This window comes from Ptychodera flava, chromosome 9 (assembly GCF_041260155.1).
Source record: "Ptychodera flava strain L36383 chromosome 9, AS_Pfla_20210202, whole genome shotgun sequence".
In the NCBI taxonomy this organism is placed as follows: Eukaryota; Metazoa; Hemichordata; class Enteropneusta; family Ptychoderidae; genus Ptychodera; species Ptychodera flava.
This window is the reverse complement of record NC_091936.1, coordinates 8,217,984-8,290,072: the sequence shown is the minus strand read 5'-3', so window position 1 is coordinate 8,290,072 and position 72,089 is coordinate 8,217,984. Positions and strand designations below refer to the sequence as shown.

General features: G+C 37.5%; 2 protein-coding genes across 3 annotated transcripts; both read right to left on the bottom strand.

Moving 5' to 3' along the window:
• Positions 1-26,093: 26,093 nt before the first annotated feature.
• LOC139139912 (aldo-keto reductase 1B-like) lies at positions 26,094-39,373 on the bottom strand. Of its 2 annotated transcripts, XM_070708876.1 has the most exons (10): positions 39,169-39,373; positions 34,564-34,693; positions 33,581-33,697; positions 32,829-32,912; positions 32,225-32,391; positions 28,233-28,349; positions 27,398-27,509; positions 27,011-27,179; positions 26,609-26,691; positions 26,094-26,304 (listed from the first exon to the last, which is right to left on the bottom strand). In XM_070708876.1, exons 1-3 carry the CDS (start codon positions 39,280-39,282, stop codon positions 33,615-33,617), a joined length of 327 nt encoding a protein of 108 aa, XP_070564977.1. In that variant the 5' UTR covers positions 39,283-39,373; the 3' UTR covers positions 26,094-26,304; positions 26,609-26,691; positions 27,011-27,179; positions 27,398-27,509; positions 28,233-28,349; positions 32,225-32,391; positions 32,829-32,912; positions 33,581-33,614. The 2 variants fall into 2 exon arrangements, with proteins under 2 accessions (XP_070564977.1, XP_070564976.1); XM_070708875.1 differs by lacking the exon at positions 32,225-32,391.
• Positions 39,374-47,521: 8,148 nt separating this feature from the next.
• LOC139139581 (mannose-binding protein C-like) lies at positions 47,522-63,645 on the bottom strand. The gene is made up of 8 exons (XM_070708474.1): positions 63,574-63,645; positions 58,306-58,376; positions 52,905-53,178; positions 52,533-52,606; positions 51,945-51,965; positions 51,212-51,484; positions 50,879-50,952; positions 47,522-47,751 (listed from the first exon to the last, which is right to left on the bottom strand). Exons 2-6 carry the CDS (start codon positions 58,310-58,312, stop codon positions 51,270-51,272), a joined length of 591 nt encoding a protein of 196 aa, XP_070564575.1. The 5' UTR covers positions 58,313-58,376; positions 63,574-63,645; the 3' UTR covers positions 47,522-47,751; positions 50,879-50,952; positions 51,212-51,269.
• Positions 63,646-72,089: the final 8,444 nt, after the last annotated feature.

Below are 72,089 nucleotides of genomic sequence, written 5' to 3'. Positions count from 1 at the left end.
TTTATGATATGAACACTTATTGCCCTGGAACACTGCTGACATTTCTCCTGAAAATACCTGAAATTCAGGAATTCAGGTGACTGTAGGCTGTAAAAAGTGAATTTTAGCTCATTTTTCAGGATTTCCGGCCTTCGGCCCGGACCCTCCCCCGACGACGACCGCTTTGTGGTCATGGCAGCTGCAAGCCGCCAACTTTTCCATTCTGGCCCCCTACTTCAAAACTTAATGAAACCCCTGTAGTCTCTTGTACTCTTCAGTTCAAATGTGTGAGTGTATAGCTACAGTCATTCACCTACTTAGTGTTTTACAGCTGAAGTAATCTTTATAGTTTGAGCATACTCTGAGATGTGGTATGTGCATAGACATTTGAATGTATAATGCGCAGTCAGATTGTGTCCTCCATAGACATTAAGATGATTTAAAATCTGTCATTTTTCATTCAAGATAAAGATTATTGAAAAAGTCTTCAAAATTTAATGATATCAATGTGCTTTCTATTTGTCATGCATCATGTGCATGTTTGTGTGAGCTTTACTATTTAGCAGAGAATTAGAGAACCATTAAAAGGCAGTGAGCACAGCAATATAATTTGACAGCAATAGAGGCACAACAATACCATTCATTATTGTAAGGAATATTCAAGTGCCAGGCAAATGATGTAACTCTGACAGTTGCACCAGCCAGCTTTAACAACTCAATTGTAATAGCTATATCATCTGCAGTCTCTCGTACAGCGTATATGTATAAGCTATATTAGAGAAGAATATCATTGTGCTAATGATGGTAACCATCACCCATCACTGTTAAGAACAGCTATACGTCAGAGATCATCAGCTTTAATGCTGTGAAAATTTGGAATTCCATTGCCCGTCTATTCGAAACAGTCAAACGTGTCGACTTTTAAATCAAAATTAAATGATTATCTTTCATGACGTACATGTACTGTATGAAGGTTAAGATCTGGATTAGCCTGTCATAGTCTTTGACATTTTCTCTTTTATCATCTCTGCTACTGTATTTTTCTAGAGGGTTCCAAATTTTAAATTAAAGTACAGGTAACCATGGCTAGCTGTTGTGATGTAACTGTCTTGTTAGCAGAAACTAATCAAATTTGTACTGCTAGTACTTCACAACAATCTACAGCTGAACTTGGCATATATATCATTACAGTTAAAACATTTATAACTCATGACAGCTTCTCTTTTGTTTTCCAGAACCACTTGTTTGAGAGAAAAAATCAGATGAGCAAGACACAAACCAGTTGGGATATCTCACTTGGATGAGGCGGCAAGGGGGGTGACAGTTTTGACACTGGGTGTTTGACATTACCACAAACTCAATGGGAAGTTTTATTTGTTGACTAGACTTGGAAAAAGTTGGAAAAATTTGAGGTCAGAGGATAGATTCACCATCGGAACAGCTACATGTAGTATGGCCCAGTGTTGCTAACTTTCAGCACATGCATTTTACATGTAAGAAGATACAGTCCTTGGCTTGTCACATTAATTTATTATTTTTGATACATGATGAATCAGTGTTGTTTTTGTTCTCTCATGTATGCTATACTAGTGGTTGAAGATCCTGGGTTATCGGTACAGATAGTTTTAGGCTTTAAAAACTTGTAAAATATGAAAACTTTGGAATAAAATATATTTGTGTGTAACACATCAATCAAGTATGTCCTCAGTCTTTTATATTTTTTTGTTGTCAAACACAGATTCTAGCATTTTGTATTATAGCAGTGAAAGCATGCTGAGGAGAATGCAAGAGGCCTCGTCATAAAAGTCAGTTCGTTTCGGTCAAGACCGGATTTCTTAATAAGAGGTCTAACTATTACAGTCTTGTGGAAAGGTACCCCTCGCGAATGACTCATTAACAATCTTCGCCAACAACGACGCTAAAGACTCAATACAATCCGTAACTAGACTAGTAGGAATTGGATCAATTGCCGACATTGCATGTACTGACTGAAATAAAAACAATTTACAGATCGAAAACAACAAAGGTATCGCGAGCGCCAATTTGTACAGGTACAGTGGTCGGACCGCTGTACCCAAGCCCACAGATACTCTGTACTCTGTATATGCATGGAGGTAGCTCCTACTACCTCCATGGTATATGTATTACTCATCAATCTTGTACGTGTCGAACGGGTAACACGACAATTATCTCCAGGACATTTAGTCTCTGGACATTTGCAACCTCCCATTTACCCCCTGGCTATTTGCCACCGGACAACTACCACACAAGACAATTACCACCCGGACAATTAACCCCTTTAAAAATTAATTTTAAAGAACGTCTGATTCGTTATCTTTATTTTGAAAATTTTAACTTTGTTTTGACATAGCATGGACACCGTCTATGATTCAAACAGCCTTATGGAGTGTATTTTATATGTTACTTATGAAGAAATTACTAAATATTTTATGAAACATCTAACACACATTATACCCGTAAAACATGAAAGTGAAGATGTGTGTAACTTGTACCCGGTTTTGACCAAAATGGACAAAAATGGAAAAAGAGACAAATATAATTAATTGCTTAGTGTTAGGGTCAAGTTTAGGTTTAGGGTTGGCTAATAAAGTGATTCGTATAGAGACATTATTTTAGTCCGTTAACACCATAGGCCTATAGTTGTTATTTTAATGTCATTTACAGTATTCATTTGTTATATAATGAATAGTTAGACTTACAATGTCAAGTTCGAGATTAACATTTCAACTAACAGCCGCAGACAACTAATCATGACTTTGTGGTTAGAGTGGGGGTCTTAGTTCGGGCGTCCCGGGTTCGTTTCCCTGATAGGCACAGAGTAAAATTTTGAATTTATAGTGCCACATATGAGGCATAGTGAGAGGTAAATCACGAGGCTCCCAGCAGGAGATAGCATTAGAAACGATCCACACGCAGTCTTCGCGATTGTTCGAAGACTTCTTTTGTCATCATTTCCCATTTGGCATCATTTTCGACAAAGCAATATTGTGGTTATAAATAGTGTTGGGGGGGGGGGGGGGTAAACATCCGGGTGGTAAATGTCTTTGGTGGTAAATGTCTCAGTGGTAAATGGTTGTTGGTAATTAGCCGGGAGGTTAATGTCTGGTGGTAATTGTCCACAGGGTATTTGGCTGGGTGGTAATTGTCCTAGAACCGTCGAACGCTGTATGTCATACATATTTTCGCGAAAGTGATATGCGCAATAAATTCTCGAAGTAAACCCATTCTTCAAATAAAATGAAATAATAAGACATTTGGGTAATTCAGCGTCTATTGTATGTTAAAATGATGCAGTCACGTTGTCAAGACTACTGTGAAGAAAATACTAGTTGATTAGATAAACCCTCCATTCTCCGAGTCCTCACCAAAGTGTACCACAAAATTCTGGAAAACTTGTTTGTCCTCGGTTTATATAATTGTCACGCCAAAACTATCTACAAAATCGGTTATGTGAGTCTCCTCGCTCCATTACGATGATACGCTAAAATTAGGAAATAGTGCACTGACTAACGATTTACACGATAGTTATTTGATCTCGAATCATATCATAAATACACTATAAATTGGCTAAAACTACCAGCAAAGAATCGAAAAAAAACATTGGAAGTTCAGGAAGACATTATCGTTCTTTGAATATACACATACGGTTTCTTCGGAGAGACAAGGAACTAAACGATTCGTCTTTGACAACTATGGGAAGCACTGAAAGCTAAGGCAGACGTGTACTACAAATAATCACAGTATATCATACTTTTAAGGGGACATCCGAACTTGCTGCTTGTGGGCATACGAGCTCCGTCCCACAGGGACGTCGAGAATCGGGATGTGTTTTGGTAATAACCGGCTACATTCAAATGCCTTTTACACCAACTACATCTGTAACATTTCTCCTCTTTCTCCCATTTCATCATCACTCCGCTCCCTTGTCGATTCAACCACTAACACTGACTTTCGAAAACTATGATCTTTTGTTACACCCCTACCGTCGTACGATTGCGTTGTTTCCCATACGGCGAACTTGAATGAATGTTCCCACCGTCGAATACGAATTTTTATGAAATAGAGGAGACACCAACGTTAAGTTTGTCTTTAAATTACATCAAATATATAACAATGTACACGGGATACAGCGTGACGATAACTTTTGTCGTAAACTCCACTCAAAGCTGTTAACGTCGGTAGTTTATAAATAAATTATGAATTTTAAGCAGTTGGTTTCAATGGGTTTTTTCTTATATACACAATTATTATAGGTTGTCTCTGGAACATGGAAATCCACACATCTACATCGAAGGAAATGCTGCCTGACAGTTCTGTAGCGTCACCGTGTTCCTCTGTTTGTAAAATTTGATATTTTAAAATTTTATTTTGAGAAGGATGACTAACTTGTAGTAATACGTGTGATACATATCACTTGTCAGGTGAATGTTCGAAGGCGTTGTAAAAGTGAAACTTACAACCGCAGGAGGAGGAATAAGAGCGTACATGTGACTCTTACGTAAAACTTTTAGAATCAAAAGACAAGAAATAAGTAAAGGGAAATGTTAATGTAAACAATTCTTCATTCTGGCAATCCAGAGTTTATTTACGGGCCACAGTAGGCGCTACATGGTGTACGTTCAACGAAGTAGCTTCGAAGAATGAAAACAACAGAACAATCACGGTCACATGATTCGTCGTAGAGGGCAGCAAACAATATGGTCGTGTTAATGTCATAGCGTGTAACCATAGGGGGATCTTATAGATAACTGAACTGCGATGCAATTTTGCCAAAAATGTCAGTTTTCATGCATCGATTTTACGCACTGTACATGTTTGTACGATGCTTGTTTCATAAGAGAAGGGGCCCACCTGTGGTCTGCAAGCATACTCAGCGATTAAAGCGAAACTCGTAGATGACTACAGAATATGTGCGTCCGAATCATTAAAACTAAACTTGAGAACTATTAAGCCCAGGTCGATCGGCCTATGAATCGACGAAGCGTCTTTAAACAAAATTGCGACGACACTGTGTCGTATTCGGATTCATGTAAATCCACAGGTTCGATCGTATACACATCAAGATACAGTGATTTTGACCGATGATAGCTCTGGATTTTTTTTCAAATAAAACCCCGTAAAAATTGCATCACTTGATATCGTCATTCATAATGCGCATCGAAGAACCATTATTTTAGTATTCCTTTACATTTGTTTGCATCGACATAAATATGATGAAAGCAACAGCAACAACAAATAATCTTCTTCGAATTTTGCTTGCAAATGACATAAGCAAAGACAACAGCAAAACCCAGATTCGTACGCCCTCTGTGGTAATAATGAGTGACATATAGAGTATGCATTAATAAAGCTCAGTCGGTGTTCGGGACCGCAGGGGGGAAAGACCGTAATACGATGGCATAAAAGACCGGCCCATCTCTTCGTCGGATTTTAATCAGATTGTATACCCCGATCCCGGCCCACAGTGGACACAAGCAAGCTTTGCACTCCATAGTGTACGAGGCGAAACCGAGTACGTATCGAGTGCAAAGTTTACTTTCGTCTCTTACAGGCCTGATGGGGTACAATCATTGCTTATTGTAAGTAAATAGTAATATTAATCTCTATCATATGACAGTAATTACACGTAATGACCAACACACACAATCCCCATATATTCAGTTCCCTTTTGCAGTTGCTACACCATCACATCTTCTAGGTGAGACACTGCGGCCGGATAGAAAATATGCAAATCTTTTATCATCTTCAAAGACTTGACCGTATATTTCGAGTGCGCAAAGCATGCTGTTATTACTGCAGATATTACAGATAAAGAACTTAAAAACATTCTGAGTGCCTATACTCTGCCATCTCATATGATTTATCCCCCTCATATCTACACTTCCCAAGATACCTTGGATAATTAAACACACATATGTACGTGGCGCACGAAATATGAACGAAACTAACCGCGTTCTTGACAAGTCCTCAAACCACTCATTTACGAACGTTTTGAAGAGCGAAAATTAGTGGTTTGCTTGAACTTCCGGGTTTGAACTTTTTCTACACTGGATAAATTGTCGAAAGAGGTTGATGGTTTGTTTCTTTGTTTTAACTCTTGACAGGTTCTTGAATTACAACCATTTCAATAAGATGTTTTTAAATTTTTTACAGGGATATGTCGATCTGACAATAATAATCAGATGTAGAGATTGAGACATCAGGTGCAGCCAACGGAGCTTATTCATCGAAAAAGCTGTTCTGGGAGCAATTTTTGAGGGCAGAGAAAATTTTAATTTTGCTTGGGCAGGGGACATATTGTAGCTGACAGGGAGTAGATTTTAGTTTTTTATGTCAGGCAGGGCAGATGTCGGTTGATTGGCCTGGGACCGGGATAAGGGAAAAACGAGGACAGGGGAAGATACTTGTAAAACAGGGACAGGGGAAATCGAGTTTTTTTCATCACTAGGTAGATGAGCTTCATGTCTGCAGGGAATGATAAAATTTCAAGGGGAAATTTTTCAAGGGCAGGGGAAATCGACAAGTGTTTTCGTCACAGGGCAGGGGAGCTTCAAAAATTCACAACTGGGAAAGGATGTCGGGAGTGGGTAAAATGAAGTTGAGTGCGGGAGGGTAATTCGAAAAATTTGAAGTTGGAGGGCAAAACTAGTCACTTCACATTACTTGTCATGGTCAATATATGTTATCATAATAAGGACCCCTTTAAAAGTGCATTGATCGTTGGCTGCACCTGATGCCTGTCACCGCAGCTGAATGGCAGGGGTTAGTTTGTCTTTTCCAAGGCAGGATGACTAGAAAGACCAGCAAATTCACAAGTGAATACACTATACGCTTACGTCACCTTAATACACGTCTTTCCTTGCTTTGTTTTGTGCGCGATTTCAGCGCTATCGGTAACTTTTCCAGGGCAGACAATGGCGCAATAGCGCGGTCGAGAGAAAACCCTGATCCAATAAGAATCATATCAGGTGTTTCCTATCAATAAATGAACAGATCGCATCATTATTTCTAAAAGATACAGGCAAGTACCAACAACAAACAAATGGCAAGTACGATTAAATAGGCCTAACGAGTATTTCAAGCATTTTAAGCCATAAAAATGAAGAAGAATGACCCTTCGTTGAACTTCTTTGACGCCAACTGATAGGTAGGGTAGAACATCTGTTCATGGAATTTGCATATGCATTGTTTTACAACTCTACTTGATTTGACCTGAATCTGAACTGAACTAAAATGTCTCTTCTTTCTTTTGACACCGTCACGTCTTGATAATCAGACTTATTTTCCACTATTTGTAGTATCGCTTATGCAATCTTTCTATGCAACCATAAACAATGTGGGTGAAATAGTCGGCTGCATCTTGGAAATGGAACAATTCATTTATGTTGTGGGAACGAATGATAGACATAGTTATTAATATTTCGAAATTAATGTAATATTTAGGAAATGCAAAGGTTTAAGGTTACAACAAGGTCGAACAAGAATTTTAATTCGGTAACTAGGTTTTGCTTTTGTAAATTATACTTTTAATGGCCTTTCAAGACTTTATTAGTTTCGCTCAATATAATTTCTCATATTGTATTGATCGTTTCAATAAAGAAGGACGTTATGTCAGAAAGCTTAGATTTGTCACCCGCAAGGCATTTGTGTAAACTCGATCGAAGTATCAGCATCGTTGCCGTGCCGATCATCCCACCCTCATGTAAAAGTAATGGTTATCCCTTGAAAGGGTCTCAAGTGCACTTTTCTCCACAATCGCCTACACGGGGTGAATTTGAGATAAAAACAAACGATCAGCAAAATCTTTACCTGCCATTTCGAAAGGTCGGATTTCAAGCCAGTCAAAACATGCACAAAATTTGTCTTACTGTCTCCGTCATCTCCAACACTAGGTCTATGATATAGGAATGTTGTCTATCGTTATGTCAACGACTAAGTCAACAAAAGTTGACCTTTTTACTAAAACTCGGACCAAATTTACTGGCGTTGGTGGCGCGATTCCTGGCCGGGTCTACCCGTCCCAATTAAGGCAGAGACCAACTGAAAACCTTCGGCGGGTAAAACAGTCCGTTGATCGATCTTCAATTCTGCCGTTAGCTTTCAAATGAAAGAAGAAACCTTTGATACAATGGATATTAGTGATGGGCGTCAAAGCATTTTATCGTATTCAATATCGGCGGTACATATCGTTTTAATGATGAAATTAGAGAGCAGGAATGATGACTGCCAGAATTGTTCTTCCTTTTGTTCGTTTGGGCTAGTCAGATCAGTGTGGCTCTGACAAATCCATAAGTACCTCTTGTATCTTAACGAAAGTTGAGACATTTGCAGTGATTTACGGGAAAAATACTCGAATCTTTCTTGTTTCCTTGCGATTCAAATATTCTCATGTCTTGAGATTTATGTTCTGTCTGAAGTTCAATGCAAAAACACTCTTCCCCTCACCTCTCCCCCAACTGAACTATCTTGACTGACGTCCTTGCAATTCAAATACAATAAACATCAGTCATGTCGAACAACCAGGACTGACTTGTACACCCATAATCACATATCCAACAGTATTTACTCTGTATGTCCATGGAAAAGGCAATTTCTACCCCATTCATCAAAATTTGGGGGCAGAGTTGACACTGTTGATGTTGATTTCTGAGTTGATAAACATGTAGAGGAATCCCGATGTCACCACTCTTATTATAAACATGTACCAAATGTATTTAATAAACAACCTTCATTTTTCTTTGTCTTGTTGCGAGTGTCTTCATTTAGTTTTACTAAACCCTCGCATCGACGTAATGTTTTCCACCGTCCTTGAAGTTCACATACAATCCTAACCACACGATGACAACGGTCGATTTTTAAGCGAATATTTGTTCAGGGTGGACTGTTACACCCTGGTCTACAAATGTTAACTAACATTTCCCTAACTTGTGTGTTCATATAAAGCCTATGCTTATGAAGGATTTTGTATTTCACGATATTTAAATGCCAATGCATTCATATCCTGGCTGACCTCCTGGCTGACATTACCGCAAACTTATGGCAACATCACTGTATTGGAATTGCTGGTTCAGATAGATTGGCGTTACGCGGTGACAGTCCAAAGATGATACCCAGCAGCTCTACCGTCACAGTCAATACCAGTAACAGATCCTTACTGATTCATGCCAGACGGTGACAGTAATGATCTTTTTCTGGTTTTAACGGTGACAGTCCAATGATGATGCCAAGGAGTACTCCTACCATATAGTTAAACAAGTTACAGATCCTGTATGAGCCATGCTAGAACCTGTGTGGAGTAAATAACGAGCCATACATAGGGGACTCAGGCTCCTTGCTTGTTTGTTTGTTTGCTTATGTGTGTGTGTTTATTTGTTACTTACGATTATTTCAATAGACAATGAAGAACCAATATTTGTGTTTACATTTGTCAATGAAGAACGTTTTTTTGTTTGTTTGGTTTGTATACAAATATAGTCAAGAAATTATACTTCAAAAGTTTCTTATACAATCCCACGTGCGTGCTCCTCATGACAAACTGGTGCAATCGACTGAATATTAGAGTGAGATAAGAGATAAAGAGAGTCTGCGATGGTACGACTGGTAAATAAAAAACGCTTTCACTACAAAGAACGGATAAATTACCACACAGGTGGAAGATTCCACATTGTGAGAAAAAGAAAACCTACAAAGTCTCCGAAGCGTTTCAACACACAAACTACACTCGCAAACACTTAATTTTGTACTTTAACCCTTCCCCTCTTCTTTATTAAAACAGATCCCCGTGCTGGTGCGTGAGGAGTCGCAGCGACAGTGCTGTTCTCTCTGGTACAAAAGACTCATGCCACATACACTGATACGCACACACAGACGGCACACAAGATAACAAGCTGGGACTTACCGACGATTTCTATGGTCTGTCAAACTTGTAAAATGTCACAACCATTTGGATTATAGTCTGTGTTATCCAGACTGTACTTCATGTTGGGTAGGGGTAGGGGAGGGGGGGGAATGAGCATCTCAAATTGCAGTCCTGGTAACCAAGATCAGGATCAAAATGGCTGCCATATTTTCTTGCCCACGGCGCGTGTTAAGTCTATGGCGAGAGAAAATATCGGAAAAAAGCAATGGACCTTTTCGGTCACTGAGGGCGCCTAGGTTCACAGGCGCTTGGCACATTGCTGGGATAATAATCGTAAACGGAGTCACCGTGGACTTTCTCTCTCTCGTGCCACCACAGTCGCTCGAGAGCTATTCAGCTCTGGGACTATTCGCCCCATAGACGAGTATACAGAAGCGAGAAATACCCAAGTCAGGAAACAGAATGGCTATAAAAACCACGCCATGTCACATTCCATGTCGATTTCACTGTGAAAATTAGCAAGTTCATCTATCATGCAACCGTCGATCGTTCCCTATCATTCTAAAAGTTCATACCTGATACTTTAGCTGATTCAAAAATGCTTGTTTCGTGTGATTTTCGGCCGAATTCGACGGACACCTCGCCAAAACCTGCGGGTGAGCAACATTCCGGTCACCTCTTGGGTACCTCCACTTTACTGACGTTGGCGCCGCCTACCCATGAGGATGACTGGAATGTTGCTCACGCTTATGTTTTGGCCAGGTGTCTCTCGAACTCGGCCGAAAATCACAGGAAATGAGCATTTTGTAAGCAGATGAAGTATCAGGTATGAATTTTCGTGTGATTTTCGGCCCAGTTCAGAAGACACGTCGCCAAAACATAAGGCATGAACAACCTTCCAGTCACCCCTCATGGGTACGCGGCGCTAACGTCAGTAAAGTGGAGGTGCCCAACGTCCACTGTAAGGTGACCGGAATGTTGCTCACGCTTATGTTTTAGCGACGTGTCCGTCGAATTCGGCCAAAAATCACACGAAACGAGCGTTTGTGAAGCAAATCAAGTACCAGGTATGAATTTTGAGAATGATAGGGAACGGTCGACGGTTACATGATAGATGAACTTGCTACTTTTCACGGTAAAATCGAACGTCGAAGATGACATGGTGGCACAATCCCTATACGAAATAGCCATTTCATTTCCTGACTTGGGTATTTCTCGCTTCTGTATATTCGTCTATGGGGCGAATAGTCCCAGAGCTGAATAGCTCTCGAGCGACTGTGGTGCCATGCAACAAAATAAACGCAGCCACTGACGTTTATTACAGACAAAACATGCAGACAATGTAGCATATATAATGAAATCTTTTTTATTGAAAAGGCGTGCTGGCGTTACCAGGATGTTTTGAACGTGCTGATTTCATCATGGATGTTAGAACAAAAACTAATGAAAAAAGTTAAATTTCAATATTTCAACGATTTTCTTCAACTCAGAAACGAGGGCTTTCTGTCTTTGTGGGAAAAAAAATTGACCCTAAGCATGGATAGGGTCTATGGAAACACTAAAATTTTAAAACAAGAACATGTAAGAAAATGTCAACACGTTCGTAAGCCTGGCAATACTAGTCGTGTTCCTTGCCATTCTAGGGACTGGTCAGTTTCTTCGGCTGGGGGGGGGGGCGGTGGATTATTTTTTGCTGACGTAAGAAGTGTGGCTGACCCCCTATTCCAAATTTTGAAAACAGGGTGACCCCCCCTATTCCAAATTTCGAAAACAGGGTGACCCCCCCCCCCCCGGCGCGCGACATAGGTAAAACAAAAGGTGGATATATATATATATATTATATATATATATATATATATATATATATATATATATATATATATATATATATATATATATATATATATATATATATACTTGTTTAGTTCAAGATCAGCTGGAGTAGAGTGCTCAATACTAGAGTAGAGCTAAATACACAACTGAGTTGATCAGGATAATCTAAAATATTACATTTCCACTACAAATTTGTTTCGTATAGGCTGCAGAGCCGCCTACACTCATCGGGTGGCTGTGATCGACTGAAACTTTGGGCGGGAACGATTTCTTTTGTTTTGTTTTTGTTGGCACCTGTTTGTTGCAAAAGGTTGAATAATTAGTGACTGCAACAGGAGAATTTTCTCCTGTGTCTGCAGGTCGATACTAATTCGTTTCTATTGTTGAGGGAGCACATTTCTGGATATCTGAGGAGTATGAATTTCTCGTGGAGGCACAGATTGCATTTTTTTGTGACGTTGGAGTATGGATTGCATTGCTTTATTATTTTCCAGTCAATTCTGTATTCTGTCTTTGCATCTAACCCTTCTCCCGATATCACTATCACCATCATAGCTAACAACGTCATTTCTATTTCTATTTTGGTTTGATAGGACTGTCACAGGCTGAAAGTAAGTATTGTTTTTACAAGTTAGACTATTTTATCTGTAAATGTAGCAACCAAACTGGACATAAGATTTACTATATTAGAGGATAATAATTTCTGGGCAGGCCGTTAAATAGCTGACTTTGCTGAGAATTGAACTTCAAACAGTAGACTTTATACGAATATTATGTTTACACGAAATCGCAAACGACAGCCAGAGAACAGATGTATACTTTAAAAACATATCTAAAACCAGGATCAAAACAAGAGCTGCAGTCGCTACTGACAAAGGCAATAATTTTCTTTACCTCAATTATTTTACCTAAGTTCCTTTAAAGGCACAGTGCCTGTAACTTTTGATAATATTTTCAGTATTTTTTTCTGTGAACCACCTATAATTTCTTGTTCTACTTCCTACATTATGTTGATCTGCCAAGTATTCAGCTTGTCACCACAGTCAATATATGCAGTACCACCAATGTTATTGTTGACAAATGACTTTTAGTCAGGACTAAAAGTCAAATATCAACAAACATGGCACTTTACAAGCATAAAGACTTTGTTGAGAAGCTTAATACTTGGCACTTAGATATGTTTTAGTGAGTGGAACAAGGAAAGTAATTGTTTAACAGAACAAAAATAGTGAAATAATCATCAAAAGTTACAGGCACTGTGCCTTTAAAGGAACTATTGTTGCATCCAGTGTATTTCAGAATTAAGGTGTATAAACCATAAAATTGTGATTCACTCATTACATCCCTTTTTAACTATTTTATTTTAGAGGATAAATTCAACGTGTTTCAGTGATAAGCGGACATTTGATGAAGCAGTTTCGGCTTGTCAGAGTATGGGGGCGTCCTTGGCAGTAATCCGAAATCCATTGGTGAACCAATACCTGATAGGTTTGATGAAAGAGAATGGTCTGAATGGAAATGAAATGTACATCAACGTCCATAAATCAAATGGTGAATTTAAAACTCTGGATAACCAAGCTTTGGCCTACACCAACTGGAATTCTGGAGAACCAAGTGGCAATGGAGACTGTGGTTATATGACGTACGTATATTTAAAACTTAAAGAAACTCTTAAGTTGCCTCGTTCCCACGCAATCGCCTTCTCAATGCGCCTTATGTTATCAAATTGTTAGCCAAAAACATATAGATGTATTTAAATGTATACTTTAAACTTTTCGAAGTATCTTACCGTTAACGTCTGTCATATAACTAACTTTAATCAGCTCTTGTCATTTTAGACGTGTCTCAGATTTAAAGTGATTTTAAATAAATTTAATTTGAAATGCAGAACCATATAAGTTTAAATCAGTTTAAATCTTTATTTATCCTTGAATTGTTTTATCAGGGGTTCAACATACTGGGACGATGCATCATGCGACACAAAACGAATGTACATCTGTGAAGGCGGAGAAGGTACGTCGTCGTTGTATTAATCTGCCGTTTTTTTATTCTTTCCGTTTGATATTTTAAAGCCACAGTAGCTTTAACTTTTTAGAACTCCTTCGCTATTTTTGTTACACATCCGACGTAAAGGTAAATATATGAATAATCATACCGAATCATGAAGAATCGCCAACTATTGACCGCAGTGAGCAAAGTGTATGGATGCCGTGTGATAGTGACTGTTGGCAAAGTGAATTTCTCGGGCTATACATACAATTCAACGATGTTGACAAACAAAATGCAGCGTATTCAACTTAGTGCGCATGGGCAGAATTATGTCACTGTTTTGATATTTAGTGAGGGTGCAATAGGAAAAAAAGTCAAGTTACAGCTACTGTGGCTTGAATGGTAATAAGACAGGTACTTAGCCCTTTGAATCTCACATATGTGAAAGTCTACCTTTGGGGAATATTTTGCCTGTTACAATGTTATCATTACTTTATAAGTATCACATGACGGCCATTTAACTTTTCCCAATGTCTTTTAAAACACATTTGGGTATCCGGCTAACTTATGACAATGTTTGTGTTATTAAAGACAATCAGTAACGAATATTTTATTTAGCTGAAATCGTTTTTAAGTTTCCATTCTCTTAAACGGTTTTGTTTATAATCACTGCTAACAAGTTTTCATTTTCTGTTATTTTTAACAGTACTCTCGCAAGCTGAAAGTAAGTGTTTGCTTTACTTGCTCGGGAACGTTTTTGAAAATGGCTGTGAAAAGGGAATATGTATTCATTCAAGCACGTTTTTTGTGGGTGACCGTGATTCCACCAGCAGGGCGTTTTTTGAGCTGTTTTTGCAGTAATATTTCATAAAATACAATTTTCATACCTATTTGCGTAGATGCTATTTAAGGATATACATAAACAAAGGACACCGATTTTGGGCGTGATTCAACAAAGATTTACAAGGAGGTTGCTCTCGCTTATGACAAGACCATGTACTTATGATATTACAAGATTGAGTGCATCTAACCTCACATCCACGATATCACATTCCATTCAAATATATATGCAATATCGCAATCGATACAAAGATGCAACAAAACCAAGCCAAACATTGCATTTTTAACTTTCAGAGGATAACCTGCACGTGTTTTCTGATAAGCGGACATTTGACGAGGCACTTTCAGCTTGCCAGAGTATGGGGCGACACTGGCCTTTGTTAGAAATCCATTGGTAAACCGATACCTGATAAATGAGCTGAGGGATAGGGTCATGGTGGAGAAAATACGTACATCAATCTCCGTAGATCAAATGGTGAATTTAAAACTGTGGAAGGTCAATCATATTCCTACACCAATTGGAATGATGGAGAACCAAGTGGCAATGGAGACTGCGGTTATATGTGGTATGTAATCGGGCACCAGAAACACGCCATAATATTATTCATTCATTTTACTTTCAATATTAACCCCTTGTTAAGATGGCTCAATTGTGCAAAAACGGTTATCTAAGAGTGCTTATCAGTATGAAACCCCCTACACTATAGAATTAAGTTCACGAAAAGTCCATACAAGAGAATTGTTTACTTTAACGGCTTGTCTCTGTAACTTTATATTGTTGCTGACAAAAGCAGCCAGACCTTCTAATACCTAAACCAGAGAATGATTCACCGTGCTTTATATCTGTCAGGAGTTCTCAAAGTTTTCGATGGGACGACCATTCATGTGACGAAAGACGGATATACATCTGTGAGGGTAGTAAAGGTAAGTGGGTGGCATTTTTGTCACTTTTGTCTCAAGTAAAACACATGCTATGGATGTTATTAGGTCATACGTCCATTAAGCCGCAGTCAGTAATACCTTCTTTCAGACATGGCATGATTTGGTTAGAGTCTGCGAGGTGGTGATAGTTCACATCATTTAAAATATATGTTATTATTATTATTGAAAGGGGTAAGCGACGTAATCCTAGTTGATCAAAAGCCGTATTTTATGATATTTAAATTTCAAATGTCATAGATTTAAAACATAAGCTATTAATCCTTTGATCGCAATTGACAACTTTTGACACCGTCCGCAAAAATAAACTGCCTATTATCTGCTGTACTAAAATTATGTATGGTAACTCTTAAATAATTTTGACCAACATCTAAAACCAGTGTCATGTTGTACATTATTTTACATGTCGAGCTGGGAAACAGTGTCAGTTAACAATGAAAGAAAATATGAACAATTTTGCTTCAAAATTTAGGCCCGAAAAATGTGACGGTCAAAAGGGTTAAATATAATTGCACGCATTAAGGTCCTAAGACAATTTTAATACTATAGGAGAGATTACATCGATCTATTCTTTTTTTTTCAAAAAAAAAACATACTTTCGTTGATACCTGACTTGAATACACCGTACCCCATATGAAAATATACTAACAACCCGTCTACACTATTTTATTCTAACAGGACTGTCTCAAGACGAAAGTAAGTTCAAGCTCTTAATTCATTTTTTTCTTTGACACATGAAAACTTACCTCCTGTGTTCAATACTACTGCCAGTTATTGTTTAGAAAAGTTAGGAGAGATTAAGCAACTTTATTTTCCTGTCTTTAATCTATTTGCATTTTACAAATAGAAAAGCAAACATCAATTCTCTTGAAATGAAATGAACTGAAGTCGTTTATGTACCAGTTGACATCAATCTGCTTAAAACTAGACGTGGGAACGTTAAGAGCGACGTGTATTCTGGCGTTGTCGCCTTAAAACACCAGAATACACGTCGCCGTTCCCTCATTCCGATTGCGGTTGGCATGTACTTAGGATGGATGCGCGATTATAGTCTCTGTATGGGGGTCACTTCGGTCACGCTCCCCATGCCCTCAGCTTGGAACCTGGATGACATCCTGCCCCTCCCCCCAATTTCGTTCGCCAGGATCCACCTCTCTGTTCAATTACCATTGGTGTTTGCAAGATACCCGTAATCCAATGCTTGAACCGTAGGAGTCAAATTGAAGGGACCTGACCAATCAGGATTTCTAGTTAGTTTTATTAGGGTATTGTTTTCACGTCCTCAGACGTTTTTTTTATTTAAAATACAGCTATTCTTTTGAAATGAGATGAAAAGGTTTATTTCTTGGCATGCACAGAGGATGGATGTTCCAGTTACAGTGTGGCTTGGGGAAATGTTCGAATTCAAAGAAATGGGTTTTAGCCAAATGATAATCATCATGATACGTACATGTGTCAACTAAATCAAGACATATTTTTTTTGCAGAGGATAGATACAACGTGTTCAGTGATAAGCGGACATTCGACGAAGCAGTTTCGGCATGTGAGAGTATGGGCGCGACCCTGGCAGTGGTTGCAAATCCGCTCGTAAACCAATACCTGATAGATTTGATGAAAGAGGATGGTCTGAATGGAAATGAAATGTACATCAACGCCCGCGATGTCGGTGGTGAATTCAAAACAGAGGAGGGCCAATCCTTAACGTACACTAACTGGAATCCTGGCGAACCAAATGGGCAGAACAACTGTGCCTACATGATGTATGTTACTCACACAATAGAAAAACAATTTAAATCTTTTAGTCATTTTCAATTGAAATTTGCTTCATTTATTAGAGTGCAAGTCTATTGTGCTTAGAATGTATTGGTTTTCAGTATGATAAAATATGACATAGATTCGGATCACTTTCATGTTGATTATTACGCTATACAAATTGATCACGGAGCGATCATATATCAACAGCACAAATGTCTTAACTTTTTACAAATTACTTTCAATTAGGAGTTCGACGTATTGGGATGATGCGCCTTGTGACGGAAATCGAATGTACATTTGTGAAGGCGGAGAAGGTAATTCAATGCATTTGATGTTACTCTGTTCTTTGATTCTTTTCTTTGATAATAATTAAACTACATATACAAGAATTTTAGAAAATTATCCTAGTCAATGTCCATAGATACATGTAGCGTATATATGTTCTATGAGTAACAATTATAGGAGTATATTTAACAAAAATCACGTCTACTACCTTTCTACGCTTGCGGTGTGTTATTTGCAACAATAGCAAAATCTCCCCAGAATGAAAAGGACTGTTGTTGATGATTATGTAAGAAAGTTATAGCCAGTTTCATACTACCTCGCCGTTTCCGTGCCTGGATCACAGTCATGCATTTTATATAAGGAATATTGAATGAGTGTACATAGAACAAACCGAGAAATCCCATAAGAAAGATACCCACTAATTAAAAGTAAATCATACTACATATAAAGTGTGTTTTATCACTTTGACCGGTGAAGTAATCGGAATATCCAGTGAAGTGACATGGGACTTCTATATTTGTGCTATATAAACAAATCGTTTGTTCCTTCGGGTCAATAACCCGATTAATACTTGGTAATTACTTTTGTTTCTGCAGCCAGAACTTTACATTTCGAACACAAGTTTTCGTCTTGACGCTTAAAAAGCTCCATTAGCTGTAACTTTAGCCATTTGGTCAGTGTAACTGTTTTGTACATTAATTACTTTTTCGAGTTTGCATCCTTGAACCTTAATAAAATACCCGTTAATTAGTTAACCAACACAAATTATGGCAGTGTAATCTGCATGGAAAATTCTTTTCAAGTACGGACTAAACTTCATTTGTCAACAATATCGATGGTCATTTTACATATATATCTGTGTTGACCAGCAGAATATTGGGCATTTCAAGATGCTATAAGGAGTAGGGTAAGAATTGTTGTTGATACACAGAACCGGAATACTGAACAAATAGCCAAAAAATACTTTAACAGCTAATGTGCCTTTATTGTAATTATTTTGTACTTCAACGGGGTTGATTTGTTTATATGGTATGGCGTTTGTACTTCTTGGGAATAAAACAAATTATCGTGTGTAGATCATTCCGGTCGACCAAACATAAAATGTATGTGACCGACAATTTCTTGAATGCCAAGTTTTCTTGGAAAACAAGACATGAGCAATACACCGAAGCTCCAGAGCAATGAAAAAGAAATATTATAGGAAAAGCACTAAAAGCGATGAGCTATTACATAAACTAGATGTAAGGTTGACTGAAATAACTTCAGGCAACGTTACTTTTTACATAATTAAAATGCAATAGCTGTATAAATAAGTCTGGATCGACACAAAGTACTTTCCCATCAATAGAGATGTCGAAAACACAGCGAGGAACATGGATTCCATATGAAAACCGCGTGTTTATTTTTCTGCATTATTATCATCACAATTGCTAAAAGTGTCATTTCCTTTTCTGCTTCATTTGACAGAACTCACGGAAGCTGACAGTAAGTTTTACATTAATTATCCAGTACTTCCGGTTTTGATCATGAACAGCTGGTACCAATGTTTTTGTTGAAGTGTGGGTAAACGATTCCTGAGTTAGTACATTCAATTTAGTGTACGTGTGTGGATTTCGTGAAAGGAGACATACAGACATGGGGGTTGACGATATATGCATAATTGAAATAAGGATCAGATAGACGTTACACTTGCTATTGGCAACTACCACATTTTCCAATGCCTTTAATACAAAGATTATTGTATGTTTGTCACATAGTGGAATAGCGCCCTCAAAGGCATGAACTATTACATGAGATCGAGCCTAGAACAACAATGTCATACATTGTTCTTATTTTTACAGAGGATAGATTCAACGTGTTTACTGACAAGCATACATTTGATGAATCGATTGTGGCTTGTCAGAGCATAGGGGCGACATTGGCAGTAATTCGAAACCCACTGGTGAACCGATACTGATAGGTCTGCTTAGAGAGAGAGGTCTGAATGGAAACGAAGTTTATTTCAACGCCCGTGAATCATATGGTGAATTTAAAACTGTGGAACAACAAGCTTTGTCCTACACCAACTGGAATTCTGGAGAACCAAGTGGCAATGGAGACTGTGCATATATGACGTATGTCATTATTATATCAGAAACATCATCGCATTTAGCCTATCACTTGCCAATTTAATGTACCTTACTTTGTTAGAACGTTAGTCTAACAGAAATGCTTAATCGGTTTCTGGTATTTTGTTTACCGATTGGATATTCTAAACTCATGCATTCTTCAACCGTGTTAAGTTTAATCCATAGAAAAATCTGATAAGAACAACAGAAAAATCCCATTGGTCATTTTTTTAAATTCCTTTCCATTGAGAATGTCTGAATGGCATTACACCCGAAGTGATCACCGTGGTTGATACACGTGACACGGTGTTTACGTAAAACATTAAGGGGTCTTGTATATAAAAATCACTCTTAGCTCTGGAGGTTGATAGATGCAATAGAATCAACGGTTATTCACCCTAAAGTTTTGAAGTTAAAAAACGGCCGAAAATATCATATAGCTATACACATATTTTATAACTATTAAAATTCAGAAAGTCAAACTTGAGTAAACGAGAAGTGGAATTATCTCTATTTAAATTTTATTTATGACACGTCCTATTTGACGAATGCCGAAATAATTAAATTTGGATTACAAAGCAACAAAACTTGATAAACGATAAACCATATCAAAAAATCGTAATGCTTAAATGTCTCACGAAGGCTCGACTCAAAACAATTGGGAATCGAAGAGTGATATCAACACCCGGAACAACCGTTGTCCTTTTCATTGTTTTTCTTAGGGGTTCGACATATTGGGACGATGCACCATGTGACAAAAAGCGATATTACTTCTGTGAAGGCGGAGAAGGTACCTCACTGTATCTTATTGGTTTTTCTTTCATTTTCATAGTTATGTAAAATAATTTCTACGACACGTTTTTGCATAGTCTATGTTCACAATGATATGTGGTGTAAGGTGAAGATACTTAGTGAGTGGTAATGCAGACAGAATTACCTCATAATATATTAAAACTTCCTGTGTATGTAAATAACAGAAATGAAACGGAAATGAATAGCGTTATATGTAAATCAACGCCCTTTAGGTTCTTAAGCTGAGCAGTGGTCTTGTGTCGTAAAACTTGATACTTTATGAAAGTCCTTATTTAGACAGTGTATAATACCTATTGGCAATATGCACGAGTCGAATATTAAAAGTAGTAACATTGTATACGAATAACATAGTAATTATAAAGTCATTAGAGGCATATAGCGGATGTGTCGAACACTTATGTAATATTTATTTCTTTTACAGTTGCAACAGAGGCGCCTCCAACCACAACAATACCGACAGAGGCGCCACCGACCACAATGATACCGACAGAGGCGCCACCGACCACAGTGATACCGACAGAGGCGCCACCGACTACAGCAGTGCCGACAGAGGCGCCACCGACCACAGCAGTGCCGACAGAGGCGCCCCCGAACCAACTACAGCAGGAATCCGTAAGTATGTTCATGTGTGTATGCAATTTCTCCTCACTTTCGCATACACTGGGGTAAGGCTGACATGAAGATAAATTTCCAAAGGCCTATTTTGAATATTACATTATTTACCCTTAAACAAGTTATCAGTGTTTGATGACTGACAGTGTACCGGAAATTATTTTGCAATCCCTTAGTTCTACACCATTCCAGACCATTGATGGGAAAGAACTCAATGTTCCATAACAGACTGATGAAGTTAAAATACATATTAAGACAGTGTAAACCACAATGGCTCTTCGGCTTTTCAAAAACCACCATTGCAATATGATTTTTAAACCAACAGCTTACCTCAGTATCTTTATACTTTTGGCATTTGTCTTTGACCCTTTCGACAGTTCTTTTGGATGCAAATCATAGAATATTCCCGGCTCGCTTAATTGCATCTCGTCATCTACGTACATTTCTCGACAGATCGAGTTACTTGTAGTTGCCTTGTAAAATTTAATGCCCTTACATTGAACATGTCAGATTAGTGAATTATCTGCAATGGGGATATTACATCAATCAGTTAGCGTAGAGCACCATCGGTACCAAATAAACTAAGTGCATACCTTTATTACTGCTACGAGAGGACAAGTTAACATTGTAGTATACATAATAAGCATTATTCTTTGTCCTTTTTTCAGAGACAACCTATATCCCTACGTTGCCACGTGAGTATATCATCTCGATACTTTGTCGCTCTTAACTATCACCTGTTTCCAATCTTTGGATATTGATAAAGCAAAGAATTTTAAGTACGGGTGTATTTTGTTACCTGAGAGAACTAATGGTACCAGCGATGGACATCGACGTTGCCTTCGTGACTTGCAAATGTAGGAGGTACTGCATGAAACACACCATTGCTCAAGTTTGTCCGGTGATTATCAAAGGGGTTCTGTCTTTTTTTCAAATTATGAAGCAAATGATATCGACGTTACCACCGCTAAGTTTAAAGTTGAGGGAATCGTTTACTGCTTTAGCCTCAGTTCTCAAATCATTCAACCCCAGTGTTCGAGGCTTGTGCATAAAGCAAGGCCCACAGTTTTACCCTTTAAAGGCACAGAAACACACCGTTTAGTGAGTGGTTACTAAGCTACCTCCAAGTTGAACAAGTCGACAGCCTTCTCCTGTGTGCACTACAACTTCAAGAAAACTTACTATTTGTTCTTTACAAAGTCATAAAATCCCTGCTTTATCTGTGTACTCAAGAATACTTCGTTATCTCTTCATTCATCGAACATAGCTTGTGAATTTCCTGCTAACCTGCATAACGTTGCACAAGGCAAACCAGCTGTTCAGAGCTCTGACAAACCCAAGAAGGATGGTGCCGCTGGAAATGCTGTTGACGGAAACTATAACAGTAATGCCAGAACTGGTTCATGGTTCCTGGACTAACAAAGAATTTCAACCGTGGTGGATGGTTGATTTACGACAATCATACGACGTTTATGAGATTGTAATCACTAACAGAGCAGATTGCTGCCGTAAGTAACATTTAAACTTCCCCTAATTAGAAACTATTCCACATAACAGGTGGTCGCCAAAATAAGAAAGTGTGTTGACCTGAAACGAAAGAAGTCGGAGGTCATTCGATTGACTCTGTCATGAGGATGACTGTCACAAACTGTCTTCCGTTTTGGATTGTCAAATTAAGATTTTGTCAATTTCGAATATAACAGCCGTTACCGTTATTGTGCACGTTAAATTGGAATTTTTTGGAAGAAAAGGTCATGTTCCCCACGTGCGCATCATCGATAAAGTTTACCTTGTCCATGAGAACCAGTTCGGTTAGCGCTTCTTTCAGTACTCGTAAAATAGAAACTACGAACTTTATTCAGATTTCAGGTCCTAAAACTGTCAATATGTGTATGGTTTGGAGAATATGAAGTTTTCGGGATGTATATGAATGAGCTAACTGTTGTTACACGCGTTTGATTGATATTTTGAGTGCCGTCTCATTGTCATCATAATGCCATATTTTACTGTACTGGGCATGCTTAGCTAAATATACTCTTGCCATCCACACATACCAATTATTTTGTAATTTTCTCGAGGATTTTCATATAATATTTAAACCTTTCAGCCTTCCGTATCAAGAATGCTGAAATCCGCGTCGGTGATAGTCCAATCTTCGGAGACAACCCGGTGTGTGGTAGAATGATCCTCGGTAGAATGGCCAAGGAGCAACCCATTCACATCAGATGTGGCTGTGAAACCCCAATGAGTGGACGATACGTCAGTATTCAACTCATCGACAGAGAGCAGCAGTTACATATGTGTGAAGTCGAGGTTATGGCTCTGTAGACGATGCTTGCAGATATAATAAATGGATACAACATGTATTGCTACAGCAATAAATGCTTTTTAAGATAATCCTATGGGTGAAGGGTAGTATTAACACTTGGGCAGAAAAACACATTTGCTTCTGTACTTTGATATTCGGGAAAAATAAGCGACCTCACGAGAAATGTTTAACTTCCAATAACTGTATAAGTCTTTCTGTATGAGAGTGTTAACGCACACTGTTGCACACGTCTCCTCTCAGTGACTCATCTTTACTCGGGTAGTTTAAACGTCATAAGTATTGTCGAGTAATCTTCACATTCATTACAGTTTGTGCATTGCATTTTCTTGTGCCATCTAATATCTAGTACACCAACAAATGTGCAGATTTATCAATACAGCACGTTAATGATTACTAGCAAAAGGTAAACGGCAATGCAATGGAGAATATCCACGAAGGTCATGAAACAGATTTTCCTCTGCCATAAGCGCTGACCTGAAGCAAATTCTAACAGGACTTATTTCGATGTAGCATTTAGTCATGCAACGCATTATTGCCTCTGATATACAAGTTTTTGATCCTACGCCTCAAAGATAAATTAAACGAATCACTAGCAGAAAATAGCTGTTGTTTGTTTTTTGTTTTGGCACGGAGTGCCAGGGGTTTAAGCGGATATACAAACTTTAACCCTGTAACTCTCTTTTGACTGTGAGAAGAATGTATTCTTGTTCGAAAATGGTCTTCATTTCAAAAAACATAAATTTAAGCTGTATGGCTGGCGATAACAAAACCCTCTCCCACTTCCTATGGTGTAAAGGAGATATAAAACACAGGAACGATGGTTAGCCATCTCAAGCACTAGTAATTCGGTCAAAACGTTATTTAAATGACACTAAGAAATCGAGAAAAGACATTTCGAAAAGGTTATCAAATATTCTTACAGAGTCATGTGACAAGTACCTGCATCCTAAACATGCCTATGTCAGGTTCACATGATTTCAGGTGTAATCACTTTACCCACCCCTTTGTGAGTTGCATTCTCATTTATCAAACTTTAACAACGGCAGAGAACTACATGGAGAACATAATAAATCGACTCAACAATAGGAATAGTCACAAACCTTCACACGACGATCATAAATTTTCGCCGACGGTCATATCACAGCCTTTTTATTTGAGTTTCGGGTTTCATACGTAAATATGGCAAGCTGGGAAGCAAAATGTGAAGAGATGTATGTTAGATTTACCGAAGAGGGCTTTCAGGTTCGCCCTTAAAAAAATGCTCAAAAGCATAAAGTTATCAGACGAATACGTATACTCACTCCTTCCCACCACAATCAGACTTTGCCTAAAACTGTTGTACATACGTCACATATCATCCAAAGTAACTACAACAAGTTCCAATGAATGGTATTTCATGATCTATTTGAAATTTATACGGGAATAGCTTGGTCGTATATCTCCTTCAGAAATGTTTTTAACAATAGTCAGTACCGTTTAGAAAATGGAAACTATATGTTTTTTCTACCTTTTTGTGCGTGTATCCCTTTTGCCACGTCAGCATGACTTACATGCTAACAATTAAACTTATCATTCCCTGTCCTTTGATAAATCCTTTAAACAAATTTCATGTAATTAGTATTCTTTGGATATCGTGCCTACAGACGGACTGCGAGAAGACAGACGGACGGACAGACATACATGTACATACATACATACATACATACATACATACATACATACATACATACATACATACATACATACAGACAGACAGACAGACAGACAGACAGACAGACAGACAGACAGACAGACAGACAGACAGACAGACAGACAGACAGACAGACAGACAAATACACAAACATCCATACAAGCATCACTATGAAACACAAACATCGGTACGACATAAACCTTCCGTGAGTGTACACGCAGGGAGAGTAACATTTTTAACTTTAAATTTATTTCTTATGCTCTGGTCTCAACCAATCGTAACCCATATTGTTCGCACGTACAGAAATATACAAATACGGCTATAAAATTATTTCGCTGTGAAAGAAATTGGTTTCCTTGTCTAAGTGACCCGCTCACGAAAACCGCTGGTTTGCACGGAATATTTTATTTTACAAGAGCAATAACCTTACTGCATACGGGATATCGAAATATAATATTATTGAAATCGATCCTTTTGTGTGATTCTGATATAAGGGGCAAAACATACAAACTGACACTTGTCCTCAATAATATGTGAATATTATTTTTGCTCATACAAGGAAAGGCGAACTATTAGCTCGATTGGTATAATACAATTTTGAATGCAATCAGTTTCAATCGCTAAATTGCGACCAGAGATGCGGAAATTAGCTAGATTAAGCTTAGAACCCGACCAAATAAGGACAATTTAGTTAAATTGTGATTTAAAATTGTCAGATGTGCAAAGTCTAGTTTCAAAAAAAAATACCTGCAAAAGTCATCATTACTTGAACAAATCTACCTTTGCTCAGCCTTAGGAACGTTCATAATAATATTTGAAATATATATGACAATCAAGTCTAATAAGTTCCCAGTCGATGACAGGGGAGCTAAAAAAGTAACCCATATTGATTTTGTTTGACAGAAACTTAGATTTTGAAAACTGTCTCTAAAGCCCAGCATGAAAGCGTGACGGTACCCCTTAAAACACCACCCCTTCCCCGTCAATACTGTTTATCCCATACTGCGGTGGACACTAATAATAAAGGATGACATTACAATATACATGGTATGTGCAAATTTATTGAATTATCGCGAACCAAAATACAAAGAGCTTTAAAGATTTGCCATCTTAGAAGAAATTGTCTGATTTTATTTCAGCATCTATGAACAGGTCAGGATGTCAGCACGGTGGTGAAGCGAAACTCTGTTTTTTTTTAATTCATTTTAAGTCATCCTCCGACTTGTAAGGATAGTGATGGTGCCCTTTGTATCTGAAAACAATATAAAATAGCGATATAATGTTACTTATGTCCATCTTTGCTAGTTCTCTTGTTTTCTTTAGAAAAAGACGATAGATTAGTGCTTAATCTACACCTTTACAGAATTCCAGTAAATTCCACCAACAATAACTAACGGAAATCTTATCAAATCTGCTTCCTAAGAACGAGGTGCTCTTTTACCCATGTTGAAGAATGAAATCTGTAACTGTATGAAATTGTAAATCTGTCAGATTTTATGATTAAGAGACACATCTACTTTAAGTCTTATTCTCATCCAAAATTCAAATTTACGTACCCATCCAACATTCCACAGTCCAGATTCCTATTCAATTGTTCGATGTCATCCATTTCATTCGGCAGTAAATCAAAATCCGAAACCTGTGGGAGGATAAGGCACGACTCGTAAAACAAACCGAGGACTCGGAGGTATTAAGTCAAGGTGGTGACATTGATGTTAAGAAGAAAAAGACAATATTCCGGATAGCCCCCCCCCCCCCCCCCCTAAATGTGACTTCCACCACAACCAATCCACGAAGTGACCGTATTCTGAATTTTTAAAGTCTTTTCCCTTACGAAAGGCCATCTAGAAAAGCGAACTTGAATTGCAGTAATGCATTCTACGCATCAGTGTTCTGGAACAGATAAAAATGGAAACCTCGTCAACACTCTTATTTGAATGATAATGATGCACCCTTACCTTTAAATTCTCCTTTAATCGCCCAGGATGTGAACTCTTCGGAACAGCAATCCCACCACGCTGTATGTGAAATCGTAGAATAATTTGTGCAGAAGATCTCTGGTGATTCTTTGCTATTTCTAGTATTGTAGGATCACGGAGAAGACAAGAGTGTGCCGACATGTCGCTCCTTCAGAAGTGAAAACAAAAGATGCATAGTGTCTGGTATTACTCCCATTCGATGGCACATAATGTTTTCAAAATATAAGTTGCAAACACTGTATAGAATTAAAATCTTGTCAGACATATTTTGTCTCTTTTTAACTAATCTTGCATGTGTGTATGGTAATATTAAAAAAAAAACAAATTTGCAGTTAATGAATTCGAAATTAATGCTACTATACGTACATCCATGGCCGTCTCCAGGGCTACCAAGTGGACTATGGGCTACGAATGCTATCTTGTTAGCCTTGCAGAAATCAAGCAATCCACTGCGAGTTAAATATGGGTTGCATTCCACCTACAAGGAAACATAAACCAACTTTTGGGCGATATTTTATTCAAGTTAAAACACCAGTTCACAAGGAAAATATCACTTGGCAATTTCCAAAACGTTTTCTCTCGGGGCGATTAGATAATGGAGAATTAAATACAGAGGACATGGGCGTGGACGTGTCTATTGTTACCTGGGTATACTGTTGCGAACACACATTGATAATGTGGAATGAACATATTTTGTGCACAAGAGATTTCAAGTCAATCGTTAAATTGAACTGTCACCTATACAAAAATATGGATTAAAAAGATATGTCGTGAAGAAGAGAACACACATTCTGCCTGTTTGTCTATCCCTCGTCGTCCATCTTATAACCACCTTTAGGTTGATCGCGCCTCGAAAATCAAAGTCTTAAACTTTCTCTCATAGTTCGCTCATTTGGAAACTTCAAATTATTCCGTCATAAAATTGAGAATATCAATTTGGGGTCACCGTGGACAATTTCGAATGAGAGGGCTAAATTGTCGGAAAGTTGAGAGTCAAGATGGCCGCCATTCTCTTTGTTATCTCTTTGAAGAAAAATTAAAGTTGTGATTTTTATGAAAACTGGACGGTAAACACCCTTCTTTTCTCTTTTGTTTTCATAAGACTCCCTACACACTTTATCAGAGCAAAGAATGGGAATTGTTTGAAGAAGATCATTTTTTCTGAAAACCAGTCCCCGAGAAGCGATCTACCTTAAATTACCTGTATGGCAGCTACTGGTAGACTGGAATGCTGCATTATGCGTTCAACTTGTCGCTGTGAAAAGTTTGACAAACCAATGGCTTTACAACATCCTTCGTGACAAAGAGCTTCCATTTCCTGAAAAGAAACGATATCAACTCATGTAAAAACGTGAATGAATCGTTTCGTAATACATATTCAGTCACTGATTGTTGGTAAGAATTCTATTCTAGAGGGGGTTCAGGCCTATTGACAAAAAGTAACTCAACTGTAGATGTTTCGATCATTTAATTTTATTCATCGGTATACAATAATTTCTTCAATAACCTATTTCAAGCCCAATATATATTTCAAATTTCAATTAAACCCCTTACTCTTAAATAACAAGTCATCGTTGATGACACAGTCCCCGCTTGTATATTTTGTTAAAAACTTCCGTGACTAGGTTGCTTTAGAATGAAATTGATGCAACTTGCGCCAGGTCTATGACTTGCCTGGCGGTCATATTAGATTGTATCGCGAAAACATTTGATGTGCATGTGTATGCCATAATGCACTGCCTTTGTGCCAAGTTTGAACGAAATCAGTCAAGAGGTGTTTGAGTTATGGTTTACAGACATGAAAAATCACAACAAAATGGCCGCCTGGCAGCCATATTGAATCATATCGTGAAAAATTGACGTGCATATTTATGCCACAATACTCTATCCTTTTGCCAAGTAAGAACAAACTTAGTTCAGGGTATGGTTCAAAGACATGAAAAAGTCATGACAAAATAACAACATGGCAGGCATATTTGATCGCATTGCAAAATAAATTGTCATATGTATCTCACGGTGCTTTATCTTTTTACCAAGTTTAAACAAAATTGGTTCTTGGATGTTTGAATTGAGCTTCAAAGACTGGAAAAATCACAACAAAATAGCTGTCTGGTGGCCGTATTGGCTCATATTGCAAAATAAATCCACGTGCAATGTATGCCATAGTGCTTAAAGTGTGAACACAATCAGTTCACAAGTGTCTGAGAAACGGCTGCAGTTGGGATGGACACACCGACAGAGGACATGAACCAATCTATAAGTCCCCATCAGACTGAATCCGCAGTGTCAAGTTTGAACAAGATCATTTCAGGGATGTTTGAGTTATGGTAGAAAGACATGAAAAATTGCATTAAATGGCTGCCTGACAACCATATTGGATCGTATTGTGAAAAAAATGCCATGCATCTGTATGCCATAGTGCATTACCTTTGTGCCAAGTTTTAAGAAAAGTTCAGGGATATTTGAGTTATGGTTCAAAGACATGAAATGGATCGTATCATGAAATAAATAAGCTTACATATGTATGCCATAGTGCTTTACCTTTTCGCCAAGTATGAACAAAATCAGTTCCAGACGTTTCAGTTATGGTTCAAAGACATGAAAAAAATCACATAAAAATGGCCGCCGCGGCCATATTGGATCGTATCGCGAAATAAATTGACATGCACCTGTATGCTAAAGTGTATTGCCTTTGTGCCAAGTTGAACAAAATCAGTTCAGGCGTGTTTGAGTTATGGTTTAAATAAAATACATGAAATATCGCAACAAAATGGCTGCCTGGCGGCCACATTGGATCGTATCGTGGAATAAATTGACGTGTATCTGTATGTGAGGGTATATTGCCTTTGTGCAAAGTTTGAACGAAATGGTTTAAAGACATGAAAAATCACAACAAAATGGCCGCCTGGCAGCCATATTGAATCATATCGTGAAAAAATTGACGTGCATATTTATGCCACAATACTCTATCCTTTTGCCAAGTAAGAACAAACTTAGTTCAGGGTATGGTTCAAAGACATGAAAAAGTCATGACAAAATAACAACATGGCAGGCATATTTGATCGCATTGCAAAATAAATTGTCATATGTATCTCACGGTGCTTTATCTTTTTACCAAGTTTAAACAAAATTGGTTCTTGGATGTTTGAATTGAGCTTCAAAGACTGGAAAAATCACAACAAAATAGCTGTCTGGTGGCCGTATTGGCTCATATTGCAAAATAAATCCACGTGCAAATGTATGCCATAGTGCTTAAAGTGTGAACACAATCAGTTCACAAGTGTCTGAGAAACGGCTGCAGTTGGGATGGACACACCGACAGAGGACATGAACCAATCTATAAGTCCCCATCAGACTGAATCCGCAGTGTCAAGTTTTGAACAAGATCATTTCAGGGATGTTTGAGTTATGGTAGAAAGACATGAAAAATTGCATTAAATGGCTGCCTGACAACCATATTGGATCGTATTGTGAAAAAAATGCCATGCATCTGTATGCCATAGTGCATTACCTTTGTGCCAAGTTTTAAGAAAAGTTCAGGGATATTTGAGTTATGGTTCAAAGACATGAAATGGATCGTATCATGAAATAAATAAGCTTACATATGTATGCCATAGTGCTTTACCTTTTCGCCAAGTATGAACAAAATCAGTTCCAGGACGTTTCAGTTATGGTTCAAAGACATGAAAAAAATCACATAAAAAATGGCCGCCGCGGCCATATTGGATCGTATCGTGAAATAAATTGACATGCACCTGTATGCTAAAGTGTATTGCCTTTGTGCCAAGTTTGAACAAAATCAGTTCAGGCGTGTTTGAGTTATGGTTTAAATAAAATACATGAAATATCGCAACAAAATGGCTGCCTGGCGGCCACATTGGATCGTATCGTGGAATAAATTGACGTGTATCTGTATGTGAGGGTATATTGCCTTTGTGCAAAGTTTGAACAAAATCAGCTCAGGCGTGTTTGAGTTATGGTTTAAAATACATGAAATGTCGCAACAAAATGGCCGCCTGGCGGCCATATTGGATCGTATCGTGAATAAATTGACGTGCATATGTAGACCATAGTACTTTATCTTTGTGCCAAGTTTGTGAACAAAGTCTGTTCAGCTGTGTCTGAGAACCGGCCGCGGACGGACGCACGGGACCCAATCTATAAGTCCCCGCCGGACTACGTCCGCAAGGACTAATAAGGAGACATTCAATTTTTTAGCTCCGCTGTCAGCGACGGTGAGCTTATCAGATAGGCTGATTGTCCGTCATTGTCCGTCCGTCGATCCGTTAAAATCGCCTTAAGCTTCTTCTCTGAAACTATTGATTTGATTGTTTGGAATTTGATATTGAGGTAGTTAGGTTGTATGCATATATGTGTTCTGCTGTCATTTTTTGCCGTTTTTGGTCCAAAATCTTATTCTCTCCAACCACCTGTCCGATTGCTTTGAAATTGAATATGCAGGTGCGTAGGCGTGACCGTAGACAGATTTGTCCAAAATGTTGTGAAATTTGTATATTTGTAATTTTGGGACATTTTCGCCATTTTTGGTAAAAATTCATCTCCGAAACTCTTGTCTGATTGCCTTGAAATTTGTTATGGAGGTATACGTACCCAGGGGTAACCTTAGTCAGATTGTTCAAATTGTGGTGAAATTTGCATAGTACTCTTTTGCAATTTTATTCCGTTTTTGGTCAAAACACCTACTCATAAACCACTGGTTGCTTTGAAATAAAAACACTGGTAAAGCTTCTGATTTGATATTTGTTGTACATATTTATCCTTAACAAGCTAAAAAACCGAAAGGTAGATTTCAGTATAACGCATTTTACATGGTCTGATCAGGACCTGTAAACAGCCTCTGAAAATAACTTCTGTTACAGGACCTGTAAAATTGGTCAGATATCAAGGGTGTATGGATAGGTCTGAATCAGGCCTGGTATTACAGGAATAGACCACAGAGATTAATTTCTGACTGTATCCAGACCTGTGAACACATGAATGAAAGACTGGTGTACGAACAGTTGTGTATCAGTGTTGAATTTACAGGGCCTGATATAGGGTCTGAAAATTGGTAAGATTTCAGGGTGTACAGTTTTAGAAAATGGGCCAAGTTTGATGAGAGATAGGAATACAGGCATAATTACATGATGTGTACATTAAAAAAAATAGACCCCGTTACAGATCTGTACTCACATCGCTATGTCCTGTCTTGTAAATGCCGTGATGAGACAGGCAGAAAATTTAGGCACGTCACGTCGCTGTGTCCACAGACCCATTAACAGCAATGTCATCTTATTACTGGTCACAGACCTGTACATCAGCCCCTGTCATTTTAATGGGATGTCTTTGCTGACCTAGACCTGTACCACAGAATTATATCATGGTCCTTAAGGGCCTGTCAAAGGGGGATTTTTTTGCTGTGTAACCCTCAACTATATCAAGATATCAGCCAAATGTTCATAATGGTCTAACGAGCGAAACGTACAGTACACGGTCCAAATATCTAGAAAATATCTTACACACTGACGGAGCATCCATTATTTGGCAATGTTCTTGTAATTTCCTAAGTATAATTATGACCAATATTACAAACACAATAAGATGATGGAAAGCATGATATATCCTTATAATATCTTCGAAATTAATCTTAGTTATCTTATCTATTGCTTACACAAGTTAATAGAGTTAAGAGGATTCCGTACGTCGCAGCGAACATTTACCCATTTTGCCGCTGCATTATATGTTACATTCTTATATCATGTCATTTGATACACATACTGTACCTAGAGTTTCCTACCTTCCACGTGTCAAGGTAATCAACGTCATCATAATATTCATTCCACTTTATGTTTTGATTACGTAGGGGCCATGGAAATTCAGGCTGAAAGTAAAAAGACAATCATGAAAATTTGAAATGAAGGAGAGAAAGATGAAAGGAGAAGGTTCATTTATTGCGAAGTATTTTTTAAATTTTTAACTGAATTATTTTAGAGAACTTTGCTTGTCGATATCTTTTTTGACAATTGGCTCATTCACCCCGGGAGATTAAATCTGCCTTATTATTTATCATGTCACTCAAGCTACGCCACGTCTAGGAATTTTTATCTATACACAGGACGTATACTTTTATGACTTGTAAGAGCTTTTAGGTATTAATTTCAAATAAAATAAACCAAAATCTAAACGGCCATTGACAGTATTGTAGTGCAGTATAATTATTGTTGTGTTGTGTTGTGTTGTGTTGTGTTGTGTTGTGTTGTGTTGTGTTGTGTTGTGTTGTGTTGTGTTGTGTTGTGTTGTGTTGTGTTGTGTTGTGTTGTGTTGTGTTGTGTTGTGTTGTGTTGTGTGAAGCATCATAATCGCTCCTTATTTATTTATCGTATCGTATCGAGACAACTGTAAAGGGTAAATATGTACGACAAATATCATCATCACTGTCATTGTTTTTGTTGGTGTTGTCGTCTTAGTGTTACTGTTTCACAGATTATAAGTTTAAGTAAGTTGAAAATTATCAAAATGTGTATTGCTTGAGCACCTTCACGTACTTACGATTAAAGAAGTTGGCAAGTGAATGAGATATAAATCAACGTAGTCTACTTTCAGATCGGCTAGACTTTGTCTGCAAGCCTCTCTCACCATACTTGGTCTCATTCTGCTCGGCGATAGCTGTAATCACAAAGAAAGGAAAACCTTTGCCAAACATATACTAAAAAGTTCCAGTGTGAAATGTATCAACCAAATTACAACCGTGCAGTAGACTGTACGAACGATACTCAACAATAGGTGATTTTTCCGTTCTCGTGCGGGATCTCGTGCGACTTGGTTGATAGCCGCAGCAGCAGTTTGCCGACCAGGTTATCTAGTCAAGCTTTACATGGAACTAGAATAGATGCAAAATTTAACAAAAATTGTGAAAGTAGTAGTGTTTAAAGCAAAGGGCGATATGTTGTTTGTCCTGTTTGTTTGTCCTTTGTCCCTATAAGGAAGTGCAAACGCACACGAGATCTTGCGCGATCTCGCGCAGTTCAGAAAATGGTCTCTTGTCGATAAAGTACAATTTTCATATGGAGTTCCTTCAGCTCTCAAGCAAAAAAATATCAAACTCTCGCTACTGCTCCTCAACACAGCCAGCATGTATACAGTAGAATTTGATCAGTTATTACAAAAAAGTACGCATACGACATGACTTGGATGCATTTCTCAACAAAACCAATGGCCGTTGCTGATCTATTTACTCGCTTAGGACAACAAGCTTTTGCCCAATCACGGTTTCAACAAAAGACAAAGAAAACAAATGTAATTGATGATAAGAATATCGGCAACAATAGCAAACAATGATAAACAATACCAAACAATGATACCGTAGTTCCTCTTTAGTCTAGATCTATACCATGCTTCAAGTGCCGGCATCATCAAACTTTCACACTACAAGTACCCTAACCACAATCTGTCTGAAGTTCATCTTTCAGATGAGTTCAAAACATAACACACACACCTTACTAACATATACAGATCCTCTCTGTTTACTATACCCTCGTTCAGATTTTCTTTCAGAACATCTCCAATGATACGTTCATTGTAATACACTGCAGCGCAGTCAATGTGTCTGTAGCCAAGACCAATCGCGCAATGTAAGGCGGTCTTCAGCTCGTCGCCATACATCTGAAAAAAGTAAACATTACAGTGAAGTCAAACGTGTTTTATTGATTTTCATACTATGTTATGACTTATACAACATTCAAATTCATAAAAGGCGGCAACCAAGAAGTAAGGTCTGATGTTTCGACAAGAAAAAGCTCCACTTTATTCTATTCTTCTTAGGGATTTGTCGGTGTCTCCGATGAGACAAAAATGACATCATTGAAAAAAAGCACATTCTAACATTCAGAGTGAGAGATCATGGGACAGTAAAGGGACAAGAACAACACTACACATCTACATTCAGTTTATGCTTGGACGAAACACCATCACCCTTTGATGCGTCTTTGACTTTAAAACGTTTAACTTGAGGAAATCATTGGTTCAACCTTCCATTGTGATAAATTGTTCCTTAAAGGCACAGTAGCTGTAACGTTTGATAACATTTTCGGTATATTTGTTTTCTGTGTCACCTACTTTCTGTTGTTCTACTCTCTACATGATGTTGATATGCCACGTATTAAGCTTCTCACTACAGTCAATATATGCATTACTAGCAATGTTATTGTTGACAACTGACTTTTAGTAAGGACAAAAAGTCAAATGTCAGCAATAACATGGCACTTTACAAGCATACACACTTTGTTGAGAAGCTCAATACTTGGCAGTTAAGCATGTTTTAGTGAGTAGAACAAGAAACAGTAGTTATTGAAAAGAACGAAAAATAGTGAAATAATCATCAAAAGTTAAAGCTACTGTGCCTTAAATTTTGCTGTAGGAAAAATTAATGTTTGGTAAACGTCACATATCTAAAACTGTATGGCAATAATTAATAATGCAAGTTTTAATCTCAATTACCTATATTATACCAAAGAAAGCATTGTCTAAGAATCCTCGAAAGCATGTCAAGGATTAGTGGAATCTAAGAAGACAAGAGATTGCTCTTAGAATTGTCTTGATCAGTCAACAAGTCTCTAGCAATTACATGGGAAACATGTTTATCTTTTATGTCATCAAAATTCAGTATTGTGACAATGTTAATGCCACAATTGAAACAGAATGATCCCCAATGGAATCATAGTGTTTACATCTATGAATTACCTAATGTAATCTTACTCTACTTCGATAATACATCAAATTAACAGTAATAACTACATTAATTTCTTAAGTTTTAAAAGCTTCTAACACCGAATGAACATGATGTTAGGGTCATACAGCCAGGGGATTTCATTGGTATTTGTAATGCATACTTGGGGCGAAAAACGGTTTGTTTTTGTTCGCCAACTTAGAGGGTTTGGAAAGGCTCCCCCGTGCGCGACTAGAATCGACTTTTTCTTGGTATTGAGTTCCCCTATTAAAGTAAACAGTGTTCCTGACAACAGATTTTCTTTATCTTTACGTTACTGTAATATTATTCATTTACTTTTATCATTGAAATGAAAAAGGTTAACAAAATACAGGTGGCAAGTTTCATGACAATCTACATCAAAATTCACAAAAAACTTCAAGCTCCATTCGCTGTATGCTGGCTATTTCCATTAAGGTCAAGTACGCCGAATTCCCTTGCTCATACGTTTCTCTGCGCAGTAAACGCCCTAGCCAGACAAAAATGTTGATACTAAGTTGAAATTATTCAGCCTCACATTTCATGAGAATGCATTTGTGTGGATGTTTCACTTACGTGTCAGTATGAAGTTTACCCCATAGACCTTTGACCGCTTATGAATAGTTACCACTAGGTTACTCGTTTTTTTTTTCAACACAAGCATTTAAAAAGCTATCGGAAAGGATTTATTCAATGATCCTTGGTTAGAAATCAGGATATATCTCTAAAATTAGCGTGGTGACCCTCTATTATTAATTTCGCAGAATGATAAGCATCCAGTAAAGTTTCAGTTTATGAATTTTCATGAATTTGACATAAGTGGAAAATAGCTAGCAATAAACATAAACTCTTCTTTTTTTAACTCTCCATCATCTCCATATCAAATTACTTTTTATTATTGGATTTGCAGTAAAATATCTGAGAAAGGCACTCATTTTGAAAATTTCGCATTCAATCTATCGATTTTTTAAAAAGTACCGAAAACTGTGCGTATTTTACACTTTAAAATGAACTTTATTTTGAATTCGGCATTTTTCAGGTTCTTAGAGAGTACTATTCATTCTCAGTTTCCATGGAAACGGATATGGTGACCTCCATTTTTTAGTTCATATTTCAAGAAGTTCAATATAATAGAATGTGTACACCAACTTTCATGATATTGTCATTACATTTAATTTTTCGATGAATTCTGCGTACTTAAACTTTAATTTTGTTCTGTATATCGACTATGGTTTCTTGTTTATGTCCCAAACGGTCTAGTATACTGCTAATGAGATGTCTGGTATTTCTCTTGTCAACATGTTGTACATTCTGCAACATTGTACAAACGATTTTTCTGCAATATTTGCGACAAAATTCCAATAAAAATCTTTAAAAGTGAACATATTTAGATCTGTGTATTTCCCGGTGATAATTTTTCTTTCAACACTTGTCTATGTTCACGATGTAAATATCAGTTATTCTTAACAACCGTTATTCATTTTTCAATGCATATAGAACTGCTTTTTAAAATACATATAGTTTTTCCAACCAATTACTTTTGTTGTGCAGTTTCTGTAATAAAAGATCTCAAAAATAAATTTACTATTTCTGAATATATCAGCTCCATAAACGAAACCCGATTCAATTTATTTTTGACAGAAAAGAAGTTCATTTTTTGTAATATAGCGGTTTCAACATGTTGCTCTTCTGTGGTATTTGGCAGTATCTGAATATTTTCCTTCTTTATCACAACTTCATATCAATTTGGCAAACCCCTTTATAAAAAGGCTGATAATAGTTTTGTAATATGCCGTAATCCTTCGATTCGTTATCTATATAGTATGTAAAATATGGCTTGTACCACAAAACTCATCAAAATAATAGTCTATTACCACTTTCCATGCTGAATTAATAGTAGAGACTAGTCTCAAATCGATCTGCATTGCAAAGCCTTGATCAGTGAATTCACATCAATCATATTGCAGCATTCTTGTATTACATACATACTGGTAGACTTGTACTGTGTACATGTTAACTTTTGTCATACGGTTTATATTTTCCTGGAGTAAACTTGTATTCGGATTCCAGTGTCAAGGACCTATGCTACATTGACGGAAGCAACATGTGAGTGAAACGGCATTGTGATCAGTTTTAATGGATGACCGAATATCGACGGAAGTATCACATGTAATAAATGCTTAGGGATTAACAAGAAATCTAATCAACTTGCAATACCCATAGTACGTTGCCTCCATGTGTATTGTCTTTTCTTTCTGGGTGAAATTCTCTGCAAACATAACATAACATAACATAACAGAAAGTAATTGAAAATATTCTTCATTTTTTGGCGGCTTTGTGTGACATTTTGTGCCCCTTGCGTCGAGCACAGAGTCAGTAAATGAATTAAAATCACCCCTCCCCGATAAAAGCATGACTATCGCCGAGACTGCTTTTCAGCCCAACGCTGAAAGCCTGAAATATTCGGTGCGTTGCTGTCATTTCCAATGACCTCGTAGTGTTTCAGAAAGACGGGCTTTACATGGTCATAATCACCTCAAGGTCATTAGTACCTCAATTATTTGCATATGAACGGGTGGCATAATTCTGGTTTACTGCCATTGTCTCACTCAACGTCAAATCCAAGAACGAACTCGATGTTTGTACCAAAGAAATTCATCTTCCAAAATCTCAACAAATAATTCATTTTTCATCCACTGGTCCATGTAATGGAGTTTAAAGGAAATGGTTGTCACAGGATGAAATCCGTCGTCGAAATGTAAGTCCAGTTGAGGTATTGAAGAGGTTATGTTACTGTCCTTGTTATATTAGTGAGATCATGGAGCTACCTCCATGGTTAGATCTACGTAAAACGGGAGACATGACTCGCACTTTCCTCAACCAAGGTCAACGGCAGTACTAAATGTTTATTAAATGTTACTTTACAATCGCGCCCGAAGAGTGCAAAAGTAAAAAAAAATGTTCAGAAAATATTCATGAGCCCAGTTGACGTTCAAGTGATTTCAATGCCTCTAGTGTATTTTCTCAGGTCCAAACGTGTCAAATTTGGGAATACCCTCTTAATAAAGGGGCTATTTCAATCCCTGGTTCTCGCATTAGTTGTTATTTACATTGTCTATTTACATAGTGTTAGTCCTTTCTTTTCCGTTGAAATTTTTATCAACTGAATCAGTTTGCTTTTAGTTAAAGCTGATAAAGAACTTGTCCCTTTAAGATCACGGTTCCCGAAATTTGGGTAGACCATTTGATATGCTGGAGTCTGGATGCATGAGTTTGGCTGGAATTGTCTGTTCACCTTGACTTCCGAACATGATCTATTCACCATGAAAATCCATGTTTGAAATGACAAGTTATTGAACGGATCTTGCATGCATAGATGCAAATTTTAACTAACCTGCGATGTTCCTAGTCCTATCACCGGTATGCCAGTTCTTGAACTTATTCTTCTAACTTGCTTTGATGCTGCAAATAACTGTGACACGCTTCGTACGACCGAATGCCGCAACATGGCATCAGTTCAGGTTGACCTAGCGGTACGTCTCCGGTTGCACTAGAAACTAGGACGCGGCGTGTATATTATTACTCATTGCATATTCAAAGTGACAAAACCCACAAACTCAATTCATAAGGTTGAGATACCTTAAATAGGCACATACGTCAACAAAGGGAATTGTGGGGGCCTCGGGACAAAAGAGCTAGCGATGCGTGTACTGCACGCTTTTTTTTTACAAAGGCATAGTTCTCATCGAAGACAAACAGGAAACCCCAATAAACCATATATTTTCTGAAAGCTGAATATCCGAAATTTATTATGATTTAAAAATTTTATTGGTATTCCGACATGGGCATGTTTTTGGTAGAAAACGTGAAGTTTGCTATTATTTCAAGTTTGCTATTATTTCATTTAAAGGATTTAAGTCAAAAAGTTTAAATCACTTTCTTAAACTTAATATCTTATTCAAAACTAGAGCCCACTTGGATAAAAAATGGAATGATATTTTGTTTGGTGTTACCTGCTTTCATTCATGTATGTATACAATCATGTGTGAAATTTTAGGACAATTCGGCCGACGCAAAGCGAAGTTAAATTCCTCTGACGCTGTAAAAACGGTAAAAAAAATCATGAAACAAAAAACAGGTAAAAAAGAGGACTTTGCCCCTTTAAATCACTGATTGCTCTGAAATGAAAACACTGGCCAAAGTTTTGATTTGATATTTGTTGTACATATTTATCCTTAACAGTTGTCTCGAATCTGTATGCCAACATTACAGCAGAGATCTATCGGCCGCTAGGTCAGTTGTTTAAATACCGATGACACTGGAACCGTCCATTATAATACCAAGTTCTTGAAGTCGATAATGAATGAACACATATAAATACCCATGTAATGAAAATTCCGGAACAAAGCAACCTTCAAAGCTAAAAAACAAAGGTAGATTTCAGTATACGCATGTAACATGGTCTGATCAGTACCTGTAAAGAGCCCCTGAAAATAACTTCTGTTACAGGACCTGTAAAATGGGTCAGATATCAAGGGTGTATGGATAGGTCTGAAACAGGCCTGATATTACAGGAATAGACTAAAGAGATGTAATTTCTGACTGTATGCAGAGCTGTGAACACATGAATGAAAGACTGGTGTACGAACAGTTGTGTGTCAGTGTTGAATTTACAGGGCCTTATACAGGGTCTGAAAATTTGTAAGATTTCAGGGGTGTACAGTTTTTGAAAATGGGCCAAGCTTGATTAGAGACATGAAAACAGGCATAATTGTGTGTACATTGAAAAAATAGACCCCGTTACAGATCTGTACTCACATCGCTATGTCCTGTCTTGTAAATGCCGTGATGAGACAGGCAGAAATTTTAGGCACGTCACGTCGCTGTGTCCACAGCACCATTAACAGCCATCTTATAACTAGCCACAAACCTGTACAACAGCCCTGTCATTTTAATGGGATGTCTTTGCTGACACAGACCTGTACCCAGCATTGTATCAAGGACCGTACATGGCCTGTCATAGGGGGATTTTTTAGCTGTGTAACCCTCAACGACATCAAATATCAGTCAAATGTACACAATTGTCCAAAATGAACGAAAGTAGAGCATCTGCCTTATTATTTATCATGTTGCTGAAGCAACGTCACGTCTAGGAATTTTTGTCAATACACAGGACGTAAACTTTTATTGACTTGTAAGGGCTCTTGGGTATTAATTTCAAATAAAATAAACCAAAATCTAAACGGCCGTTGACAGTATTGTAGAGCAATGTAGTTATATTGTTGTGTTGTGTTGTGTTGTGTTGTGTTGTGTTGTGTTGTGTTTGTGTTGTGTTGTGTTGTGTTGTGTTGTGTTGTGTTGTGTTGTGTTTTGCCATCGTGGCACTAGACTTTGATAGCGTAATATGAACCACGAAACTACTGAGATGATACACATGTATCTCTGTATTTCAAAATTCATCGTCCGTTGTGTTGGGTTCACCTGATACGGTATGAAGCTCTCTTACAAATACAGTAACGAAACTACAGACAGCCATTCACCCTTATAATTATCCACATGTGGCAATGTAAATTCTGTATTTCTAAACACTGACCCTAATTTTCTTGGCCTTGATAACTTCAGACTTGGCTGGTTGGTATGAGGAGGTGATTTACATTATTTGCAAATTAAGGTCGTGGTTACTCTTCCCTACAACAGGTCGGCCCCTCTCTATTGCTGCAAATGTGCGAATTGGGGAGTCACAAGCACGATGCACTATCTGGTGGCATTGACTTTTGATGGCGTCACCAGCTGTAGCGTCCTTTCAAAGAGTGAGTACATTGACGTGTAATCATCGAATTTAAATGTAGAGTTATCGCCAAACTTCAGTATCTTCTAAATTAGCAGTTTATAAATATTATCTGGTCGCGAAAAAAACGTGATGTGTTTTTCTTTGAGGTTCTGCAGCCGGGTGTTGGCATTTCATCACGCGAGCTTGTGTAGGTCAGTGAAATTATCGTGACGCGTCTTACCAGTGTAGGAATACTGTGGACTCTTGTACGCTTAGACTGCAGACATCTGACGCAATTCCCTTCCGATAGCTATTTTCCTTGTAGTAAAAATTATACTGACGAGTCAATCTTTTGAATAGTTTACAATAAGCCTGTACGAGACCATTTTTGTGTGTGTCGCTCTGCCACGCGAGTAACAATTTGACGGGCATGTACGCCCTTTGGTCGTTGTTTAGAGATCGAGATATTGAAAACTTTATATTGAAGCCCTTTTTGTGACATCGCATATACGTCACCCCCCCCCCCCCGAAAAAAAACATGCCGCTTGTGTAGATTGAATCCAAGCAGTGTTATTTGCCGCGTAACCGTAGCCGGACACTTTAGTTGTAGGGCTATGCTGTCTTAGCAGTGTTGCAAAATCTGCGAATCTGTTTTACATTTTTATTTATAGTCCGGGGTGGTTACTTGTGTTGCGGTGTCATCATTCATTTGGATTTTTGGTATCTTGCTTATTTATATATTTTTTCTGCGAAATAAATGATAGACTAGTGATTACCGAAAGAAGTTTTGTCCTGGAATTACTGCCAGCCTTGCTGACAGTGACGGTTACTTGTTCACTATTCTTGGTGCTATCGACTAATTCATCGAATCTCCTTTTTTTGGCCTGGTTTACGATACGGCGATTATGCATATGCACATGCCACCATCAGCTATGTCCATTATGTTTGTCGATCTTTTTACGTCATGATGAAACTGCGATCTGGATTCGTACATGTGGAAGATCTACGCATGCGCAGTACGCTGGAAATGATTTGTATAATCTCCCCCAGAGGCCGTGCGACACCATCGGCTATCTGCACTACGAACATGATAAATATTGTATGGGATTGTTTGCCTTCTTCATTTGCATCTATGTCCTATCTTATTGGTTCCATCACACAAATTCAATATCTTTCGACTCACCCGACTGTCAATCGTAAAGATGAAACTGTCTACACCCCCTCTTTGTTTACACTTATACATATCTGCGTTCAGCAGAACGCTAACCAGCAGGCTCTAAACTTAAGCCAACTTCTCACTAGATCGGAAAAGTAAGTAATTTGTTTCTTCTTCATAATCTCCTTGACAAGAAGGCTCACTATACTCTACTGACGTGGGATGTATTTAAAATGATGATGCGTGGAGGAAGTAGAGAAAGATACGATGGTCAGTAACCCGCCATGCCATGCCATGAATAGAGAAACTAAAAAAATGTGGATGTGACACTCGATGGGCATGGAATTGTCGCATAGAGACAGGAAGTTGAATATGCATAGTCTGACAAAACAATAAACTGGCTATGGCTACCATTGTATATGCGGCTTTTTCGCAATAAATACGGTCCACTAAAACCGCGAACGCAGAGTTTCGAACGATAAACGGAACGAAAGAGAAACACAGCCCTTTACAGTTCGTTTAACAAGTTTAGAGTTCGTTTGAGAAACAGATTAGTGGTTGCAATTATCACCCCGTATTTGCATTCTAAATAAACCCTCCTCAATAGTCTCGCACGGTCTCCAATGGGGTCGTTTTTTCACGAATATTTCTCGTGATTTATGGTCTCCCAAAGGTGTTGAATAAAAGTTATATAGTATTAAGAATCAACCTTCATGCCAGTTCGTGAAAAATAATACATACATGTAAGTCAGAAAAACAATGCCAACGATCGACTTTATTAGTTGCTGACTTGGGTGTGCACATACAAATTAGTGATTTTCTTGGTTCCAATCAAAAGTTCGAAAAAGTATAACTTGACTTCGGCTTGACATATCTGTCTGATTTTTGGTCAGCAGACTTTGTAAATACGAATCTCCAAAAGGTGTCTCAGATATTCGATGAATTTGAAATCGCACTAGAAGTGACAACGAGACGGTAATTTATTTAAAAAAGGATTGTCACTTTCACATCTTATTGTTCAAAAACCAAATGAAATAAACACATTTTTCATAATTTTTGAATAAGCTTATAAAGGTTATAGAGAACATATACTTTATTGGGTCAAAAATATTATCGTCACTGAGAAATACTAGATTTAAAACAAGAAACGTTAAACGTGTACCTCACCCTTAATATAATAGGCGATTCTGCCTGATGTCGACAGCCAAGGTATGTAGACCCCAGCTAGCGTATAAGTACGTTCGCAAAGTACGAGTCGTACCTCGACTCTACATTATTCTAATAGCTACACAGTATCACCAGCTAGCTGCGGCGTACTACATTTCAGTGGGCGGCTGCAAAGAGCAAAGACGTACGTTCGTCCTTTTTGCCGTGCAGTGAATGTGGACTCATCGTCCGAAGTGATTGATGATGCGCTGCCAGAATTCTCGGTATGTACATGTACGCCTATAGGTACCTTACCGTGTGCAGACGTTCGCGGCCCGGGCGGATTTGAGCCGAGGCCCGCGACGGCGTGATGTTTTAGTATCACCCGTAGTACAAAAGTAGGTGTTCAAGAGTCAGCGGAGTACATTCTTGTAGTATGTAGGGACTGAAGTTTTTTTTCAGTCGATGGTCGCCTATAACCTAATCATTGTTGTGGATTCCAGGAACAAATTATTCAGTGACAGACTAGGTAGAGCAGTAGAGAATCTCTACGAGTTTTGTACTTTGTACATTATGATTTCTGAGTCTCGGACATTGCGGCCATTTTCCAGCTCTCTTTCATAGAGATTGCAACTATTACTAAACAATGAATCAATACCATACTCTCAAAGTCTCTGTTAGTATGTGTCAAGTACAATAAAGATTGATTGATTGAACCAGTTTGCAGGTTACTGCAATCAGATATTTCTCTTGTTGGTAACTGGTGCAAAACATGGAAAGTAAAACTTAATCTTAAAAATGCAATGTTATTCAATATTCGAATAAGCGTACGAGCTTTATAAGCAATCTATTACACGTGACGATGTCATCAAAGAGCTTGGTGTTCATTTCACCAAAATCTAAGTTTTGCACACCATATTAATTACACTATTAAAAGAGTCCATCAATTGGTTGGTTTTATTAAACGAACTTGCTGCAACTTTACTAATATCAATGCCATTAGAAGTATTTAATTGCACTTGTTAGGAGTATCCTTGAGTATTGTTCGGTTGTGTGGTCACCACACCACTATTCTTACATTGATAGAATTAAACGAGTTCAAAAGAAATTTATTAAATTTCTAGGTTTTTAGGAGAGACTGGAGTATAGTTCTGATAATTATTTTACTTAATGTTCTATCTTTCGCCTCTTTTCATTCGTCGTCAAGTCATAGATCTTTGTTTTATCCACAAGTGTGTTAATTTTATTGCCGACTGTCCAGACATTACCAGCTCTTTTAATTTCTATGTGCCCCCAAGGCGTCTCAGGGGTTTTGACTTATTTTGGATTCCAACTGTCAAAGCACTGTTTTTCTTCTCGGACTATGACCCGTTTAAATAGTGTCTATCGTTTTGATGTTGATTTATTTTCTGGTTTTAAAACTCAAGTTTCAACTGTTCTGTTATCACTTGCTAGTAGTCATTTTCCTATCGAATGTATTTGATGTTTGTCAGTCTGTTTTTCGATTTGTACGTTTCTCTGTTATTTTAATTGTCTTTTTCTGGTAAATTTTTTGTCTGCATCCAGTTATTGGACTTTGCCTGTTGGATGTCAGTATTAATAAAAATAATTATAAATATTATCACTGACCATGTCAGTGACGAATGTGCATCTTCAGACAGAAATAAAATTTCTTATAATTACCTCTGGCGCGACACCAAGGGCTAAGACCTATATAATTTTATAACATATCGCTAAATACATAAAATTTTTGTGGACAGAAGAAAAAAAGTTCAAATAAATGACACTAGTGGCGGTAATAGGCGCTGAATCGGCACTTTTCTACAGGGGCTAGTCATTATGGGGACACATTTCTAGTATTTTAGGATCACGGAGAAGACAAGGCTGTGCAGACATCTTACTCCTTACAAAATCGAAACGAAAGGATGCATTTGTCAGTGTTTGCACTGTTTGGATTACAGCGTTTAGTTTGAAAATGGAAATAAGGCAGATGACAAAACAAAAATTGATATAATCGATACAAGACCACAAGACACCTCGGAATATTTCCAAAATGTAAGAGAAAAACGCTGTAGAATTTACAAGACACATTTTGTCCACTTTACAGTAGTTTGGCCTGTCTGTATTGTAATATTCAAAAACTTTTTCCAATCATTCCTTAGAAACTCATTCTCTGATACGTACATCCACGGCCAGTCTCCAGGACTACAAAGTGGACTATGTGCGATGTATGCTATATTGTTAGCCTTGGTGCAGAGAGAAAGGAATCCACATGGAGGTAAATATGGGTAGCAATCCATCTAAAATGAAACAAGCAAGGACAAACTGTTTACCAGATAATTATTATAAATATTACAGCCCTTTCCGGTGCAAAAAAAACAAAAAAAAAACGTTTTTCCTGACGGGGAGGTGAGCCATGAAGAAATAAATACAGTGGAGAACCTAGATATTTTTGCAGTTGATACTAATTTATGTTTGTTTTTGCATGAGAGAGAGAGAGAGAGAGAGAGAGAGAGAGAGAGAGAGAGAGAGAGAGAGAGAGGGAGAGAGAGGGAGAGAGAGAGATACTAATATATGTTTGTTTTTGCATGAGAGAGAGAGAGAGAGAGAGAGAGAGAGAGAGAGAGAGAGAGAGAGAGAGAGAGAGAGAGCGGCAGGACAACATCAATTAATCTAATTAGGCCCGAAATACATTTGTTGGTTTGAGGACAGATTGCTGTTTGAATATAGATCATTGTACACTCAAAAAACTCCAGCTGCATAAGCACCTTGACAAATGAAAAATCATAAATGCCACCATTCTTTTTATTATCCGCAATAACAGCCAACAAATACTTGCGAATAACAAAAGATTAAGATGATCTCCCTCATAACTTGAACACGATTAAAAAGAAATGCAATGTCTGTGTATTCAAGGCACAGTAGCTGTAACTTTTGATAATATTTTCACTAATTTTGTTCTGTGTGTCATCGACAGTTTCCTCTTCTACTCCAAACATCATGTTGATATGCCCAAGTATTAAGCTTGTCACCACCATTACCATTTTTTGTGTTATTGTTGATAACTAACTTTTAGTCCTGACTAAAAGTCAAATACCAACCATAACATTGCACTTTATACGCATACATACTTTGTTGAGAAGCTCGATACTTGGCACTTATGCATGTTCTAGTGAGTAGAACAAGGAACAGTTGGTGTTGAACAGAACAATTATAGTGACATAATCATCAAAAGTTACATGTACAGCTACTGTGTCTTTAACATTGTACAAGATCAGTGGGCGTACTCTTGTACAGAGAAAGGTTGTATACTTGAAAATGGCATACTTCAAATGTAATATACGATGCACATAGTGCCTAATACCTTTATCCATACATCGATGGATATGCATCTTTGATTGGTTGAAATTTATTTAACTCGAAAGAACATACCATAAAATTTAGCATGGCAGAGTTTTCGCTAATTATAATTAGTCGTACCGTACCAAAATTATGTAAAATTATGTAAAACATAAGATATGTTTAATTTCTGTTGGAGATATTATTGGGGCTGTCGGGGGTCACAGTAATAGAAGAAAATATTTAATATATGAGTTGAAGCACAGATCCAAGATTTTGAATAAAGTTGTTAAAATAAACTATAACCAGCATAAACAGAGTGATAACAAAGAAATTGTGCCATCGATCCTTTATTTTCATCCCATAAGTAAATAAATGAGCAAGAACCTTACATAAAAAACAACACAAACTGCAAAAATCTGAACTAGTTTCTGTCTCGTTATCTTTGAAACTTTTAATTACAGGGTATATTTTCGCAAGTGATACTGTAACAATACTCCGTTCCTTTTAATGGTTCCATATTCTTTCACGGACTCCACAGAGCCATTACTCCGACGTCACTGATCCTAAATTCAAAATCAAATCAAAAGACGTCGATATCAGGACGATTTCAAAATACATGACAGTTCGAAGACAGTCAAAACGATATAACATCATTCGCTGTGATCTTTGCATTGTAGACGATCTTTTTTGATTAGCAAGACCCTCGTAGTTGGCATTTCGATTTAACACAGTTGCACATTTCTTTGGCTGTTTCTACGGTACTGCGTCCAATTATCCTCTTGTTGTGCGACCTGATGATTAAAGCCATGTAAGGCATGCAGCTGTTGCTCACTTTGACATTGTGCATTATTTTGTGCAGTTTGTGCCCTTTCGGGAAATCTTTCTGAATAAGCGGAGAATATGTTTTACTACATTTGTTTGAACGTTTTTTAGTCCCCGCGGACGAAGTCCGGCGGGGACTTGTAGATTGGGTCCCGTCCGTCCGTCCGGAGCTGGTTCTCAGACACTACTGAACCGATTTTGATGAAACTTGGCACAAAGGCAAAGCACTACGGCATACAGATGCACGTCTATTTATTTTCGCGATAGGGTCCAATATGGCCGTCTGGCGGCCATTTTGTTGCGATTTTTCATGTCTTTCAACCATAACTCAAACATCCCTGAACTGATTTTGTTCAAATTGGCATAAAGGCAATACACTATAGCACACACATGCACGCCAATTTATATCGTGATACAATCCAATATGGCCGCCTGGCGGCCATTTTGTTGTGATTTTTCATGTCTTTCAACCATAACTCAAACATCCCTGAACTGATTTTGTTCAAATTTGGCATAAAGGCAATACACTGTAGCACACAGATGCACGCCAATTTATATCGCGATACGATCCAATATGGCCGCCTGGCAGATATTTTATTGCGATTTTTCATGTCTTTCGGCCATAACTCAAACATCCGTCAACTGATTTTGTTCAAACTTGGCAAAAAGGCAATATACTACGGCATATAGATGCATGTCAATTTATTTTGCAATACGAGCCAATATGGCAGTCAGGCGGCCATTTTGTTGCAATTTTTTCATGTCTTTCGGCCATAAGTCAAAGATCCCTGAACTGATTTTATTGAAACTTGGCATTAAGGCAATACACTATGGCACACAGATGAACGTCAATTGATATCACAATATGATCCAATATGGCCGCCTGGCAGCCATTTTGTTGCGATTTTTCATGTCTTTCGGCCATAACTCAAACATCCGTCAACCGATTTTGTTCAAACTTGGCACAAAGGCAATACACTATGGCATATAGATGCACGTTAGTTTATTTTGCAATACGAGCCAATATGGCGGTCAGGTGGCCATTTTTGTTGTGACTTTTTCATGTCTTTCGGCCATAAGTCAAAGATCCCTGAACTGATTTTGTTGAAACTTAGCAAAACGACAATACACTAGAACATACAGATGCATCTTAATTTATATCACGATACGATCCAATATGGCCGCCTGGCGGCCATTTTGTTGCGATTTTTCATGTCTTTCGGCCATAACTCAAACATCCATGAACTGATTTTGTTCAAACTTGGCTCATAGGTAATACACTATGACATACTGATGCACATTAATTTATTTTGCGATACGATCCAATATGGCTGCCAGGCGGCCATTTTGTTGCGATTTTTTCATGTCTTTTAACCATAACTCAGACACCACTGAACTGATTTTGTTCAAACTTGGCACAAAGGCAATGCATTATGGCATGCACGTGAACGTCAAATGTTTTTGCAATACGATCCAATATGTAAAATCACAGACCTGACACTAGTTGCACCAATGTCAAATTCTAAAGCAACCTAATCACTAAAGTTTATAACAAATTATAAAAGCGGGGACTGTGTCATCAACGATGACTTGTTAGTGTATGGAAAGGGGGATTGAACCAATGATATCACGTAACAGGTTTTGCTTAACCTCCTGGGTTTGTTTAGTAGCTGTGTACTCGAATTTGCCTTGTAGCCACATGATTTCAAAGCCTCATTATAATAATTGGCTGACTTTTGAAAGACTTTCATATCACTTGAATATACGTTGGCTGATTAACTCTGGGATGTGTCTATTCTTGGGTGGTTAGACAGCATATGAACGTAAACAGCTTGATAATTCGGGTTTCTATAAGGGTAGTATTTTCCGTTGTTGAGATTCAGTGTTATGTCTGAGAAATTTACGATTTTTTGTTCGCTTCTATGGTTATTTTGAGATCAAGAAATATCTTCTGATTCTCTCGGCTTGACCACCTGTGATGTTTTCAAAGGCAGCCAGGCCATCGTGATGCTATAATCCGATTTGATTTTTGTCGTATTTCTGTGCAAGGGTGTTGAGAACTACAAACTAACAATATCCGAGATTTCTGCCCCATCAAACGCCCCCATAGTTACGTCGAAAAGGTTTTTATTGCTATCCCGTTTCTTCTTATCGAAGAGCAGTGTTTTTCTGGCGTGAATAATGATATTGACATCGTTGTCAGTGATATTGACGAATGCTTTGCAAATTCGATAGATTAAAGCAGTAGAGTTTCAGTATAGGTAGAAATTTACAATATCAATGCAATAAAGGTTTGTATCCGTTTGTTATGCAAGCTTTTGAACCAGTCTATTACTGAAGCAGAATTTCTCCATTGATTCACAGCCGTGCATAATGTCACTTGGTTGTTGATTCTGTCAAGAATTTGTTTACTTACCTTACCCATTTCGCTTTTCATCGGGTTGATAAGCTGGCATGTTGGGTTGTTCCTAAAGTTCTCTTTGTGGTCTTACTTGCTTTTTGGCTAGTATATCTACTCTATCTGTTATCTTTGTTTATTTCTGCAGCTATTTCTCTAGCTTCTGTATTGATGTCGTTGTATACATTTTCGTCCGCTGTTTGTACGATTTCGCAATATTATCACGTAGTAATTTGTGGTAATTGCGAGTGTCAACTTTGTAGAAATTACGCGTTTTGTCACCAGGGATGTAAAGTGTGTCTGATTTCTGAAGTAATTTGCTGTCTGCCTTGAGTTGCTTCTGGAAGCTATCGGTCACCTTTATGAATTGGATGTTCTTGATCATGCGAGACATATCTTTCTCAAACAGTTTCAGTTCTTTAATTTGTGCGGAAAATTAGTGTAGATTTTACGACGTTTTGGCAACTTACCGACTTTGTCTTCACAGATGTACATCCGTTCTCTGTCACAAGGTCCATCATCCCATGCATTACTTTTCCAGCCCCTTAGAAAGATTATTTATGTTAATTTAAATATCTATACCAACTAACCAAAGAATTGCTAGATGACATGCTCATAACGAGAAAACGCGGTTTAGCACAAAAGATACAAATATGAAGGGTGTCATGAATATAGAACACGTTTAAATATATGATTAAGGTTCAATTATTACGTTGAGATCAGTACGTGCTATAAACATTGCATATGTCAGTCGTATTTGTCGGCCCATGGCAAATCAACCTTTCGATGAAAGATATACATACCACATATCTCCACAGTTTCCATTTCCACTCGGTTCACTGTCAGCCCAATTGGTATATGTCAACGGTTCCCCATCCACAGTTGTAAATTGACCGTTTGATTATAGACATTAATGTACGGATTTTCTGGACTTAGACCATTTTCATACAAGTAGTTCGACAGGTAGTCTTGTACCAATGGATTTTTTACTACTGCCAAAGTCGCCCCCTTACTCTCACAAGCCGCAACAGCTTCGTCAAATGTCAGCTTGTCAGTGTACACGTGGAATCTATCCTCTTTAAATTAGAGATTTTAAAGATGACATATCGTTGAATATCGTTTGCCAGATAATTGCTTTTTTGCTAAAGTTTGGAAAATCCACAGAAACACAAAGTGATGATGGCGTGTTATACGAGCAGGGAGTAGGGGATATATCTCGGTCATGGTTAACTTTCGGACTGACCAGGAATCACACTTTCAGTAGCGGCGGACAGATTATTCAGACAGTAATTCGACCCCCCCCCCCCCGTTATCTTCATTCGTCAGGTGAAGATCGAACTATTAGAGTATACCAGATATACTGTATATTCTGTCACTTCTAGTGAAATACATTTTACGTGTAATGTATTCATTGATTATAAACTTTAAATGGTATGACATGAGATTGTTGGCCCTTTAAAGTGTTTTTAATAGATTTTCCTTGAGAGTATGCATGCTTTGTCTCATTACAAAGAAACAGCTTTATTCGAAACTTACTGTCAGCTTGTGTCAAGTCATCTGAAACAACAAAAGAAAAACTGTCTTAAATGTCACGGCGGATATAACATTTTTGTAGTAAAAAGTATTCTTCACTAGCGTAAAATAGAGAGCACATGATAAGAGTATTTCTCGTTGCATATTTCGTTAAATGTAAATGTTTACACTGCACAATGCGTTCTGAAATTAACTGTTATAATTGCAGTACTAAAAGAATTAATTTGAATGCCATGCCCGGAAGTGTTCCACTTAGCCTAGCAAGCTCCGGCCCATCCTATGAAAGATTCGATCAGTTTTGCCGATATTACGACGTAGATGTCGCACATTTTGTAATAAACAGCATTCGAGGGATATGAATGTGCCAATGAAGCATGAAAAATTGTCAAAATCATTCCACTTTCATGATTCGCCTGATTTTTGCGGAACTCCTTTAAAACTGTTTACCATTTTTTTTTCAAATTAGTCTATGCTAGCTCTCTTTGTTTATACAGTGAGAAACAGTTGATCTTAATGCACTTTTTTCGACATACGTCGGCATTATCACTTCAAAAATAGTTTTCATTCTTCAATTTCATAATCTGAACTTACTGACTTTGCCATCACAGATGTACATTCGTTTTCTGTCGCAAGGCCCATCTTCCCATTTATGGTCTCCCGCACCCCTAAGCAAGAAAATGTTTTAATTGCAAAGCGTCAAATCGAATGGCATGATGACATGCTCATAACGAGAACACGCGCATACGAAGAAAAGATACAATTATGGTATGTGTTGAGAAGATAGAAAAGAATTTAGAGTTGTGAAATTCTACAATTAAGATTTAATTATGTAAACATGAATACAGTTATAAAATATTCTGCATGTCTTTTGCAGATGAAATCTCGAGACAGGGTAAATACAACGGGTAAGAAAACACAAAGAAACGCGAGGTCGTCTTCTATTTCCACTTGAGATTGACATACCGGATAGCTCCACAGTTTCCATAACCTTTTGGTTCTCCATCAGCCCAGTTGCTAAATGTCAACGGTTCTCCATCCGCAGTGGTAAATTCCCCGTTCGATTTATAGACATTGATGTATGGATTGTTTCCGTTTAGCTGCCTTTTGGACAATAAACATTCCAAAGCCTCTTGTACATGTGCATTTTCAATTACTACTAAGGACGTTCCAACACTCTCACAAGCCGAAATTGCATCGTCAAACGTCTGCAGGTCAGTGAAGACGTTGAATGGACTAACTTTAATAAATAAAAAGGATTGCATAATATCAAATATTGTTCATTAGACAAAATAGGATTATCTCAAACTGGGAAATATCTTTATAAAATCTTTTAAAAGCAGCAGAGTAAGTTTTCTGACTTCCACCCCCTTTTTTCTTGTTATGTCACGTATAGTTAGGGGCAGCCCTTTGGTATGTTTTTTTTGGGGGGGGGGGGGAATAAATGGGATTAAATCTTTCCAAACAATGTAGTAATTAACCTGATATTGTCACACACAATAATCTATCTATCTATCTATCTATCTATCTATCTATCTATCTATCTATCTATCTATCTATCTATCTATCTATCTATCTATCTATCTATCTATCTATCTATCTATCTATCTATCTATCTATCTATCTATCTATCTATCTATCTATCTATCTATCTATCTATCTATCTATCTATCTATCTATGTATCTATCTATCTATCTATCTATCTATCTATCTATCTATCTATCTATCTATCTATCTATCTATCTATCTATCTATCTATCTATCTATCTACATGTATGTATCTAACTGTCTGTCTGTCTGTCTGTCTGTCTGTCTGTCTGTCTGACTGTCTGTCTGTCTGTCTGTCTGTCTATGTATGTATGTATGTATGTATGTATGTATGTATGTATGTATGTATGTATGTATGTATGTATGTATGTATGTATGTATGTATGTATGTATGTATGTATGTATGTATGTATGTATGTATGATAAAAGGCTTGCCACGTCAACAAGCTAATCCACTCGCCTGAAGATTGCTTATGCATGAAACACTGTGTTGCGAGGTCTTAGTTTCTACTTCAATTATATAATGCTATATATATATATATATATATATATATTATATATATATATATATATATATATATATATTATATAGTACTGGTAGCAGGTAGTTTCATGCAAACGCAATCATAAGACGAATGACGAAATGAATAACAACTGGGTGTATTACATTTTCGGTTGAGTTTATTAGATATTTTGTAAGCATTACCTCTTTTGTTAGATTTATTTTTGTCTGATGATTGCGTTTGCATGAAACACAGAGTGAAACGAAGTCTAAGTTTCTTACTTGAAACTAGCTGTATTATACTATACCGTTCTACGTTCTATATTTTTGTATTGAGCACTTTTCTTCCCTGCGTAGACTACATTTTATATATAATGTATATATATATATATATATATATATATATATATATATATATATATATATATATATATATATAGAAGTGGGGAGACTACAGAATTACATTGGGCTGACAGACAACTACTTCAAGACCCGCTACACAAACCACGTTCATTCGTTCTCCCATAAAGAGCACGAGAATAGCACACAGCTGTCAAAATACATCTGGCGATTCAAAGACAGCAATCAGTCACTTAAGATAGACTGGTCCATCATTTCGCGGGCCTCATCGTACTCAAACACAAGTAAAACGCTGCAACCTATGCCTGAAAGAGAAGGTGAAAATAATCTACTCGAATAAATCAAATCTCTTAAACAAACGATCGGAATTAATATCAAAGTGCCGTCATCAGAACAAAGTCTGCTTCCAAAACTATAAGGACCCTACCAGAAATGGAATCAACCCAACAGCTGATACGTCTGCTTATACGATCAAATGCCAATAACAAATTAATTTAAATCTACCAGAAACAATAACAGTTGAATCAGTCGCTTGAAAATTGTTACGAAGGACTGTAGCATGAAACCTTTATATATATATATATATATATATATATATATATATATATATATATATATATATATATATATATATATATATATATATATATATATATATATATATATATATATATATAGCATAATATAATTGTTTCAAGTATAAACTAAGACCTCGCAACACAGTGTTTCATGCATAGGCAATCTTCAGCGAGATTCAATCAAATTCAATCTTCAAGCCTATGCATGAAACACTGTGTTGCGAGGTCTTAGTTTCTACTTGAAACAATTTATATTATGATATATATATATATATATATATATATATATAGCTACTGAAAGCAATATTGAATGAAGCGAAGTCACATTACACATCACTAAACAAAACACAGCAGTAAAGAGGGGGTTTATTTCAAGTTTTGGTCATTTATTTCACTTAAAGATGCGACCTACAAAACACACTTTTTCAATACTTCAATATTCTGTCAAAATACGAAGTAGTAAATATCACAAGATATCACAAAGTATATATTTTCTCAAAGCCCTGATAAAGGAGAACACGATCAACTACAGTACACGGTCATTATTTGCACAGAAGTCACTTGACACGCATTTTAATGAACCTTTGAAAAATCGGTTTTTTACCCGATTTTACGAAAACGGGACAAGATTTCTGTTGCAATGTTTGCGCAGGCAAGCTTTCGTGACATCAAAAAACCGTGTCTGGATTTTCTTTATGAGCTTTTGTTTTTCTTTTATACGCTGTTGAAGGAATTTGGTGCGTCTTCAATTAGGGGAAAAACAACATCATGTCATAAAAAATTAATGGATGCCCGGAGGGAAAATCCCAGACATGGCTTTTTTTAGGTTTATACCATGGCTTTACCATGTATAAATATCAATCTGAAATGATTGCGCGTTTTTTACAAAAGGGGTAAAAACCTCATTTGTAAAGGCTCATCCAAATTCATGTCACGTGACCACTGTGCAAATAATGTTTGTGTACTGTACACAAACGAGTTCCTCTTTATTAGGGCTTTTAGAAAATATATACTTTTTAAGGTATAAAACATCTCTTCTTTGCAGAAAATTCCAATCCTGAAAAGGTCTATTTTGTAGGTCGCATCCATAAACAAATTCTGTGTGAGTTTACAACACACAAGAAGACTTACAAAAAAGAGTAGATATCCCTAGGAACTTGACCGTGATTCTCTTACAAGCATAGAATTCTAATAATACGGGACATTGCCGAGATCATGTTATTAATAATAAAAACAATTCACAAGTTTTGCCGTTGCAATTTTCAGAATGGCTCTATAATAATATATCTACGCCCTATTACAACTCGACCCATCGACCACTAGGTACACAGGATGGCTTTACTGCACTTAATAACCTACGTCACTCGCGATATTGCATACTGCACATCACGTACACGACTTTATCTGGTAAAACATTGTGTTCGATCGCCGTGGCCGTCTGAACCGTACATATGTACACAGGCCTCAGGCCAAGCTTCATTTAAAGCAACACTTTGCCGCTGATACCCTGACTGTATATTTTAAGTTTGATATCAAGGGGATATAAACCGTTCGCGCTCAATGTTGATTGACATATGACCTATTTTCACATATCTCAGCTTGCACATTAGTTAGAGATCTGGTATTTTGTGATAAATGACAACAAATGGAAATTTTCCTTTTCCGCATATTAATTGTTTTGGATATGAGCAATTTTTTCTATCATTTCTTGCCTACCTCAAAGGATTTTTGATCTTCTTTCATACAAGCTCAAAAACGTACCGGATTTAATATTTAGTGACATATAACATCATGTAGTGCTATCCCCACCTCGCAATAAGAGGACCTCATGCATGCCAAAGTATGCCTGCACAAACGCTGTAGGGTCAAATCTGCTTTATCTCCCATACGGCGGAAAAACAGCCGTTTGGCGGATTATAACCACAGGTCACAACGACTTGGTGAACGCACCGAATATGCAAGTTGAAAATTATACAGGTTGTTAATTTAAAAGCAAATACGAGGTACATGTACCCTTCCTTATTCAGTGTTCGCGAATACGGCAAAAAGTGAGTATTATACGCAAAAGAAAATTTTTGTACGCATTTTTATGGTGGCTTTGCGTTTGACGATACGCAAACATTGGCATATCCGATATTCTCTTTATTTTGTGAATGATTACAGTATTGTGAGCGCAAGTCAATTTCGAATGGCATGTCTTTTTTTGTTTTAAAATGTTTGAACGTTTCTGCTATCGCGTCCTGAGATAGCATGACCCAGCAACAGTGACTATGGACGTGTATTGTCTCTTGATAATCGAAATTGTAACATTTATTTAAATTGATGGACGTACTACTACCAATCATTGATCGTTTTTTTTTCACGGGAAGATGTCAACTTGACAACAATCAAAGCAATGGTTCTCTCTACAATCACCTAACTTATTAGAACCGATGGTGTCGGTTGATATGAATGCACTCTCGCCGGGAAATTGAAAACAATGTCTATGCGGTCATTTTTATCTAACGCAGCTGTCAATCATATCGTGTTAATAACAGTCTACCAACAGAGTTTGTGCCAAGGTTTTCTCTCATGAGATAATAGCTTATTGAAGGCTCAATATAAATGGCAGTAATTATTTTAGGCGGATATGGGTGACTATTGAACCAAAATTATTCATACAACAGTTGACGTATGACATACATTATACATGAAGGAACCAGGAGTTCTTATAATCTTTCATTTGTCTTGAAGTGTTGCCATTCCATCCACTTTTGAATGCCTGAATTTATCATTAAGTTTAAACAGAGTAGTACATGACCCCCCCCCCCCCCCCCGTTCCACCGCGTCGCGCTGCAGATCCCAGCATATCCAATTGATGAAGTGGGTGGTCGGCTTAATACTTCGGCCTGTTGTGGTTGACCACATCCCAGCTAACGCCTGCGTCGAAGGTGTTAATGGGTATAGGAGAAGTGTGAAAACAAAATTTTAACAGCTCTGACTAGCTATTTCAATCACGAAGTTGATGTCAAAAGAACTACATGTACTACAAGACACTTTCATTATTTGGATGAATACAAGACTTATTCTCATCATACATTTTCCTGCTATATTATTACACAAACTATGACATCCAAGTTAGTCTCAGCTCATGTATCCTACATTCCACCTCATGTTCGCTCAAACAAGCATCTTTATGGAAAATGGATCTGCCTTCGAACAGTATTTGTATACTATGAAACCCATGGCCCCTTTCTACCCATTTCTAACATTTGTACTTTCAAAATAAGCGCTAAGCTTAACTTTCTAATTTTGGAGATATATTGGTCAACTGGATTATGATCTCGTTGGCCTTCAAACCAATCATTGAGCATACTGTAAGATCAAAATGGTACTTACGCCTCATCGGAACATAAACGATATGGCACGGCTATTGCTGCCACCGCGATCAATACCAAGACCTTCATCGTCTTGCAATGTAAAAAGAGTAATGAATGATGTAGTCTTTGAAAATATAAAAGGTTGCCGGATTATTTTACAATCAATGGTTGGGAGCAGGGATCAAATTTTGCAAGAGATTTTAATGGAATAATAGTCAAAACAACAGAATTGACAGAAAAAGTATATATATGAATACGAACATGTCTCTATTCTGTCTGAACAAGTGATAAAAAGTAGAAAAGAATACTTTTGATCATAAACGTAAAATGATCAGGTTGTGTTATAGCAATATTATGACATAATCGATTTTCATTAACCTCTTTGTAAACTGGGGAAGTAGCTCTTTTTAGTCCCCACGGACACCGTCCGGGGGGACTTATAGGTTTGGTCATGTCCGTGCGTCCGTCCGTCCGTCCGTGCGTCCGTCCGTCCGTCCGTGCGTCCGTCCGTTCACGCAGATATCTCAGAGACGCCTGGAGCGATTTCGTTCAAACTTGGTACAAGGATAGTACCCTACCTCATACAGATGCACGTCGATTTGTTTCACAATGCGATCAAATTTGGCGGTGTTAGAGGACTTTTTAGTTTTCACCTCCATAGACTCCCATGTATAAGGCAGTCAGTCCATAGACTCCCATGTATAAGCCGTCCATAGACTCCCATGTATAAGGCCGTCCATAGACTCCCCATGTATAAGGCAGTCCATAGACTCCCATGTATAAGGCGGTGAAACGTCCATAGACTCCCATGTATAAGGCAGTCCATAGACTCCCATGTATAAGGCAGTCCATAGACTCCCATGTATAAGGCAGTCCATAGACTCCCATGTATAAGGCAGTCCATAGACTCCCATGTATAAGGAGTCCATAGACTCCCATGTATAAGGCAGTCCATAGACTCCCATGTATAAGGCAGTCCATAGACTCCCATGTATAAGGACGTCCATAGACTCCCATGTATAAGGCAGTCCATAGACTCCCATGTATAAGGCCGTCCATAGACTCCCATGTATAAGGCGGTCCATAGACTCCCATGTATAAGGCAGTCCATAGACTCCCATGTATAAGGAAGTCCATAGACTCCCATGTATAAGGCAGTCCATAGACTCCCATGTATAAGGCAGTCCATAGACTCCCATGTATAAGGCGGTCTATAGACTCCCATGTATAAGGCAGTCCATAGACTCCCATGTATAAGGAAGTCCATAGACTCCCATGTATAAGGCAGTCCATAGACTCCCATGTATAAGGCCAAGAAAAATAAAAATTTAGTTTCTCATAGTATTCATATTGCAAAAAGGATGCAGTGACACAGTTTTTAGTCCCCACAGATAAAGTCCAGGGGGCTCATAGATTGGGTCATGTCAGTCCGTGAGTCCATCCATGTGAGTCCATCCGTTCACGCAGATATCTCAGACACTTTGACAAATGTCACGTGACCTTGGTGACCTTTGACCTCAAATATACATATTTGTCCATAACTCAGTAATCACTAATGCTACACCCTTCATATTTGGTATGATGGGACAGCTTATGACGCCACATATTGTTCCTCATTAATTATGTGCATATCTAATTTTGAGCGAGCCAATAGAGCCAGAGGTCTGATTTTTGGTTTGTAGGGATAACTTAGCAATACAATTTTTTTGACAAAATGTCACGTGACCTTGGTGACCTTTGACCTCAAATATACATATTTGTGCATAACTCAGTAACCACAAGTGCTACACTCTTCATATTTGGTATGAAGGGACACCTTATGACGCCACATATTGTACCTCATTAATTATGCGCATATCTAATTTTGAGCGAGCCGATAGAGCTAGAGGTCTGATTTTTGGTATATATGGATAACTTAGCAATACAATTTTTTTGACAAAATGTCACGTGACCTTGGTGACCTTTGACCTCAAATATACATATTTGTCCATAACTCAGTAACCACAAGTGCTAGACCCTTCATATTTGGTATGATGGGACAGCTTATGACGCCACATATTGTTCCTCATTAATTATGCGCATATCTAACTTTGAGCGAGCCAATAGAGCTAGAGGTATGATTTTTGGTATATATGGATAACTTAGCAATACAATTTTTTTGACAAAATGTCATGTGACCTCGGTGACCTTTGACCTCAAATATACATATTTGTCCATAACTCAGGAACCATTAATGCTACACCCTTCATATTTGGTATGATGGGACACCTTATGACGCCACATATTGTACCTCATTAATTATGTGCATATCTTATTTTGAGCAAGCCAATAGAGGTAAATGTACGATTTTTAGTATATAGGGATAGACTATAGGATAGAAATTTTTGACAAAATGTCATGTGACCTCTATAACCTTATACCTACAATACACGATAATGTCAACAAATAAGTAACCACAAGTGCTATGTCCTTTATATTGAGTAGGATGGAAGAACTTATGACAACACATGCTTAACCTCGTTAATTATGCCCATATATAATTGTGGCCAAGCCAATAGAGCTGGAGGTCTGAATTTTGGCATATATGGATTAATTAGCAATACAATGTTGTTTTTTTTTTCAAAATGTCACGTGACCTTGATGACCTTTGACCTTCAATATGCATATATATGCATATCTCAGTAACCACAAGTTCTTTACGCTTTGATTTTGATAGGATAATAGACCTTAAGATGTCACATCTTGTACCTCATTTATTATGCACATATGTATTTCTTGGCTGGCCAATACAACTAGAGGTCTGATCTTTTTTCCTGATTTAGAACCATAACTTATACATGCCTCTTGTTTCAAATTGGGAACAATGACATAGACCTATGTGTCCATAGATCTGAACATATACACTCCAGTGATACTTCTTAATGACCTCATTTCCCTGCCCCATCAAGACTAATACTCCTATTACAAGTGGGACTATGTCATTGACAATGACTTGTTTTCCGTAATATGGAGTCAATGGAGAGTTTGCGAAATTTTTGGACTTTGTGATTACATACACTTGAGAAAACATTATTAAACTATAGATGACACCACCAATGAGAACCTAAACAGAACCTTAACGCCCTGCTACAAAGCATCCGTACAAGATATATATAAAATACTGTCAATGACATGCTATCGTGTGATGAAATACCATGTTATACAGAGGGTATGATTGCTTAAACAATTTACCTTTCATAGATAAACTCATAGACGCTAATCTGTATATCCAAAATCAATGAATTCTATCCAACCTTCCAAAAATCCCCGGAGACTCCAATGAAATTCCAGAACAATCATTGAGACAATGTTTCTGACAACATGACTGACTGTCTAACCAAAAATGTAGGAAATTATATTTAAATACCAATTTATTCCTTGATTAAAATACGTCGTACAAGAAACTGCAGGAATAAAACTGAAGGTGAAATAATGAAAATAATCCCCTTCAAGAATATTCGATGTCAACATAATAGTGACACAGCTAGCCACTGTAAACAGGAGTTCAGTGTACAGTATACTCCCTTTAGATATTCCTATGATAAGAATCTTTAGTCAGCGTTGACAGGTGTCAAAACAGGAATATGATCAAAAATAGACGTTTCGGGGGAAAATCCCCCCCGAAAATAAAACAAGTATCCAATGTCAATCATAACTTGAAAATACCAGTCGTCAATAAGATGCAATGTAACAACATTTGATTAAGAACATCACCATGCCCCTACTAACAAAATTCAAAGTAATATGAGGCAGGTAGCTTCAGAGAAAAAGACTTTCAACCAAAAAGGACAAACATTATACCAAAATTACAATTCTAAGATGTCACTGCGCCAGTATCTCTACAACTAGTTGTATTCCAGTATGTTGTCTCAAATCCCGTAGCATTGTGGAATACAAGGTATTTGGCATATCAATGTGCATAAAGCCACATAGCCCTAACTTTTGACCACGTGTGTTCCCTCGCCTAATGATTGGAACAAAGGTAGATTCTATAGTATCCACAATGAATGTCGATTAACAACGATATAATTCTATCCATGTGCACTAAATCACTATCGTAAACTGGCACTTTCTGACCAAGACATGTACACGAACATGAACAGACACGAATTGTAAAGGAAGAGAAAGATGATGAAAAACGACAAACGCAAGAACGAATTGATCAAACAACTCTGGAAAGTCTGAGACTAAACGACGAGGCGAAAAAAGAGCATGAGAGATTGATGAGGGCAGAGAACCACAATATGTACGTGTAGTAATAGGTGTATTAGTGATTCAGAGAGAAGTGACTCAGAAAGTGATAGCGGCGACATTGGAAATGAACTCTTTCACGTAACAAGAACAGACAGACATTGTACTGCACGAGCTACAAGGACTAAGTTTTAATGCTGGATTATATGAATTGCTGAACAATATTCATTAATGACAGGTAACTGGCACAGTGTAAAGTCTAATAAAATCTTGTCCGATGGATGAGGGGTGGGGGTGTCACATTTTACAATTGATAATGGGGGGGGGACATATTGTGTATTTGGAGGGGGAATGGCTTCATACATTTACTTGAGGTCAATCCAACCGACCCCTCTATAAACACGAACCCTCCATTAATAACATATTTGTGCTGAGCGTGGTGGTTTCTTTGATCTAAAGTGACAGATAAAGAACTACACAGAACACATACGATGATAAACATATGGAGAACGAAAAAATGATTGGAATTCTTTTAATGCACTCTGAGTGTCCCTCCGGAAGCTGTTGCTAGAGTCACTCCTCTTTCATTCTTTGCTTCTGCATGTATTGCTTTGTCTGTGTGCACGGCTCTCTGTGATGTGCATATGGCCCAATCCGTATCTAATTAAGTCTAGACGTTCGTCTATATACTAGAGTGTAGTACGGACACTTTTCAAAATTAGAATGCATTGCTTTCGTTTTCTCAGCATAAATACTGTTCAACAAATGTTACAGCGTCTCAGTATTATCGCAAACTTTCATGGATGATCCTTTGTCGCAACAGAGAAATGGCCAATTGCTCCATTTGCCCCTAAATGATGCGCAAAGGTAGTCTCGAAATTCCTCACCGTACTCAGTCCAGTAATATGATACATTAATCGATCTAATGTCATTCAAAAGTTTAGATGCAGGTGCAGATGACATGGATGTGTATGGCACACAAAGAGTAAAAAGAAAATACGAAAATACAGTTCCACTACCTTTAAGATATGATGGTAAAATATCAAAACATACTTACATCGAATTTTTGTGTTTTTCAGCCGGTATTTGTTCGTCTATGGAGTCCCGCCTGGACTGTTATCTTGTGAACGCCTCGAGTTATTTTATAAGCGTTTACACGTATTCTGTAAAGCATATGCAAATCAATTTCATTAATAGAAAATAAATATGTTCTTTTTACCGAAAATAATTATGTGAGGATGAATATTTTCTTTATTAAAAAGTGTACAATTTGGTAGAAACCACTTTCACATAGGTAAAGTAGCTGTTTTTGCATTTCTACGGAAGCTTATTAGGGCCATGCATGTTTTTTCTTTTTGTTTTTCTCTTCTCATTTTGTTTTTTGATGCTATTTTTAGAAACTTTGATTTTCCGTTCGCATTTTTCATTTCGTTTTCTCTTCTCCTTTTTTTATTTTGATGCTATTTTTAGCAACTTTGGTTTTCAGTTCGCATTTTTTATTTCTTTTTCTCTTTTCATCTTTTATTTTCATGCTATTTGGTTTTCGGTTCTCATATTTCTATTTCGCTTTTTCGCATCATCTTTTAAATGGCATCAAAATAAAAGATGAGACGAAAAAACGGATTGAAAAGTGAGAAACGAAAACCAAAGTTGCTAATATAGCACCAAATAATAAATGAGAAGAGAAAAACGAAAAGAAATATGTGAACGGAAAACCAAAGTTAATAAAAATAGCATCAAATACAAAATGAGAAGAGGAAGCGAAAGGAAAAATGTGAACGGAAAACCAAAGTTACTAAAAATAGCATCAAAATAAAACATCAGAAGAGAAAACCAAATGAAAAACGCGAACGGAAAACCAAAGTTACTAAAACTAACATCAAAATAAAAAATGAGAAGAGGAAACGAAATGGAAAATGTGAACGGAAAACCAAAGTTCTAAAAATAGCATCAAAATAAAAAATGAGAAGAGAAAACCAAATAAAAAGAAAAAATATGCATGGCCCTAGTAAGCTTCCGTACATTTCGGAGTCGGTGGTTGTTATCCTGTCTTTCCATCGGACATTGGAAGTTTGTTTATCTTTGGAGGTAAAATATCTCCTGTGTTATTATACATTGAACATTATGATACATGCGTAAAATTGAGATGTTTTAACATTTGATTTCATAGGTAAAACTAAACGGGGCTTTGTACCCTAGCTACATGGAAAAAAAGACAGCGGTGTGAAACCCCATCAATGCGTCTTGCCGCGGCCGTCCAGCTAACCCGAGCATCGTTTATCCAACGTGGCTCTAGCCCAGTATTATCTGAGACATCGTTAGATTCAAAAACAACAAACTTTACCACATGTGTTAAAGATGCACGTGCACGCAGTTAAATTGTGCACATTGTATCATTCACGAGTCCTTTACGGGGTTAGGCCTACGGGAAGGTATTACGAACATATTATATGGTTGTTTGCCTCTGCGATATTAAAACCATAGAAGGATTTCCATGGCGCAAAATTCCTTTTCAATGTGGACTTCGAAGTTTATTCGATCAACCTTTAACCCCAACATTTGTCGAACAACCATCAGATTCTCGTGAATGAACCACCTTTCCGTGCTACTCAAAAAAATGCGCCATCAGTTTCACCAATACTTCAAAACCATCGTAAGACATGCAGTAAAATCTGACTGTTAATCCATGGCAAACAAATTTCGGATCAAATTTTCTTCATAAGCATGTGGGAGAAACTTTGAAATATGAAAAATTCGCTTAAACATAGCATTTGTTCTGCCGTTTCCCCAGGACACGTCATTTCCGTTTTCAGATGTTCTGAGTCGCACACCGTCGACCCCAAAACATAGTTGCCGGGAAAAAACACACCGTTGTCGATGTTGACTTGATGATTTATATTTCTGTTTTTATATACCTCGCCACCGAAAAAAAAAGAATTCTCATGGATTCTCATGAATGAAACAACTTTCCGTGCTACTCAAAACAAAATGCGCCAGCAGTTTCACTATTCTTCAAAACCACGATAAGCCATGCAATAAAATCTGTCTGTGTTCATTCAAGGTTTTCAAATTTTGGATCAAATATATATTCATAAGCATGTAGGGGAAACTTTGAAATATGAAAAATTCGCTAAAACATAGCATTGTTCTGCCGTTTCCCCAGGACACGTCATTTCCGTTTCTAGATCTCATGAGTCGCAAACCGTCGACCCCAAAACATAGTTACCGGGAATAAAACACACGTTGTCGATGTTGACATGATGATTTATATTTCTGTTTTTATAAACCTTGCCACAGAAAAAAAATGAAAATCCAACAACTGCAAAATTTAATTGCCACATGTATGTACTGTATACCACTCGTCCATATCATTTAGTGTTTAATAGTTTTTCCGTCTATTTTCTCGTATAACGTTTCCGATTCTAAAATGATCAGATAGAAAAGCACTCCACATCTTAAAATACAACGCTTGCTAAGTTTAATTTCAAATGTACCGGTAAGAGGTTTTTATCCGATTTTCTTTTCTTCTACTTCTTTTGTTTTTCTTTAATATGTATTTGTCGTCAATGAATTTGATTTCATAACCGCTGTTTAAACCACCCTGATAGAACATCGGCAACTGAAAATGTATATTCAGTTGATGTGAAAGCACGTCAGCTACAGTGTTAAAATATCCCATGATTCCCCAGCAAAGTAAGACATCTCCTTCGTGTGTGGAGAAAATTTACAGATCGATATGAATTCTGAAATCGCACTTTTAAGCATTCCGTTCAAGTTTGTCGCATTTTTCATATTAAATGAGATTGAAAATATTGCATTACTAAGAGACAAGGTAGGTTACAAATGCTTGCGTGATCAGTCATACAAAAAGTGAACCAGGGAGAATTGGAGCCCAGTTGGTCATTTGTTTCCCCTGAATGAAGTAAAGCATTTCTAGTACATGCAAACTCGAGCTCTACAGCCATTTGATGATTATTCTGAAACTTTCTTTCTAATTTCCCGAATGTACTTCTGAATAAAATTAACCAATCCTCTGCTGCATGCAAATATAAGGGGTTGTAATTGCACAAAAACTTAATAATACGAAAGTCAATCTTCAGTGGTGCCAATGAAGGAGAATTGTGTGCGATTTCTTGTTCTTTGCTATTGGTGATGGGGTAGCTATTGTCTGCGGGTCATCATAAGGTTACTACATGTACGATCCACACACAAGTGGCCATGGACCAACCCAGCAATAGGAAGCTTCACTTCACAGCTCTGTATTCAACATCCGCAATCTTTTCTAAAAGTCGCGTCTGACCGTCTGGCCGTCCAGCTAATCCGAGCATCGTTAATCAAATCTGACTGTAGACTAGCATTATCTGAGAGATTTAAGCTTTACATTAAAACAACAATCTTCGCCTCAAATCTTGACTTTGCACGTGCAGGCATTCTGCATGTTGTATGATTTCATGAGTGCTTCACAAAGTTACGGGAAAGGAATTACGAACTTATAATATGGTTGTTTGCCTTTAAGATAGTCAAATCATTTCAGTTTTTTAGTGGCGAAAACTTCCTTTGATTTATCAATGTGGACTCCTTCGTAACTTCGATCAACCTTTAACTCCAACATTTGTCGAACAACCATCGGATTCTCATGAATGAAACAACTTTCCGTGCTACTCAAAACAAAATGCGCCAGCAGTTTTACTAATATTTCAAAACCGCGGTAAACCATGCAATAAAATCTGATTGTGTTCATTCAAGGCTTTCAAATTTTGATCAAATATATATTCATATGCATGTGGGGGAAACTTTGAAATATGAAAAATTTGCTTAAACATAGCAATTGTTCTGCTTTTTCCCCAGGACAGGTCATTTCCGTTTCTAGATATCCTGAGTCGCACACCGTCTATCCCAAAACCTAGTTGCCGGGAAAAAATCAGACTGTTGTCGATGTTGACATGATGATTTATATTTCTGTTTTTATATACCTATCCACCGAAAAAAAAATGAAAATCCAACGACTGTAAAATTTAATGGCCACATGTATGCACTGTATACCACTCGTCCATATCATTTAGTGTTTAATAGTTTTATTTATTTATTTATTTATTTATTTATTTATTATTTATTATTTATTTATTTATTTATTTATTTATTATTTAAATACAACGCTTGCTGAATTTAATTCCAAAACCTAGTTGCCCGGAATAAAACACACTGTTGTCGATGTTGACATGATGATTAATATTTCTGTTTTTATATACCTTGCCACCGAAAAAAATGAAAATCCAACGACTGTAAAATTTAATGGCCACATGTATGTACTGTATACCACTCGTCCATATCATTTAGTGTTTAATAGTTTTTCCAGTCTATTTTCTCGTATTACGTTTCCGATTCTAAAATGATCAGATAGAAAAGCACTCCACATCTTAAAATACAACGCTTGCTAAATTTAATTTCAAATGTACCGGTAAGAGGTTTTATCCGATTTTCTTTTTTTCTACTTCTTTTTGTTTTTCTTTAATATGTATTGTCGTCAATGAATTTGATTTCATAACCGCTGTTTAAACCACCCTGATAGAACATCGGCAACTGAAAATGTATATTCAGTTGATGTGAAAGCACGTCAGCTAGAGTGTTAAAATATCCCATGATTCATTCTGATTTGTACGAACGGAATTCCCCAGCAAAGTAAGACATCTCAACGACAGAGTGTGATAACTTTAATTGAAAAAAAGGGCAGGGACAACAAATATATTAAGAACTGGCGCCCCATTTCCTCATAAACACAGACTCCAAAATTGGATCAAGTGCCTGGCAAATCGCCTGAAAATGGTTCTACCCCATCTCATAGATTGTAAACAGAGTGCATTTGTACAAAGGAGAGACATAAGTGATTACATCAGACTCATTGAAGAAATCTTTGGTACACAGATAAGAACGATATTCCTGGAATTTATTGGCTATAGATTTTGAAAAAGCTTTTGACTGTCTAGAATGGGACTATATCATGGAATGTCTGAACACTTATGGATTTGGACCAAATTTTAAAGAATGGTTCATCACATACTATACCGATTTGAGTAGCGTGTGATGAACAATGGCTTCAGCACAGGCTACTTCAAGATAGACAGAGATGTCCGACAGGGGGATCCACTATCACCCTATCTATTTATACTAGCACTTGAAATATTCTTGATTAATTTAGATAGCAATGAGAACATTACAGGTATCAAAAATAATCAACTGGAATGTAAATATGCAGCATTTGCTGACGACCTGACATGTTTTGTCAGAGATGAGCGATCATGTGAAGGAATACTTGCCATGCTGACAGAGTTCCACTCCCTCTCAGGACTGAGGGCAAACAATGCTAAAACGGAGGCTCTTTGGTTAGGAAACTGGAAACGGAGGAAGAAAAAACCTTTCGGCATTAATTGGCCGAGCAGCCCCATCAAGATTGTGGGAATTTACATCTCCTATAATTACAATTAAACAATGCTCTGAACTTTGCTTCACCACTCAAACAGATTGAAGGAATTCTGGCGGCGTGGCAGGGAGGTCTTTGACACTGATCGGCAAAGTTCAAATACTCAAAACCTTTGCACTGGCACAACTCAACTATGTTATGAGAATGGCAAGCACAACAGATGATATTCTACACAAGGTAGAACAAATTGTCTTGAAATTCTTGTGGAATGGAAGGGACAGAGTTTCCAGGAAAGTGATGGTCAAGGAGGTCTCAGAGGGAGTTTGAATGCACCTGATGTTAAATCTGCGCACAAATTACTGCGCATTAATTTAATCAAGAGGTATCTAAGTGAGGACATTATCACCCTTGGATGTTCTTCCTTGACCAGCGCTTGAAATCAGTTGGAGGAAAGTACCTTTTCAAATGTAATTTCGAAGTTTAGTCGCTCCAGCTTAAATTACCACATTTTTATCAGGAGGCACTGGAATCATGGTCCTTCTCGAATGTTCCACTGGACAGTACAGAACCGGATATAGCAAGTCAGATTATCTGGAATAACAGATATATCGTTCTAGGTGGAAAATCTGTATATAATCATAACTTAAAACACAAAGGATTTGAATTTATTGCTGACTTATACGGTACAAATAGTTATCTATCCTGGAACGACCTTTTGGCCACAAACCTCCACACATCGGAAAATTTCAGCTCTACGGAGCAATCAAATCACTCTCTCAGAAGTGGAGTGAGCTTGAGTACTGTGAAGCATCAGGGATGGAAGACAATCAATATTACTTCAACTGTAACTTTGTTTCCATAGAAAAGATATCAAGGAAGGTTGCTAAAAGAGCCATCCAGAGTAAAGATGATTATAGGCCAATAAGTGAGAAATATTTTGAAAGAGAGTATAAATTTAACAGAGTTTGGCATCATGCATATTGCATTCCATTTAAAGTGGCTGTTGACACAAAAACGCGTGAATACCAATTCAAATTGCTTCACCATATCCTGTTCACTAATTATGATTTATACAGAAGAGGGATGGAGCAGTCACCTCTTTGTAGCTTTTGTCAAAAGTGTGAAAAAACGTTAGACCACCTGTTTTTACTCTTGTCAATTCTGTGAGACCTTTTGGGATGAATTTTATTATTTTTATAAAGAGTCTCTTAGTCTGTTTCTGAGACCTTGTTTAAATGATGTGCTTTTGGCGATGTCAACGTTACCAATATTTATAATCACCTCCTGTTACTTGCAAAAAGGCAAATTTATTATATGACAAGTCATCGTTGATGACACAGTCCCCGCTCTATTTTATTATAATCTTTGGTGTCTAGGTAGCTTTGGAATGATATTGACACAACTTGCATCAGGTCTGTGACGTGCAAAATAATCTGAGCTACGTTCAATAAAGGACCTATCTCTGCCGGTAATAACCGCTGAAGGCAGTTTAATGACAATTATCACACGTGATTATGCCCCCTGGGGCCTCTACTGTCATGATGGCGTGTCCATGCATGGCTTGGTGGAATTTCCGGAATGGTATAGCATTGGGTATGTTGTTGTAATCAGCCATTTTGGTTTGTATATTGAAACAAATTAATGTGCACATGTACGCCATAGTACTTCACCTTTGTATTGAGTTTGAACAGAATAACTTCACAGATGTTGAGTTCTGGCTCAAAGACATAAAAAATCACAAGGAAAAATTGAAATAAAATGGCTGTCTAATGACTATATGGGATAATATCACAAAATTAGTAGACATTCATATGTATGCCAAACATGATGTACTTCATCTCTGTAGCAAGTTTCGCAACAAAACTGGTTTAGGGATGTGAGAAATTATGCCTCAAAGATATGAAAAATCTACAAAAAATGGCCATCTGAGTGCACAGATTGGATTGTATCATGAAATAAATTGACAAGCATATGTAGGCCACAGGATAGCCTTCATGCCAAGTTTCAACGAAATCAGTTCAGGGATGTTTGAGTTATGGCCAAAAGACATGGAAAAATCGCAACAAAATGGCCACCAGGTGGCCATATTGGATTGTACCGCGGCATAAATTGACGTGCATCTATATGCAATAGTGTATTGCCTTCATGCTAAGTTTCAACAAAATCAGTTCAGGGATGTTTTAGTTATGGCCAAAAGACATGAAAAAATTGCAACAAAATGGCCGCCAGCGGCAATATTGGATCGTATTGCGGCATAAATTGATGTGCACCTCTATGCATTAGTGTATTGACTTCATGCTCAGTTTCAACAAAATCATTTCACGGATGTTTAAGTAACTAAATATACATGTGTATATCTAAACACAAATGAAAGCCACGAGTAGCTGTAACTTTTGACAGTTTTTTTCTCTTGGTCTCAAGACGGAAACCAAACCAGATTCTATTGAAACCACACTTAATGTTGATTAGTGAGGATCTAATTCTACCCATGTGCACTAAGTTGATTATGATGCATTTGGTATGCCAACATCGTTGAATTTCTGTCTGTTCAGAAATTTGTTATGACAACATTCTTTATCCGAAGGAATTGGCATAGTGCCCCTGGGTGTGACTTGTTTTTTACATGTATTTTTTTTACATATCTGATGGAAAATGAGATCTTACCTTCTTAATTCTTGTTTGTGAAGTTTGCCTTGATCTTCTTTTCTTGGCTTTCTGTTTCTCAATGTACTCTTCAATCAGATCTTCACATGATAACAGATTGTCTCTGGGTTCCCATGTGTCTTCTTCGGACCATAGTTTTGCCATCGCACTTTGAATAGCATTTTCCCCTGTAAATTGCATTCAGACAAAATAGAGAAAAAGTCAACTCAATGTTATATATCATCTGGATTCTTATACTTTCTCAGTTCCTGACATTTAAGGTTATTTTCCAAGATTTTTCATCAAAGTTGGGAATTTCTTACCTGCGAAGGGTAAAGTCACACAAAAAATGGTTGCCAGTATACCAAAACCACATTGCCCACTGACACCTCATCCCATACTATTTCGCACCAGAACCACCTCACACCACAACTACCTCTTACCAAGACTTCTTCATACCTAGAGTCATCTCGCCCCAAACCATTCACCTCTTCAAGTTGCTAAACTAGGCT

Bases quoted from the DNA above. Each gene is read 5' to 3' on its own strand.
- LOC139139581 (XM_070708474.1), bottom strand. The intron at 52,607-52,904 runs GTATGTCAATCT...TTTCTTGCTTAG, and splicing joins GGAAACTGTGGAGCTATCCG to GGGTGCGGGAGACCATAAAT. The intron at 51,966-52,532 runs GTAAGTTCAGAT...TTGTTGTTTCAG, and splicing joins CATCTGTGATGGCAAAGTCA to ATGACTTGACACAAGCTGAC.
- LOC139139912 (XM_070708875.1), bottom strand. From the start codon at position 33,682: ATGAGACCAAGTATGGTGAGAGAGGCTTGCAGACAAAGTCTAGCCGAT. The intron at 28,350-32,828 runs GTAGGAAACTCT...GTTTCTTTTCAG, and splicing joins ATTACCTTGACACGTGGAAG to GAAATGGAAGCTCTTTGTCA. The intron at 27,510-28,232 runs GTAATTTAAGGT...GTTTCCTTGTAG, and splicing joins TACCAGTAGCTGCCATACAG to GTGGAATGCAACCCATATTT.